Consider the following 54552-nt stretch of genomic DNA (forward strand, 5'->3'; position numbering starts at 1 on the left):
TTTAGCTAGCATATATTTTTAAAAGAACTTTGTGGAAGTTTTTAAAAAGTTAACTCTTTAACTGACTATTGCATACTTTAGAGGTCAAATTTCCACTATTTTACATCCCCATGTCTAGTCAAGTTATTGACCTAAAGTAATAAATATAAAAAGAAGTCCAAAAAAAGTTTTGTATATCAGTTAAATATTTTGTTTTCCCCATTAAAATATCTTTTGATTTTACGTTTAATGCTTTATCTAAAATAAATAAATATTTGTTCGTTTTTTTATCAGTTTTATTTCTTTGCTAAAGGTCAAGAGCACATAAAAAAATCTTGCTATAAAAATATGCTCATAATCCCCAAGAATATATTTCTCACTTATCAAATGGACATCTCACTCTCCCTTATTTAGCCACCAGTCAATGTACATAGATCTATATAAATCTCTTTTCTATTTATCACTAAGTAGCCGAAAAGTAGTTTGTCTAGTGGCTTTCATTTCCATCTGTTGGAAATGATCCACCCGCTACACCCCCCGTCGTCTATGGCCCTACCTGTTTGCCGCCCCCAAAATGTATTTGGCCCTCATTGTTATGCTTGCTATGCACAAAATTTTCTCGTTTTTTCTCGTTTTGCGATTTATTTGCTGTCGCCACCAAAACATAAACAGAAAGATATGAGGCTCAGGCGGGGGAGGTTAGCAAAAGGCATTCACACCATGGGCAGAGAACCATCTCTCTGTCTCTCGGCCACAAATTAACCCAGGCACGTAGTTCGCTTAGGCGGGCCTAATCAAATAGAAGCGCCAAATTAAACAAAACAGCCAAACAGAGTCAAGTCGAAAATAGCAGGCGAAACGCAAAAACCCAAAGCTAAAGCCAAAAGCAAAACCAACAAACAAGAGCTAAGTAAATATGTACATGAAGCTTGACACCTACCACAAAAAAAAAGCAAGAAAAAAACCAAAAAAACCCAAATAAGGACTTGGTTGAGGCCACACGAAAATTTGAATGTCTTTAACATGCATGTGAAGCATCTTCTACATCGAAAAGTGGGTGTTTATGTGTGTGTATTTGTGTGTACCTGTTTCCCCAACCCATCCCAGAAAGTGTGCTATGATTTTCCCTTAAGCCGCTTGAGAACATTTCGTTTGTCTCTATACCCTTTAGCTGTCAGCTGTGTTTGGGCACCAGTAGGACAGTCAATAATGTATTAAGTGCTTAAATATATTTGCTTGTACTTCTCACTGATAAATAACTAATGTTATATGCAAATTATGCATTCGAAAGAATTACTAAAGAGCTGGATTTTATTGATACTGTGGTTCAACAGATCCATATTTCGTCTACTATAATCATTACTTAGTTATGGATGACTATATCGATACATACATATGTATGATTTACACTGATTGTGAGATCAGCTTTTTTTCATATCATTATTTTCGAATTCACTGATAAACTTTAATCCATTTTAGATTTTGTTTTTGGTTTAAGTAGGATTCAATGTTAAAATATTTTTTCATATCATAAAGTTTAGGTAAAGAAAAACGAGTTTTTGAACTGCCAAAAGTAAATCAAATTGGGCTGGAAATATGTCGAAAACATTTACTTTTTGAACCTAATTTCTTTAAACTTCATATTTTTTATAGCAAGAAGTAAGATTAGGGGTTTGAAATATAATTTAAATAGTTCTCTCTAATTAAATCTATAATTTTTGTATATTACTTAATATTAAAAAACACATTTGGAACTCTTACTTCATTTCATTTTAACTTACAAGCTTGTACTGAAACAACTAAATTTGGATCGGGTAACTGAACATTTAAATAAAGATAAACACTTCGAACAAAAAGTATCCTTTAAGAGGTGTAATTATTTATATCTTTTAGGGTCATTGGTAGAATAAAAGTCCCAAATTTCATCAGAGGGTAGGGATAGCTAAGGTCATAGTTATTATTGAATTCCGAGCATAAACGGCTGCGAAATGGGGAAAGTTTGCCCCCTAATCTATGCAATAGGCTGGAAAACTTATGACTTTTCGTACGCCTTGTAACTTTAAAGCTGTCTAAAAACAATGTTTGCTTTAATGATTTTTTTGTATCTACACATTTCGAAATTTCTTTTTATGATTCAAAAAGCAAGCACTTTGATTGCTTATAGCATACTTTAGGGAATAAAGTTCACCAATTTCCGCCAATGTTTGCGAGAGGAGTAGGAGTAAAATTTTACTGGTTAAGTTTGGATTTCAGACTTATAGGTCTTAGGTCTCTTTTTCGTGTTCTTTTCTTGCCCCATCTTGTGTATGGGTATCAAAAAGTCTATATGTTTTTGTTTGCTCTGTTCTGTCATGTCATGTATGTGAGTGTGTATATATGTTTGTGTTTGTTTTTTTTCCTCCTTGCTAAGTTGACGTCATATATTAATTACATGCGCGCCATGTGAAAGCGATTTCACTTGGCTAAGCTCCAATTGAGCGGGTACACAATTGTACTTCTGTGTGTGTGTGTGTGTGTGAGTGCTTGTGTAAGTGTATGCATGTGTGTGATTGTGGTAAGCAAATTGAGTGGCTCTCAGCAGGATGAGTGCTTTTCCTCTACGCTCTCTCTGATCCCCCCTTTCCACTCTTACTCTATCTCTGGCTGTCTCTGTCTTTGCTCTTGAGTGTGTCTGGCAAATGAGCTATCAACAGCTGCCGCCCCTGGAGCTGCAGCAGCAGCAGCAACAGCAACAAAAACAACAACTCTCTGAATATGCTTGGCAAGTTGTTTACATTGTTTTTGCTTTTTTTTTTTGCGTCTTCTTCGTCTTCTCAACATTTCTGTTTACTATAGACAACGGCCAGCACGTGCTGACAACACAGGCACAGTGAAACGATGGAGAGGGAGAGAGAGAGAGTTAGAAGGGGATTGAGGATAAAGCGTTCGGGGGTGTGAGGCACCTAAGCATGCATATTTCATGGCTTTGGCCCAATAAAGGAGCTGTCGCAGAGGGGCGGGCGGCATTAGACAACCTTTCGCGTATTACTTGGCGTATTGCTTGGCTTTTGTTCTTGTTGCTCTTTGCTTCATTTATTTATGCACACAGCAGCAGCAGCAGCAGCAACGGTAACAGCAACAACAAACAACAAAAGAAACACAAGCAACAGCTGGCCATGTTAATTTCAATCAGAATATACCTACTTGTGTGTGTTTTTTTTTTAAATTTTGTAATATTCAATTTGTGTGGCAAACACAAAAGCAAAACTTCATTATCATTATTTGCAGCATCGTCATCATCATCGTTTTCCTCATTATTGTCACAGTTGCGTCACGGTTTCAGTGAGTTGCCATTTGCAATCATCTCATTTACTTTCAATCATTGACAAAGACTTTTGATTGATCAAGTTACTTTCAATTTTCGAGGTTAGATCTTGATTGATGTTCAAGTTATTTTCAAGTATTAGGCAAGACAGTTAAAGAAAATCGGAAAATACACAAAAAAAAAAATGTTTCTAATGCAATAGTTTAAGAAATATTTAGTCGTTAGTCAAATTAGTAAGCTAAAATAAAGTGAATATCGATTTAGGGCGACAAATTTTTATTTGATTAATATCAGAGAAGCATATGAATTATATTTCAAACTCTCAAACTCTCAAGCGAAAAGTGAGATTAAAAGTTTCAAAGAGTTTGTTATCGATATATTTATACCATACACCCATAGGCTGAAATGGTATATTAAAGTCGCCAAAATGTATGTAACAGGCAGAAGGAAGCATCTCCGACCCCACAAAGTATATATATTCTTGATCAGGATCAAAAACTGAGTCGATCTAGCCATGTCCGTCTGTCCGTCCGTCCGTCCGTCCGTCCGTCCGTCCGTATGAACACCTAGATCTCGGAGACTATAAGAGCTAGAGCCTCCAAATTTGGTATGCAGTCTCGTGTAGTATGTACGCTTATCGAGTTTGTTTCAAATTTTTGCCACGCCCCCTTCCGCCCCCAGAATTTACATAAAACTGTTTTTCTTAAAAAGTATAGCAGATAGAAATATCAAATTTGGTTTATATACTCGTTTAGTTAGCGCGCAGAAAATAATTGTTCCAACTTTTTGCCACGCCCCCTTCCGCCCCCGGAATTTACATAACTCTGATTTTCTTAAAAACTATGAAAGCTACCGACATTAAATTTGGTATGTAATTTAGCTTAATAGACGCGCAGATATTGACTATTTAAAAATTATGCCACGCCCATTTCCGCCCCCGAAAATTAAACAAAACTGATTTTCTCGAAAACTAACAAAGCTAAACTCACCAAATTTAGTATGTATATTGGCTTAGTATGCGCGCAGAATACATATATTTTAATATGTTGCCACGCCCACTTCCGCCTCCATAATTTAGAAAAAACCGATTAGCTCTTGCAATTTTTTGACCATCGCGATCAAATTTGGCAGACTAATAAATCTTATCTATTTCTATCAAACTACCAAATTTGATTGAAATCGGACTAGAAACATTCAAAATATACGTATGAACGTATTTTGCTACGCGATCCCTAAGGGCAGAATTGGCCGTTGGCTAGTGGCGGCGCTAGAGTGCTTGTGTGTTTGTAGAGTGAGCGAGATAGCAAATGGTATGAGGCATGTTAAAACAATTTAGTAGACATACATTTGGTTTTCGAAATTTTAAATATTTGTTTCACCTGGTGTATGGTATACCCAAGTCGGCGAGACGACTTACTTACTTCATTTTTTTGTTTTAGCAAATGATGGCCAACCTTTGGGAGCTCAAACATTTATTCTTACTTTTTCTAAACTATCTGAAATGAAAATGTAGACTTAAACCATAAATTCGGACTTTTATCGACAATGAAGTTAAAAATGGATCGAATTTCACTTAATTATAAAAGGTTTGTATGATGTTTTTATAACACTATTGCCTACTTTTGGGAGCTAAAACATTTATATTCACTTTTTCTACATAAACTTGAATCGTAAACAAAATCTAAAATGGATCCGAATTCATTTGATTTGGAAAGTGATAATTAAATTTTTTAAATTAAATTTTTTTCAAACTATGGCCTACTTTTGGGAGTTGATATCAATAATTTTTACTTTTTCTTGTTGGGCTGAACATAAGCTTTTACTGTTTTTAATAATAAAACTCAAATTGGATCAAATGTTGTTGAATTGCCAAAAGGTTTACAACTTTGTTTCGAACAAAAATATTGCCTACTTTTGGGAGTTTATGACAGTATTTTGGCATTGAGTTTATGTTAAACCCTTAAACCTTCTTTTGTTAACTGCTTTAAACCACAAGCAAGTCACGAAGTAGATTGGAATTGGGATTAAAACGAGAATGTTTTAAATTCTGCTTAAATATAATTTTTATTGCACGAATAAGAACAGTGACAAATCACACCCAGTGTATATAGTATAGCTGCTGCTGTCTCGTACTTATTTTGGTTTATATATATTTTGTTGTTTTCTTTTTTTTTTTTTTGTTCTGTCTGCGTTAATTTGCATAAATTGTATTACATTTGCCTTTTGCCATTTCCATTTTCATTTTCATTTGGAAATTCCTGCTGGGCTGGCTTTTCCTTTTCCTTTTTTCTGTTTTCTTACGTTTTTACCATCTACTTCTTCGACTGCGACACCGTCAACGACAACGACTCAGACTCAGACAAAGGGATGCCGCGTACGTCTTTTAGCCTTGATGGGATACTCGTAACCCTCGAAATCGTCATCAAGCTCATCCTCCGGATGATTATGGTGCTGATGATGATGATGATGGCTGCTACTGCGACTGCTATGATGCTTTTTCGGCTCATGATGATGCTCCTTGACCGGCACGGGTATGGGTAGTGGCACTTTCTTAATGACCGTTTTCGTATGGACATGTGTGTGATGTTTCACTGGCACATGAATCCGTATCCTAGAGAATGAGAATGGTAAGAGTCAGTGCTAGTTGAATAGGAAATGTTCTTTGGCAATTTCCGCGCTTACTTTAGCTTGTCCTTTGATGGATGGCCGTTTGTCAGTGCAAACATCATGCAAGTGATAAACAGCAAGCTTAATGCCTGCAGAAAATAATAAAAAGAAAAAAAAAACACAAAAAATAAAGATAAAGACCAATAATGATTACACAATTACGATGAGTAGATATATATCTTTATATAGGTATCTCTCTATATATAAAGATAAGTATTCCCCATGCCAATACAATTAGCATAATTTGAGTACTTTTATGATTATGATTGGCTACCAAATCGCATTTTGATTGAATCTGTCCCGCTTGGTTGATAACTCCCCCTCATTAGGTTAAAGCTTTTTATAGATTTTTTTAAGTAAAGAACACACCAGTCCTTTGCCATGCCCCATGTGGCATAGCAAGTCAATCAGCCTTGATGTAGGCAATGAAATGATTTTCTGCCATATTATGGCATGAAGAACTCATTCTACTTCTTCTTCGTTTCTCTTAGTCTAATGTGATTATCTCTTAAAGCTGTTAGACAAATATTTTGCCATTCGACTTTATCCTTAAAAGTCCACAAACAGAATATATATCCTTGAATTAAACTCACTGAAAACAAAAGCTATTTAAAACCCCATCGATTGACATCAACCAAACAAACAAAAGTTTACATATTTATTTGTTTTACTTATGTCCTTTAGTTGTTTAATGTGAAATCCTCGTGAGAGCACTCGAAAATTAAAAAAACACAGAATATACAATTAAAAATTATGTTTTTTTTTTTGTTTTAATGAACAACTTGAGAGTCCTTTTTAAAACGTGAATCATAAAACTGTTGACATCAACTTGTTGTTGCCAATTTGTAAATTTTGTTAATGTAAATTGTAAAAAAAATTATGTTTGTATGTGTATGTGTGTGTGTGTTTTTTTTTCCTTTGTGGTTTTTCATTCAATTCAATTTCACGCGCGAATAATAATAAATATTGCATAAATTAAGCCACATTCAGGAGTTTATCTTTTTTTGTTTTCCTTTCTTCTTTTTTTTGTATAAATCTTTTGCACTTAATTATGTAAATGTTTGGTTTTTTCTTTTCTAAGCTGTTGATTCGCCATGGCAAGAGGCCAGAATATTTTAGTTCAATTTTTTGTTTTTTTTCTACAGATTTTTCTCAATTCTCTGCCGCGTTTTTAATGAAAATTAACACTTACTCCACGGGGAAAATGCATTTTCACACTGTGTGTTATTTAATTAGTTTTTATTTGTTTTTTTTATATATATATTTTGATTGTTTTTTCTTCTGCTTCTTTTTTTGTTTAAGTTTGTTAAACCATCAGCGATGAATGTAGGATATGAAATGGCTTTAGCGCTTGTTGCTTGCCACGGTTTAAATATGGAAAAACAAAACTCACTTGCTGGAAATGAAATGAAAAACTTGCACACAGACAGTAGAGACAAAGATAGCGATAGTCAGATACAGAGAGAGAGGGAGACAGACCGATTGGAGTCAAACTCTGTGGTAATGACATGAAGTTGCTGAGTTGGAAATAAACAAAAAGCACACAAAAAAACATAATCAACTTGCCACCGGCTTAACAGTTAAGAAAAGTGGTCACAAGTAGTGGCTTGGCCAAGGAAAATCGTGGCAAAAAAGACACACAGAGAGAGAGAGTGAGAGAGAGAGAGAGAAAGAGTAGAGGGAGTAGTCAGGCCTAACTTGTTGTATTTGCAGAGTGCGACAAAACAACAAACGAAAGAAACAAAAAGACAAAAAATTTAAAGTCAAAAAAAAAGTGATACAAAAAACATAAAACTTGCACTTGGGCAATGGCAAATGAAAATGAAGTTGATACGGCTATGACTAACTTGACCAATCTCCTGCAAGAGGCATCTCTTTAGTTGGTTAAGTGAAATAAGACAGGTAAAACAAAGACAGGTCAATAAGTTGGTCAACGAAATTTGAAATGAAACTCAAGAACTTCGATTGGACAGGTTTCAAATGTTGGTAAGCATTAAGCCCTAATTCTATTTGTTTGGAAGCTTTGGGATCAGACTTAAAAAAAAAAATAGAATCCTGTCTCATATTTTTCAATAATAATAGTTTTTTTTAAATGAAACTCAAAAACTAATCTTGAATAAATAAATTCGGAGATTTTCTAAAAATTAAACAATATTTTCTGACTTTAAGTTTGTAGAAATTCTTAATTGTTATATCGAAAAGGTTAGGACGAATTGTAGTATATTACTTTTTTCTCCTCAAGTTTATTAAAATTTCGAATACTCTAATACAGTTGGTCCCCGATTATCCGGGACGGTCGGGACCAGACCCCATAGGGGAAATCGAAAAACTCGGTAAATCGAGAGCCAAATTTCCACTTACTTCAAATTTTATAAGTACATACAAACATCCATATCTTTAAATCAAGCTCCCTGACCACGAAAATATTTAAATAATACCTATGTACATACAAATTATTTTAAAAAATTTTTAATAATATGCCAAAGCGCCTTTGAGATACCTTAACAAATAATGGTTACAATACCAAATACTACAGAATTTGGGACTTTGTTTTGTTTTTGGATATTTAGTTTTGAATAAAATTCATTGTAATACGCCTCTATGGATAGAAAACATTCTAAACTATTACTAACCATTTAAATTTTTTTAATTTCAGCTAAAATAAGTAGACTTACTTGCGCTCAAAGTTGAGCAAAAGAAAAAACCGAATATTAATGTGATTCACTGTACACGCGTGTTGCTCATTGATTGCTACCTAAAACGGGGAAGCCCCGAATGCGTTTTATTATTTTAGAACAAAACTTTTGTTTGAAATCACGGATAATAGAGGTAATCACGGTTAACAGTGATAACGAAACAAACTCAACTTCATCCCGGGTAATAGGGGTAATGGGTAATGGGAGCCCGGAAAATCGGGGTTCAACTATACAGTTCTATTTTCGAAAAGTAAACATTATATTTCTGCTCTCTCTAGAGTATCTATGGAGCCCAAGAAGGGGTTAAGTAAAAGAAAAGTAGCAAATTGTAGACGAAGTATCAACACTTTTTGTTCCTTTCCATAAAAAAGTGGAGAAGTTGCTGTGAAATGCGAGTTTTTGCTTTAAAAGTTGCAAGAAATATAAAGTTTAAATTCTTGTTTACCACAAAAAGAAAAGGCATCTAAGTGCAAAACTGCGAATTAACCAAAAAGTTAATAAAATTTATATTGCTAATATATAAAAATTTGTCTTAGCCTTTTTGTTGTAACAATTAAGACGTCCTAAAAGTATTATCGACAATATTTCGTCTGTAAAATAATGCCAAGTTGGTCTAAAAAGACCAAAAGAACGTGAAAAAGATCTCCGAAGCGGATTAAAATATATATAATGGATAAGTTAAAGAACTTAAGTGTTTTTTATTTATTGTTAGAACATCAGAAACCACTAGTTTTGGCATCTTATTATTATATGTTCTTTTGACCAACTCTTTTGGTATAGAATCATATTTAATAATATCACAAATAGAAAACATTGAGCACAAAGAGAAGATTTTAATCAACGTTTTATCTAAGCGAACCAAAATATCTTTTCAAATGGAGTGTAGAGTGCTTTCACATCTCTGACTGTTGAGTGGAAATTCAACAAATGCTGCAGCAACAGCAACAACAACAACAACAACAACAACTTTAGCAACATCAATTATTTTATAAAGCCGCTAGTCCAGAAGAGACTTTGAATAGACATGACCGCAGAAACCAGCAAGAAATGCAAACAGAAGCAGCAACAACAACATCAACAGAAACTAAGTAACAACAACAACAACAACTCCAATCGTTGCAAATAGCAATAGTAGTAACAATAACAATAGCAACAACAACAAAAAACACCGCAACAATAGCTGAAAATAGCAGCAGCAACATCAACAACAACAACAACAACAGCAAAATCAGCTGCATCACAAACAGCAGCAATAGCAAGTGTAACGGCGACAACATCCATTCGAGACCGCGTTTTGAAAAGCCACCAAACATGAACTTAGTCTTAGATGAGAGGGGCAAATGCGAGGGAATGTGAGAGGGAAGAGGCGCCAACTTAGGTTAGCCATAGCCAAAGTCAAAAGCGTAATTGAAGCTTTTGCCTCAGTTAAATGCAGGCGATTATGTCGGTTGGCTTTCATGGCAAGCCGCAACAGCAACAGCAACGACAGCAACATCACACAAAACTCAAAGAGTTAGACAAAGATATATAGAAAGAGACAGACAGACAGACAGAGATGGAGAAATACAGATTGCTAGTGGTCATTCCAACAGATGCCAGTAAGGATTTGGATGTTAGTCGGCGTCGGCTTCCTGGTTAACATTTTGGCTAACGAACTTGTCGCAAATTGAGTTGTTGCAGGCGGTCAACCCAAAGATAGAGAGTTCCTGCAGCAATCAGTTGCCGGTTGCAATTTAAATGTGCATCACACTGAGGGCAATTCATTTGATTGCCCAGACCCAGGGCCAAAAAGTTGGACACGCCCCACCCATCTACCTACCTATCTATCTACCGTTTGGGTCAACTTATTTTCCATGCAGGAAGCGCTCCATTTCACCAACTAAATGGCTGGAACTGAACGGGTTTTCGTTTTCTTTTTTTTCGGGTTAATGATTGCATAACAATCACAAAAAACCATGAGAATTCTCTCATCAGCAGCAACAGCAACAGCAACAGCTAGCAACATTAACAACAATTTCATTCGTTACGGTTCCGCCTTGGCAATTGGAAAATGATATAACATTTTGTATTTTTTCTTTATTTGCGATTTATTGTTATTATTTATTTATTAGCCTCCTCTGCAATTGCTGCAGGAAAGTTGTTTATGATAGGCCAATTAAAATTGATGATATAATCACAAGAAAAGCAAGAAAAGATAAACTCGGCAATAACTAGTTTACTTTGACTCGCTTTGCTGCTTCACTTCACTTCTATCGCCAACGTCTTGCATCTTTGGCTTAAACGAGAGAGAAAAAGTGTCAAAATATCACAAAAATCAAAATGAAAGATATTCATTATGGCCAGCCAAATCGCTTTAATCGATTTGGGTGTTAGGTCATTAGCTCCCCCAATGGCAATAAAAAAATGAAAGAGAAAGAAAGAAAAAAATAAATGCAAACCGAAAGCCTTTCAATCAAATATCATGTCAATATTTGCCGGAAAGTAAAAACAGAGGAAGAAAAAAAAAAACACACACAAAAGAAAAAGTGGCACAAGGCCAAGGATTTTTCCCATTTTAACTGAACAGGGCCGGGTTTTGTACCCGAGAGACTTTTGTATGTCAAAATGATTGAGTAACTTTGTCTTTGAATTGTTTCAATCATTGGCAATCTATTGAGCTAAACTTGGTAAATGAGAGATCCACACCACAAAATGTCAACCAATCAAGCCAAACCTTTCGCCCACTCAGTAAACAGTTAAAACGGTTTTCTACTTACCAAACTAAGAGTGGAAATTGAAACGAAATAATAGCTTACATTTCCTTTAACTCTAATATAGATTTCTATTATTATTAGTATAGCTCTAACCATAGCTCTTAAAATTTGTACTTAGAAAGTGCAAGTTACTAGTAAACACTTTTTATCCTTCAGTTAAGACTTCTCCTCTGCCCCTTTATAAGAATTTGGCGACGAATACTCATCGTCTCAAGAGAAATCAAAATCAATCGATACTTATCCGTTTTTCGCAGTAAATTATGGTAGACGTTTTGGTTACTTGTATTGCGTAGAGGCTAATCACAGAATTGCTATTTAATTCGATGATTTTCTTTGTCTTTCTTCTTCTTAAACATTTTAAAAGATGCAAGTTTCTAATCAAAAAGTCATAGAATGGCCGAAAATGCTTTAACTGTTAGCAATTAATATTATTATAAATTATAAAAAAAAACTACCACATTATTATAAAATATGATTTGCCGGCTCGAGGACAATTCTTTGGAGAATCAATATAAAAATCAGTTTGTTTTCTATTGGGCTATATTCCGATATATTTCGAACACTCATCGGTGGTCGTCTTCAGGACAACTACATCAATTAGACAACAAGAAACTCCTACTTATTTTTACACGTGAAGCTTCACACTGATTAGTCCCTAATAAATGCCTATATAAATGAGCGCAGTTGTCCATATCTATATTATAATTATATTTGTTGGGGTATTTATTAGGTTGAGAAATCAAACTTTTTAATCGGCTCAAAAGAGAAAAGACCTACCAGTTCTATTATTCAAATTACTTAACTTTATTTCATCTTTATGTCATTTAAATTAATATAAAATCAATTCTAAAATGTATTGTGTGTTAAATCTGAAGTGAAGAAGGTCTTCAAGGTAAAACTCCCTATATTAATCGTGAAGTAGCTCTAAGTTGTGTCCAATTTACCATCTTTTGAATTTTTTTTTAAGAACTTGTCATTAAAATACTTATAATATATAATATCTTTTTTTACTTTACTCTTTTTAATAATATATTAGGCAGTTGTTTGTTTTATTGAATATATCGTATGATTTTCCTTTCCATAAGGATCTTTACACTTTAAATTAGTAATATTATTGTGGGAATGGTCTGGCAAATAGGATTGCCAGCCCTATCTAAGTCAGCTGATCGAAGAAAAAGAAGACAATCTGGCAATCCTGCCAGACAGAGAGTAAAAAAACGACGAAGTGTGAAGACGGCACACAAGATTTGAGAAGACGAAAGGTCCCACATTATTATACATTTTAGTTATTATTACTTTAAGTAAACTCTAGTTGCTTCATTTTTGTATGAGTTTTTTTCAAGCTAATAAGAAAAGACATGACCAACGAAACTTAAAGGTTTCATTGTAATCCAAATTGTATCAATTGTTTAAGGTGTCTTACAAAATTTTGTACAAAAGATTTTCATCAAAGTTGCCATTTTTCCAAAAAAAGGTACATTTTGTTGACATCTGAATAAAGTTATTTATTTTTGTTAAAATCTTTTTTAGATGGGACAGGCTACAAATCTTGGTAAGACATTAATATCCATTTCCCTATTTGTTCTACAGCTTTGGGCTTAAATGCAACAAAAAACCAAATCCTGATCCATTTTTTTTTTCAGTTTGAATAGTTTTTTGATTTTCCAGCGATCGGTATTAGGGCTTAGACCTACGACTGAGACTAAGACTAAAGGTCTTGTTTCCATGGATCCAAAAGAATGTTGATACAAACAAATTTCTCAAAATTGTAGAGATTCTGAGATCATGTAGCAATGGTGCCTTTTTCTTGGCACTTTTTTGGGTTGAACCGTTCCTGTTGGCTGGCTAATAATAATTGATAGGTTTACTGCTTTAACCTGTTGTCCTTTCACTAGCCCCACGCTTTTTCAATCATCATCATCATCGTCATCTTTGTCGTAATCATCAGCTCGTGCTCCTCGGGCTCCTCCTACCCTCGACTTCTTGCCTTTTTCGCCATCTTGATGGAGCTGATCTCTCTGTGTGTCTTTCTTACAGGATTATCCAACTATAGCCGGAAACCAATACATCAGGCTCCGCATACATTTCCTTTTACAATAAATTTTCACTTAACTATGTCGATTGGTTGACAGGCCAAAAAACACATTCATGCAACATTCAACATTCCCCCCATTGTTGGTTGTGAGTGGGGGATGGGGAGGTTGGCGGGTTGAGGAGGGAAGGATTTTGGTTTCAGTTTCGGTTTGGGGTTTCGGTGACACAATTTTCCAGTTTGCCAGTTACTTACTATGCCTCATAAATTGAATTGACGGAAGCGGGTTGTAACTGCTTGCTGAAACTCCTGTAAATTGCATGTGCAAATATTTGTGCAACGCGAAAATTTATTATGCATTTTGCATATAGAGTATTGACCAGGGTTCCCCATTATCGCAATAATAATTTATGGGCCAAAAACTCACCAATGAGCTCACGCTGGGTCTTTAAAGAGTTTGTGCGTGTGTGTGCGTAGAGTTTCCATAAAGTTGTGGTTCCTCTTTGACTTGGTCAAGTGGTTGGGCTCCTTCTCTGTGTGTGGTAAATTGACTGACCATATGCTTAGTTAGAAGCGGTCAAGTGGAATGGGTTTAGTTGGTTTGCTGTGGGACAAGGTTAAACTGGTTTTTGGTTTGATTTTTATAACCATTTTCTGCTGACATTTCTGCCAAGTTCAGCAATCGTACCAAGCCAAATGGTCGCTCAATTCACCAACATTGGCTACTTGCCTCCAATGGCATGGCCATAAATTAATGCCTCACCCTCCCATCCTCAAACCCCTTCCTGGTTTTGGTCATAAAACGTGCTGCATAGTTAGAATCTTGTTTGTTGGCTGGACACCTGCTTGCCCCGTTAAACGCAAATCCATGTTGCTCCCCCGTGTATGTATGTGTGTGTGTGTGTGAGAGAGTGTGTGTGTGTGTGTGTGTATAGAAACTAAAAGTTTTGCTCCACTTTCTGTTGCCTCTCTAAAGACCACCACGAGAAGATTTATGTATCAACAACAAGCTTATATATCTATTCATGTGTGTGTGTCTAAGTGTCTCAGTGTGTGTGTGTATGTGTGTGTGTATGTGTAGCAAGGTCATTTGGGCTTAATGAAGTCAGCATAGTTTACCTTTAAAGTTATTTGCTAGTGAAGCACATAAATTTCATGAGTTTCAATATTTTGAATAGTTTTCAAAGGGACTTCTATATTAAGTTCAAAGGTCAAATACTTTGATAATTTTTAGAAAGTTTTCGTAGTAAAATATTTAATACAAAAAAAAAAGGTCTACATTTATTTGGCCATATTTAAACTATGTATATTAGCTTTAATTTTATGAATTAAACGTCTTACCTGGAAAAAATAAGTGGAAATTACTCTACCAAAAAGCAACATTTACCAAAATTTAATAAGAAAAATTAAAGATGATTAAATGTATATAGATTTCTAAATAAGAAGGTTACAATTTAAAGTAAAAGAATACGTTGGGAAGCCGAAAATACTGAAAATATTATATAAATTAGTTCAGTTCGTAACTCCACGTCAAGCGGTGCTGACGTGTTAAATAATTTGCCCTGAAGACGGTTGCCGCTGCGCAAACGAAATATATCGGAAAATAAATAAACTCAAAAACAAAGTTTTTATTTTTATTTGAAAAAATTACCTAAAGCCTGATCAAAAAAAATTTTATATTATATAAATTATAAAAAAAATTATATAAACATTATATAGATGTAAATATAAGAAGAATATTGATCCCGAAATCGTTTAGAAATATTCTGTAAAACATAATCGAACGGAGAAAATTGATTCCGAATTTCATAACATTTTAAACATTTCACTGTACTTTCGAAATTTATATTCATTTATTTCAAATTTAGACATTTTTGGTATTATGATAAGTTTAACAAGAAATGTAAAATGAAGGAAATTTGCTTACAAACAATCAAGTCATAATGTATTTTCGGAATATAACAGATATTGTTTTGAATTTCCTTTTGGAAGCTAATAAAATGGCCTAGAAAAAGTGATGTTGTCCCATTTTGTAGTTAGAGAACTGAAATATACATTTTTCAAATACTTTGCATACTTTTGGAGGCTTTACTTCCCATTTTATTCCTGGAAATCATATGTACCTCCTAACTAATGATGTAAACTTCAATTAAAACATCGATGTCTATGTTCATCGATGGTTTCAATGTTACTAATCGATGGTGTTTAAAACATCAAGCTAATATCTCGATGCATCGATGTATGTCGTGTGTGTTTCTAAATAAATAAAGTAGTATTTAAAATTAATCTTAAATGAATAAGGCACCAATAAAATATTAAGACTCGCTGGTGTCTTTTCTTATTCATAGCCTGAACCTTTTAAAACCAAAATGTAAAATAAATATTATTATCAACTTGAAAGCTAAGTTGATTTATTTAGACAAAGAAGTAGAATTTTCTTTTCTAACTAACTTATATACCCTTTTACCGTTATATGTATATAGAGTATGTGTCTTTTAAAAACTATTTGATAAAGTATTTATGGGCTTTACTGTCCGAAATAAAATTTCGTTTACCTGATTTGGGCTTATTCAATTTATTGTATCTTTTGCCTTACGTTACTTTAAGTAGAAGTATTATCTTCAAACTGATCTGGTGTCAATTCTTATTCAGTTATACAAAGAGAGAAATTCAATTTTCTATATACTAATTTCTAAAGAGTTTAAAATTTAATGAGATGGACATAGGGCCTAAAAGTTTTGTAAGATCAACATAAGATATTTAATATAAGCAATAGCTTTGGGCCATTTTTCTCAAGATATTTATGATATTATTAATGAAATAACAGGTAACGTGATATTAGTTTGGTAAGGGCGAAGCTCTTAAACTAATTTTTCATAGCGCCTAAGGGTATTCACAAAAAGGTAGTCTTCGGTTTAGTAGGCTTCACCAACTTTTTTCGCTTCATTTAGTTGCAATTCCCAACTAGTCCTAGCATTGAAGACATGGTATTGTAATTCTGGACTTCTTTAGATGCTGATGACAGAACTTGGTGGCTGTTGAAATAGGCATACAGACAACCTGCTCACCTTTTTGTGTTGCGTTTGAATAATCTTCTTTTGGAAGATTTACCTCGAGGTTTGATTTAAATTTCAAATAAGTCGTAATCTAACCACATTCTTATTAAAGTTTTTTAAGCCTTCACCCCCCTCTCAATATCCTTTTCCTACTGCCATGCTTCTTCGTCATATTTATGCATAAGTAACAGTAAGTCGATTGATTTTCTTTTTGCCATTCGACGTTTGCATTTCCTTGGTCAGTTGAATTAATTATTTGCAGGTCATAATTATTAAAAGAAATATATATATATATTCATATATCCACTTATGCATATAATGAACCGTATGATTTTTGCATTGTTATTGTCTTAATTGTATTTTAATTTTTAATTGAAAATCGGTAGCTGAAAGAGAAAAAGGCATGAAAATGAAAGACAATTGCTGGAGATTTTCTTCAATTGTTTTTTTTTTTTTTGTTTTTTTGCGTTTTATATTTTCTTTTATTATTATTTTTGTCTTGTGTTTCTTTTCTTTGTTTTGTTTGTTTCTTGGTTGTTTTTTCTTTATTATTCAGATTACAGTTTATTGTTTAAGAATGAATTGAATTATATTTTTCTGGTTTTTGCTTTAGTTGTTGCGATTTTCATGTTAAAGGTTCGTTTTTCTTTTTGTTTTTCATTTGATGCTTGCCATTTTTCACCATCTTCTTCTTCATTTTGATGCTGTTCAGAATCAGCATTATATATATATATATATAGATGTGTGTGTGTGTGTGTGTTTTGTCTGGATGTATATGTATAGAGACACAGTTTATATATATATATATATATACTTGTATCTGTATATATATATATATAATTCGATTTACCTAGAAAAACAATTTACAAATATATAAAAAACGAATTCATCTAGTAAAACTAAATTTATATATAATATATATATATTGTATATATATATGAAGAGATGTGTTTGTTTATGTCTGTGTGTTGTTTGTTTGTGTGTGTGTGTGTATGAGTGTAAGCATATAAAAAACATTGTTCTCTTCAGTTTTTTGTTATATTATATATATGTAGTATATATAACATAAAAATTTTGTTTGTTGTTGTTGTTGTTGCTGATGCTTATTTTGTGTGCGATTTCTCATTCTTTTGTCTGTGTTTATACAAACAGTTTACCAATTTCCCACCTATTTTTGTTGTTGTTAGTCTTCGGTTCGTAAAGCATTTAAAAAACCATTAAACAATTCAAAAGTAAACCAAATTGAAACATTTGTTAGATCAAATAAATATATACAAATAGAGTGTGCATATATATACTTGAATGAATAACTAAATTGGATAAATAATAAAGAAAAAATACCTAAATATTAGGCATACGCCCTGTGAATTGACCAAGAACCACAGTTTGAAAAATTAAGCATACGCCCTGTGTTTAGGCAAAGAAAAGATTCCATTGACTAATTTTTTGTCTGTTGAAAAGTGAAGTAACCAAAAAGTTAAAAAAAATTAAGCATACGCCCTGTGTTAAGGCAAAGAAATGATTTCGTTGACTAACTTTTTGTCTATTGAAAAGTAATTACAAGATATTGAGAGAATTCTCTCCTTTTCTAAATTGCAGATTATTAAGAAAAATAAAAATAAGGAGAATCTTTTATTCCAGTTGCACAATTTGTTAGAATAAGTACAAGTTTAGAAATTTTCTAAAGATCTTTGAATCTATAACTGTATGTTTTAACTAGTTTGTGAGCTATATTTCTAGAGTATTCATTTGCATTCAATTGGCGACCTTTAAAGAATTAAAAGTTATCTTTTAATGCCATAATCTTAGCTAAGTTAGTCCACAGTTAAAGTTAAATCATGTTATTAAGTTTTCCTTGCTCTGTCTGTATGTGAATTATTTAATCTGCTAAATCTCATTGTAGTCAATGAAAATTCAAAAAGAAAAGTTTAAGTTCTCGCAATTTGTCCAATTCAAAAAGGAAAGTGTAAGTTTTTCTCAAATGTTTAGCATAAAAACCTAAAATGAATTTAAAAGTGAAACAAAATTGAAAATTTAAAGTCGAAAATTGAAACATTTTCCTTTCCTTCGGCACCTCAATCACAATCAGCAGTGTTAATGTGTGTGTGAGCGTGTGTGTCTGAGTGTGTATATCCTGTTCACGTGTCTACATCTGCTGTGGCTCTTTTTTGACAGGCTTCATTGCAAATTGTGGCCCCGCCTTTCTTCCCACTCGTTGTTAGCTCCTTTTGTTGTTGCTGCTGCTTTTTTATTGCTTCGCTTTTTTCTTACATTTCTTGCTGGTTGTATGAAATTAAAGTTTTCCCTTTTTTTACCCCGCCCACCAAAAAGGGATGATGGAAGGAGAAAAAGAGGAGGAGTCAGTAAAAAAAAAGAGAAGGCATGAGAGTTTTTGGGGCTTTTCATTTATAACTGTCATATGCAGGCCAAAGATTGTTGCTTTCCTGCTGCCTTTTGCATTTCTGTGTATAAGTGTGGTGTGTGTATAAGTGTGGTGTGTGTGTGTGTGTGTGTGTGGGTGTGTTGTGTGTGGTGTGTGTGGTGTGTGTGTTTGATGTGCAACAGTCGGTCTACATCTACTTAATCATATGTAATAATTAATTTTCATTCTGTTTTTTTGTTTTTTGGGGAGTTTTTCCTTTGTGTTTTTCAAGTTTAAGTTCTTCTTTCTATTTTGTTTCATTTTACTTTTCTTTTTGCTGTTTTGTTTTATATAATGAATTTCGGTTTTTGGTGTTTTTTTTTTGTAATTTTTTGAATATTTTATTTAAAGTCATTTCATTTGTTTTTTTTTGTTTTTTCGTTTTTTTTTGTTGATGTTGTTATATGCGGGGAGAGTTGTTGGTTTTTTTTTTCCATGTTCTCATTATTTTTTTCTTTAATGGTTTTTTGTTTTATATATATATATATGTAAATACGGTAACATAATTTGTTTTATGCTAAATTTAAATTTAAATTGTTTTACTTTCATTTGTATTATTATTATTAAAAATTTAACCATCTTTTGCACGTTCTTCTCCGTTTTTTGTTTTTATTTTATTTTTACGGTTTTATTTTTTGTTTTTTCTTTCTTGCACTAAAAACTTAGCATAAAAATTTAACAATATATATATATATATATATATATGAATATATATATATATGCATGTATATGTATATATCGATTTTGTTTTATCTTGTTTGTATATATACCATTTATTTCATTAATTATCTCGATTAACTTAACTTGCTTGATTTATTTCCATTTTTTTTATGCTGTTGCTAACAAAGATTTGTTTTTTATTTATATTTTCTATTACATTTTTGTTTTTAATTGTTTATGCCAAGTTTGAAAGCTGCTCCCTTGCTTTTTGTTTGTTTTATCATTTACTGTTGGTTTTATTTAACTTTTCTGTATATAAATTAAACCTAAAGTTTTTTAATTTCCTATACATATATATATTTTGTATATATATATATGAGTTGGTGTATATATATATATATGCTGTGTGTGTGTGTTTGAATGGAGATGTGTGTGTGTCTGTGTTGCTTGTTTTTTTGTTTTAAGGCCAAAAATCGTAATTTGTAAACTTATTTTATTACGTTCTTCCCGTTTAAAGCCAAATAAAATGCATCAATTCTTTGCTAATCAACTGAACAAGGTCCTTGAAGGGGGCAGAAGGAAGCAAAAATTATTATTAAGTCGATTTAGGTCCGACTTTGTTTTGTTTTGTTACTCTAATTCGGCTGTATTTCTCCTTTATTTTATTTGTAAGTCTCTACTCTGCAATTCAGATTGATCTATATGATGAATACCAAAGTAAAAAGTTTAAATATGCATTAAAGAAACAATTAACTTAAATGAAACACTGAAAAATATATATTAGATTATTTTTCCAAGTGTTTTTGGTTCAATTCAAAAGTTTTAAATATTATTTAGAAATCAAAATCTAAAGCAGACGAGGAAAGAGAGAGAAGGAAACATCAACAAAGATTCATGTTAAATTTCTTAAAACTTATTTAAAGTCTTGAAAAATTGAGTGAGAAATTTCCTTATAAATCTTGAAAATCAGGTAAAGCAGGTAAAGAAAAGAGGGCAAAAATTCAAATGACTAACGAAAAAGATCTAAGATCTAAAGATCTTTACAACTTTGATCGATATTTAAGCCTTTCAAATCGATACAAAAATGGGTTAACTAAATAATATTTAATGGCATATTAATAAATATTTAACGAAATTAAATTGGCGATCCCATTTGGATCTTTATAAAATGTTGACCATAGAAAACATTGGTCCTAAAGGAGTCAACAGAGTTAATAGTTGTCTTCTAAACTAAAACAGACAAACATTGAAAAAGAAATGGAGAGAGAGAGAGAGAGAGAAAGAGAGAGGAGAAAGTAATAGTTTACTTTTTAAGTAACAACGCGGAGTAACAACCAAATTAAAAAGATTGACAAATATTTTTGGAAAAATTTTCTATCAGTATTCAATATTGTGTGTGTTTTTGGAATTGCAAATGGTTTTATTATAAATCATTTTTCATTTAATTTTTCAACATTTGATTTCTTTTTTGTTTTATTTGCATTTAAAATTAGAGTTTTGTTTCTTTATTAAATGTATGACCAAAAATTGTTTGCTTGATTTTTGTTTTTTATTTTTGTTTTTGATTTTTAATTTAGATACAAAAATTGTAGCTTTAGCTTAAATGTGAGAGGGGGGAGGGGGCGATCCAAGGGCAAGGGGTTAACAGGACCTGGGAGTACGGGGGGCGGGGGATATTCATATAAGACACACCAATTATCACCTACTATCCAAATGTGTTTTTTTTGTGTTTGTTTCATTTTGTTTTCTTTTTTTTTTTACTTTAAGCTAATTAAACTAAGTTTATTTTGTAATGTACGCATGTGTGTGTATGTGTGTCTCTGTGTGTGTGTATATGTATATATATATGCGTGTGTGGTGTGTGTGTGTGTGTGTGTAACGTCTTTGTATAGTCAGTCGAAAATTGTAACCAGCTTCAACCAAAAGATACATTTCATTTGCCTTTTGTCTTTCTTTAAATTTTTACTTTTGTTTATTGTTTATTTAAATTTTTTCCTTTAATTTTTTTTTGGTTAGGTTGAAGGTCCAGGGTCAGTCCGTCAGTCTGTTTTTGGGAGTTTCCTTTTTTTTATCTAAATTTAATTTTGTTTTTTTTTTTGTAATTTCCTTGTTTTTGTTTTTGTTGTTTTAAAACATAAGTTTTAATTATGCGTATATCAAAAATGTTTAATTTCTTTTTACTCAAAATTTTTATTTTCTACAAAAAACCTTGGAACCGGATTGGGATTTGCCTACCATATATATATATATATATATATATATATGTAAATGTTTATATATGTATATATATAAAAAATTAATAATCGTAATCGTAATTGTAAATTGTAATCGTAATGGTAGTTATAATTAATAATAATAATAATAATAAAAGTTGTGTTTTCTTTTTCTTGATTTTTTGTTTTTCTCTTTGTGTAAAAACAAAAATTATATATTGCATACTTTTATGTGCTTGCTTGTAAAAACGTAACATAACATAATCATTTTGTTTTGATGATTTAAAGAACACATTTTCCGAGATATTCGATATTTTGTTTTTTTTGTTAATGTTTACATAAAAAGATGATAAAATATTTATATATATATATATATATGTATATGTATATATAATACACATTCCTGTTGATGAGGCAAAGACAACCTAGGCAAAGGATTTCTTTAATGAGGAGCGGAAACGGTTTGAAGTGTGAAAAAAGTCTATGAAAAAGATGTTGAAAAAGTTGATTTGTTGGTTGTATTTTCTTTTGTTTTTTTTTGTTTAAGTACTTAGTGTGAAAATATGAAAAACTATATATATATATATATATATGTATATATATATTTGTATGTATATATACCAAAAGATATTTTGTATATGCCCTTTCCTGTTTTTGTTGTGTTTTGTTTTGTTTTGAAAAATGCATTTTCATTTGCTTAAGATTTTCCTTTGAAATGCCTTTAGCATGCATGATAAATGTGTATGTGTGTGTGTGTGTGTGGGTGTGTGTGTAAGTGAATCCTTGGCCAGGATCACATCCTTGGTTGTATGCTAGCTTAAATGATGATAAAGTTGTCCTTTGTTGTTGTTGATGTTAAATTGTATTGTTATTCATTTTTATTTTATTTTTCTTGCTGCAGTAGATGGGATCCTTTTAGTCCTCCAGCTGCTGCTGCTGCGGCATTAAGGTCATCTCCAGCGTACATCCCTCTGTATTAGGATTCACATCCATTACATCCTGATCTGATGTTGATGTATCCATGAACTGCGGCTGCTGCGGCTGTTGCTGCTGCTGCGACTGCTGCTGCTCATCCTCCTGCTCCTGTTGTTATGTCAGATCCTGTTGTGAATCTATCGAAAACAGTTCCTTATACAGAGCCGGAAACACAACATTCGGATGCTGTTGTTTAAATTTGCTCAACGCTTCCATATGTAAAATTGAAATGTCGCTGCAAAAAACACAAACACAATTAATCATTCATTGTGTGATGGGGGGAAGGGTGGGTGGAATTCAATAGGTCAACTCACCGGAAATTGGGTATATTATTCAGCAATGTGTCCAGCACAGTGACATCGCCTTTGAGCGGCGCATGATTCGTTTCCAGCTCTTGCCGTATTGCATTCATGCTCAAATTGAAAAGCCTCTGTATTTCCGTATTACCTCGAACTCCATTGCGCTCTACAAGAAGGAGATCGATTAGTAGACGAATATATCACTTTTAGTTAGAAGTGATGACTAACCCGGCCAGAGTAATACAAGACTCTGATACAGCGCCAGTTCAGTTTCAGTCAGTTTTAGTTCGGCTATCGATTTAGCCGTTTGGAAAATGCGCGACACTAGACGCATCTCCTCCGAATCGGATGTATAGAATGCCTCCTGAGGCAGCAATACATCACCATATAGTACAGCATTCTGTGAGAGATCTAGCAATCTGGACATACGGACAATTGCCAGCTCAAATGAGCCCGTCTTTAGCAGCAATATCTGTAAATAGAACGTCAATTTATTACCATTTGATTACCATTTCCAATTGAGTTAGTTTAACTTACCTGATCATCCTGACTCAGTCGCATAAAGCCTGGTATAAGCTTAGCAAATTCGATTATATTTTGTATCATTTGTGTAAGCTTCTCGGCACAGTCTAACCAAAGTTCCTCTTGCCCCAGATTTTTATAGTAGATAATTCGTGAAAGGTCCTGCATATAAATAATTTTATTACAGTCTACTTTTAGGCAGAGAACTTGGAAAGGAAAAACTTACCTGCGGCTTTCGAAACATGTCATGCACAGCTTCCAGTTTGGTATTTGTGTTGGCATGCGCCTCAGCCAGAGTTTTAATCAACACATCATTGATATCGCCATCCGCTATTGGAATAATTAAGAGAAAAGGCGTTTAGATTTATGGATTTTTGATATGAATGGAAAATTGTTGACAAACATTTTAAGTCTAAAATCCTTAAGTTCCAAGGAAAAATGGAAATCTAAAAGACGTATCATACTAAAAAAGAGTCGTGAGACTGTTTTTTTTTCAAGTTATTGATAACTTGAAGGGTAAAAGAGTAAAGTTTGTGACTGATTTTCCTGTTTTTTTTTAGTTTTACTATTGATAAAAACAGCGCTAGATTTCTCGATCAGTTCTAGGAGCTCAAGATCTTACTTTTCATACTAAAAATAGGATGGGAATCGGATAAAAGCATAGTAAGACGACATCATTCTTACCAAGTTGCGAATTATAAGTGGCTAAAGTTAAAAACGCAATCAATGCATTGGAAAAGTTTTTAAAAGCAAAGTGTTTGATATTTTAATGACAAAAATGTCAATTTGGCAACAGAAATGTTTTTTTAAGCGTTTTTTTTAAGTGTATTGAGGCCATTATAGAAAATCCGCGAAATTCTTTCTTAAACCAGTTGAGAATTATAAATGGTCTAAGATGAAAACGTGAAGAAAGCAAAAGTGCTTGATCTTGAAATGAAAAAAAATGTGAAAAAGTCACGAAAAATCTTTTTCTTAATAATTCCTTTGTATATTTTCCCTTAGAATTTGTAAATCTTGTTTTCTTGCCAACTTACCATGACTAATAAATTCGGGATCAATCATTGTACTGCGGGGCTCATATGTAGTACTATCCACATAATCGGCCGATATATCATATTGCATTGTCTGTTGCGGCGTTACCGATGCCGAATAGCCATAAGGACTTCCATAACCCACCTCATTGTTTGAATAGCCGCCGCTGTAGCTGAGTGAGAATTGTGGACAAGTAGGAGAAACCAAAGTGGCCGAGATGATGAAGTAGAACACGTAGTGGAAGGAAGAGGAAAAGAAATGCGGGAAAAATACAAAAAAATGGTAATTAGATAGAGCCGAGTACATTGACGTGGAATTGTATCATTTTCGGTCATCATACTGCACCTATTGTAATTATTATGATGCAACTGATCGCTGCTCGATGGCGTCTGCGTATCGTAGACCGAACTATCGGGCGCTGCATCACTTTGGGCTCGCATCTGGGCACGATGGAAACGCACCTCATCCTCAACCTTTTCACGTTGCTTCTTGGACATCCTGCCGAATTTTACAGCTACGAAACACAAACAAAAAACCCCAATTAGTGCAAAAGCATTGGTCAATACGATGGGTCGGGTTATTGACCCCCCTCCCTCCCCTGTCTCCCATAATACATACCATCACGACTCATTCCCAATTTTAGGCACTTTTGCAGTCTACAGTATTGACAGCGATTACGATTCACACGATCCACAACACATTGTTTATTGCGCGGACATTGATAATTCACCACAGAACTTTGTGATCGACGAAAAAATCCTTTGCATCCCTCGCATGTGATGACGCCGTAATGCACGCCCGATGATTTATCGCCGCAAACTTTGCATGGAATTATTTCAATTTGAGCTGCAAAGAAGCAAAAAAAAGAAAAAGAACAAAGAAGTTTTAGAAACTGAGAACATCACCGAACAGTTGCTTTGCCATTGTCTCTTATGAGGTTGCCTCTTGAGAAACTATTGCGCAATATGTACATGAACTCCACTGCCAGCAAGACACTTGTCCGCCCCTAGACAATGAATGGTGTAACCAACCAACCAACCGACTGGCAGACGGATAACAGACAGCAGCTGTTTGCTTTTCCTATGCACTGCAAATCCTTTACAATTTTATGAGGCAAAAAGCAATTGCGATCTATTCATCGACCATTGATTCTAAATAGGCCTACAAATATACACTAGACTACGTGGTTTTCATATTAAAGTTTATCACAATACAAAATGCATTATATGAAACCATATATATTTATATATATGAATAATTCCTTATGAAATGAGACATCTTAAGGATGAAATATACACTAGACTACAGTGAACATGGTTTTATTCAGCTTTTAAAGTTTAAACACAGTTAAAATTTTCCAAAAATCTATTTTCCTTTTGACATTATCATAACGTAATTGTATTCCATTAAAATTTCTAACCAATTAGATATATATTTTTAAGGATTTAGCTTAATTTGTAGCGAATAAATACTTTAAGATATTTAACTGAATTTGTAAGAGATAAATATAATAATATCTTATAATATTAATATAATAAGATCAGGTCTTTAGTAAACTTTTTTACATACTATAATAAAAGTGGTTTTTCACCACCTACAAGATTACGATTTCTTAACTGATCAGTCTCAAATTTTTTTGAAAATCTTCAGTAAATGTCGATAATAATAATATCGGGTTTAATTAATAATAATTTTCAAATATACACAAGACTTTCAAGTTGGTTTTACTAAAAAAGTTCATTAGAACTGGTTAGTTAGAATTTTTTTAAATATTTGAACCTAACAATACAAAAATTGCTCTTGATTTGATCTTGAATTGATCTTTTGAGTATCGTTATAATTGGCGTTCACTATATGTAACTATATGTATATGTGAGCCCAAAAATTGATCAAAATTAAAATTTAGATGTGTTTATTTTTACAAATAACACTGGAGATTGACAAACTTTATGGAATAATATAATTTTAATGTTTAAGCGATGCCCTTAAAAACCTTTCAAGGAATGAAATTAGATATTATTTTCAAACAATATTTTTAAAATTTGAAAACTTTGTGTCATCAAATCTTGATATCAACAAATCTTATAAAGAATGTAAGATTTTCAATTCTAAACAGGGCAAAAAGGTCTTTAAATGACCCTATATCTTCATGCAAGCGGCAAAACTTTAATAAAAATGATTTTTTGTTAATCATTCTAAAAATGTTTAACCTATTGTGTAAAAGAATCGATCACATTTTCGATTTCGACTAAACCAATGAAATCGCGATGGCCTATATAGATTTTTTATAAAGACCTTCGGGACATTATTTAAAGAAGTAACCTACTTTATCATTGACGCTCTAATTTACTCCTAAAAGTAGTGACATTAAATTATTAATACATTAAATTATTGAACAAAAATTAGTTTGGTGTAATGAAATACTTTAAGAATAATGTCCTAAAGTAAATTTAACCTAAAGTATCAACAAATAGGTTAAATTTGAATAATAAACTACTGCAGAACATGGTATATACTGTAAAAAAAGGTAAGTTACAGTAACTAAGCATTAAACGAAAAAGACCTAAACTGAGAAGAATTGCAATTTTTGTTGCCCAGTGTTGAAATGTTGTGTGTAAGAGAGAGTAGGAGAGGGAGAGCAAGTGTGAGAGCAGCCTATCTGTCGCAGTCGTCGTCGTTGCGTCGCTGCCGTCTGGCAAAGCGCTGCTGCTGGTTGCCTACTGCTAGCTATTGTGTAATCTAGGCGCTTTGCGTATTTACCCACGAGGATGAAAGATGCGCGCTGAACCGAAAGCAGACAAACATAGACGCAGCAGCAGTCGCAGCAGCCGCAGCAGCAGCGCAGCTAACGTCACAGCCAGCGGCAGCAATGTGGTTCAGCCTAGCACAGCTTGAAAAATGTGCCAAGCCGCCGTTGTCGTCGTCGTCGTCGTCGTCGCAATGGGGAGGTGGAGAAATGTGTGTGACAGATGATGAGCGCACAACGGGAATGAGTAACTAAAGAGTTTGTTCCACTGTATGACTGCTTGTCCGTCTGTCTCTCTGTCTGACTGTCGTCTCCTTCTATGTGTGAGTGAGTGAGTGACGGAATGAAATGTTTTTCAAGTGTCAATGAACTTTTCCAACACGGCAGTGGCAGTATCTCACAGCGGGCACTCACACACACAAACACACACACACACACAAATACACACCCACAGAAAGCATTCTCAGTGAGTCAAGAAGAAAAAAAGAAAATAAAAACATATTCAAAAGAAAGTTCTTACTCTTTAGGTGCTTGCTCTTAAAAATTTCTCTCTCTTAATTATGTTTTCTCTCTCTCGCTCTTTCTATTTTCCTCTCTGTGAGCTGCCTCGCTACTGTTAAGAGAGACTGTATGTGGGGGAAATGCAACAAGAAGAAAAGAGAGAGAGAGCAAGCGAGAGAGAGGTAAACTCAGACAGATACAATTCAGTTGCAGTTGCAGTTGTTGTTGTTGTTGTTGTTGCTGTTGTTGCGTTTTTCAAATGTATGTCGTCACCACAGTAAAGCAGAACCGAAGATGGTCTGTGCGAGAGGCCGGGGCGGGGGCGGGTGGTCTTTGTGAACGCAACTTCACTTCACTTAAAGCGCTTGAAAGTTTCTTCTACGACAAAACGTGAACATAAATCTTTATCTGCTTAGGCCTAAAGTACAGCTATAGAAAATGTATGTGATAAGACGCTTAAGAGCCAACAACAACAACAACAACAAAAATGCATTTAAATGCACTAGAATACAAGAAGAGAGACACAACACAACGAGCGAGTGAGTGCGAGAGTGAGTGAGGAAGAGATTTACCGCTACTCACTGCACACTGCCTTCTAACCAATCAATAAACTGAACTTACCTAAATGAATTAAACAAAATGCAATGGAAAACTAAATAAATACTACACATACATAAGCACACACATATGTTAATATTATTCAGGAAATTTTTTTGCTCCCTCTTATTAAATATTTATTTAGTTTGCCAGCCACCAAGTTAAAAAAAAAAATTAGGTCAAATTATAAATTTTATTTACATAGAAATATTTTAGTTGAATTTTTTTGTGTTGTATGAAGACAACAAATAACTTTATGACATACTTTTAAAAACTAATTTGCTTCTCACTTTCATACTTCAGTTGTCGTTGTTGTTGTTGTTCTTGCTTTTAGAACCAATGGCAAATATTTGTAGAATTTTGTATTTGTCTAACGCTTTAAGAAGAAAGATATCATAGACAATATGACGGGGCATTTGAAAGATATGTGTAGATATATCATTTGCCACAGCAGCTACTACAGTAGGTTAAACCTATGTGGGTTTTCCTCAAACATCGACGCCTAATGTTTAATAGAGTTTAAACAAGAGAATGCATTAATCGTTTTGAAATTAACATAGTAATTCATATATAAAATTCTTTTAATTTACCAAAAGATCATCATAACATAGAGGAAAATATGTTTTTTTAAATTGATTATAGCTAACAGTAGGAAGTTTTTAATTAGATTAATTAATTAATTCAATTCACTTTGAAATTTCAATTACTTTCATGTTTTTGTACAAAAATATGACTCTCAAGCCATCGGCAAGTGTTGAAAAACGTCTTAAAAGCGGAAGTGAATAAAAGTTCTAGCATGTTTCAACACTTTGAATCAAATAGACTCATGGGTTTTAGTTTTTATAATACTTCGCAAATGCTAATATACATATTATTAATGTATAATATTAATTTATTCAAATTTTAATTGAATACAAAGGAAAAAAAGTTGTTATAACTCATGAAAATGAATATAACTAACTTTTTGACTTCACTAAATTAAGAAAAATGCAGCAAAATAGTTAATAAAATGTATGAGAATATTGTAATTACATACATATGCATATAGAAGAGCAAGAAAGATAGAGAGAGAGAGAGAAACTATATGTCTTAATTTTGACTTTTTTGAAATTTATTGCACCTGCTCTTTAAGCTTCAGGTGAATCTTCCAAAGAATCAACATATTCTTAGACTTTGTTAAGGAATATTCTTCACTACCAAAACTGGTTGAGAATTACATTTAAGTAAAACGAAATAAAACGTTAACAAACCTTTAACCAATGATTGAAAAGTTTCTATTCTATTTGGTATTAATAAAAAGTAGAAGCCATTGTTTAAATGTAATATTAACAATACTTCAAAAATTAAGTTTCAAAATCGAATTGAACTACACATTGATTGAGGATGTGTAATCCTACCAACTGATGCTGGTTTGAAACTCACAAAAAAATCACACCCTCCCCATCATATCATATTCATTCATTAAGAAAAACAAAACAAAAGTTTTTTGTTTTAGTATCACATAAATATCAAGTATACGCCTAGGTTTTCGCATGAAACAAGTTACAGTGGCGAATATGACTACGTGTGGAAAAGCCAAGCAGCAAATTTGCCAACACATAAATTATACACTGAACTGAACAATAAAATATATATATCTGCATATATATGTATATATGTATATTCAGAATGGGGAAAACGTTGAAATTTGTATTTCTTTCTTTCTGTTGTTGTTGTTTTTTTCTTATTGTTGCATTTTTGCATATGCAATTCATTTGAGTGCCTGTGGGGCTTTCTTTTTGCCTTCTTTCTTTTCTTTTTTTTTGTGAAGTAGAAGTGGGAAAGGGGGCGAAGAAGGGGGGGGTTCAGCAATAACCAGAAGTCAAAATTAATATGTTCTTCTTTATTGCAAATGCAGGCACAAAACGAAAAGCAGCAACAACAACAACAACAACAACAACAACAACATTAACAACAGCAAAAATGCATATAGATATTTACATACACACACACACACACACACACACAGACATACAGAGAGACAGGCAGACAGTCATATATACATATACACGAAAATTAATATGCAACGACATGTGCGAAAAAAAAGAGATACCCAAATACCATTGGATGGAAGAGAAGGTAAAGGAGTGAAGTGCGGAGTCAACAGAGAGGAGAAGTGCAGCGGCCGTGCTGCATATGATTTGCAGTTTCTTTTTTTTTTTTTTTGGTTTTGTTGGCACTGCGGCGAAACTGAACGGCAAAGTCAAATAAAATAACAATAATAACAGGCAATGTTACAACAAAAAACGACAACAACAAAACACCAGCAAAAGATAAAACCTACATAATACCTCCAGGCACATTGGTTTAATATACAAACATAAAATGTGCGCACAATTTGCACCTTTTGTTATGACTTGACAGCTGTTTACATAATTTCACAGTGATTTAAAACATTCAATTGTTGTAGATTTAAAATTTTAACAACTTTTTTTATACCACTCAACTTTGTAGAGAGCTGCAAAAATGCTTTCAAAATGATATGTGAGACATTCAATCTCATAATGAATGGATTGAATGAGTCAAAAGAATTGATTAATTGTTAAACTTATTCATTTATTCAACTCTTGTCTGAATTGAATAAATATATTAGCGAATAACAAATGAGTACACTGAGTTGACCTACTACGGATATGAGTGTTATGAATAAGTCCATTCGATAAAACTCATTCAATAAATAAGTGAATATACTTATACAATTTCAAAATATTTAGAGTACTTTCATTTGATTATATAGATTCATTCATTTACACGCATTTATTACCCATATTAATTCCTATACTGACTTATGTTTAACATAATAAGTATTTATATACTCAAATGATTGTTAATATTCAGAGTACATTCATTTGGTTAGATAGATACATACATTCATTACACATATTGATTCATATACTCATTCATATCCTGCCCTATCTTCATAATTTCCATAAATTCATTAAAATACATTTACATTTATACAGTACTTGAATGAGATTCATTTATTCTCACATAAATTCATAACACAAATTCATTTTTATACTCATTTACTCAAAATTCATTGAATTAAATGTTCATTAATACAGTTTATAAATGTCTAAATCTTTTTCATGCCAATATGGGTATACAGTACTGTATTTAGACGAATTAAAACTATCAATAGTTAAAATGAATTGAAATATAAGTAGAATGAGTTCGATTAAACAGTTCATAACAGAGTTATTCGACTTAATTCAATTCGAAGGTATTCATTTTAAAGTCTTTTTCTCTAAATGTATAGTTAAATCATTTAAGCTCGTTACTTACACTTATTTATGTCTCCAAAATATCCCAACTATTTAAATTGCTTGAAAAATATGTATTAAATTTAAGGACACATTTTGATTTAAATTTAAACCACGGTAACTGCCACTATTGCCGCAGAAGCCACAGAGAGACGAAAGCTTCAAGCCAAAATGAAATCAGCCAGCAGCCAGAGCAGAGCAAAGCAAATCCAACCAAAGCAGCGCTGTTAACGTAGCAGCTGCTGCCTCGGTCTCTGCCTATTGCACAAGTTGTTGTTCGGCACGAGCTCTGTACGAGCTCTCGGCAATTCGCATTCGCAAAAAGCATTCGCAAAAAGTGGGTCAGCTAGCTAAGGGGTCAATGCACCAACATATGTGTGTGAGCGAGCGAGAGCCCAACGAAGAGAGAGAGAGACAAAAAAGAGTACAAGAGAACACCAGCGAGAGAACTGCCAACGCCAACACAAACACATACACTAAGAGAGAGGGCAAGAAGCTTTTTGGCTCTCTCTCTCTCACCGTTGTGTGTGTGTTTGCGATTCTTTTGCCGCCAAGTTAATGCTAATAGAAAACCCGTTTTTAGCTTTCACAAGTGAAAGAGGGAAAGAGAAGGAGAAGGGAATGCTTTGGTTGGGCTAGAGGGGGAGGAGGACGATTGGGGCTGAAGCCGGCTGTGCAAAAAGCAACAAAAAATGCCGTTAGACACAGTTGAAGCATTAGCATGTTTTGGCTACGTAATGTGGCGCTTTCTTTTCTTAGTTTCCCTCTTCTTAATTCCGCTATCTCTGCTAGCTCAGAATTTGCCGTTAGAATTTTGGTTAAAGCCACAAATTGTTGTTGTTGTTTTTGGTAAATTTCATTCAAAAAATGTTGAATAAAATAATAATACATAATAATAATAACAATATTATAACTGAATTTTTGTTTTTTTCTTCTTTTTACGCCAAGTTATGCTAACGGTTTGCTCTTCGGTCCGGTCACTGCTCGATTCTTTTTTTGGCCATGTCGAATGACGATGATGATGTGTAATGTTTACATTTCGCACTCGCTTGCTCTCTCGCTCTCTCACTCACTCTTTCTCTTTTGCCCATTCTTTCTTTTATTGGCAACAAAAGAATCTCGTCATAAACAAATTTCTGGGGGCCTCAACTCGCCGCCAGAGTTGATTGACCCACGAAAAACTGAAAACGGAATGAAGCCCGAATGCAGAAGTTCTTTTTTCTCATGTCTCATGCCAGACAGAGACAGAAAGATACAAAGAACAAACAGAGGCTGTGTGTGTGTGCAAGGGAGAGAGAGAGAGAATGTGAAACATTTCACACAAATGATGTAATTTGTTCTCACTTCTCCCTACGGCTTCCCCTCCCCTCTCAAACCCATCGCATTTGTCAGTGCGTGTTTCTGCATAAATAAAAATTTATTAATTTCTGCAAAATAAAACAAATGAATGCTAACTGTAAATCTATATAGGTGTATAAACGTATGTAGAGATCTTTATAGCCTGCCTGATTTCACTTTACATCCCACATGACGTATGCGTAATTTACAATATTGTTTCGCGAATATCACGTATACGTCGCTCCCTACACGTGACGACGTTGATGAAAGGCAAATTGAGAAGATTTACAAAAACAAAAAACAATTCATTACACAAAACAAAACAAAAAAAAGGCTCACCAATGAATCATTTTTTTTTCGACAATATTTATTAAAGGTAGTAAATTGTTATTATTAGGAATAAAAGGTGTATTACAAATTGGTGTGTCTCATCCAAAAATATACAACAGAGACGCGTGTAAATACTTAAATTCCCTTGTATTTTATATTATTTTTGTTCTAGCATCGTCTTGGATATCGAAATTCTATACCCCAGTTCATTTTAGAGGTAATGTATCGTTTAGTTTTTTGATTATGTCTGATTTTGGAATGAACTAAACAATATTTTGAATGGTTTTATATTTAAACTCCTAAAGGTAAAAGTTTTATAGGGTATTAATTGTATAAAGGACCAAATTTACTGAAAGACACGTCCTAGTTACTAGGTAGACTAACTCCCAAGTTTATGTATTTTCAAACATTGCCCTAAACCGTTTATGGAATTTGAGACTAATTGAGAAATTTTAGACTATTATTAAAAAAAATTGGTTTATAACAAATATTAAACATTTCTAAGTCACAGAAATTGAAACCTTTCAAAATTTCCAATGCTTCTTTCTTTGAAATGTGTTAGCTCTCAAGAAGAATCTACCAAACTGGGCAACTGCTTCTATTGTATGTAATTCTAAGGCTGTCGGAAAGTGTATAAAAAACTTCGTTGTTCCTTGTGATTGAGTGGGAAAATCCATTAAAAAAAAGTTTGACATTCTAATGCAAAAGTCCATTAGAACAATGGAGGGAACTGCATCAACATCAACATATACATATGTACATATATATATATGTAGAAGTAGTGTTTAAGTACATATATCTATGTATGTAAGTATTTTGCACTTTGTAGTTATGCATGTCTGGAATGTTTGTTGTTTTTTTGTTTCTTTTTTACAAAGCTTCCCCTCCCTTGGATTTTATGAAAAAAAAGTAGGCCTAGGCATTATTTATGCACGCTTCAAATGCAGCAACCAACAACAATAACAACAACAACAACAACAACATTGAGTACCCAACATAAATGCAACTCAACTCAAAATGCAAAAATACAAAAAAAGAAATACCTTGACAACCTCAAAAGCCACACACAAAGCAAGTAAGTTGACTCTTTTAGTTGGTTTATTTTCTATTTTTTTTGCGCAACATTTGCACTTAAATAGCCAATTATTTATGGTATTTAAGTGTATATTTTGTTTTTGGTTTTTGGACTAGCAGCAGAAAGAACTCGGCATCAAACTCGACTTTTTGGTGCACATTTTGTGAGTTTTGCAGGTTTTTTTTTGCCAACCATTTTCGGGCCAAAAATCAAAACAAAAACGAGATTTTTTCAAGTTGAGCCGGGGAACAACACAACAACAACAAAAACTAAACGAACTTTGCCTCGAAGCCATGTAAACACACACACACACAAACACATACTATATAATATATATGACTATATATCAGTAACTGCATCTGCATCAGTATCTGTAACTCTGTGCATTGGTGTGTGTGTGTGTGTGTGTCTCTCAGTATTAGAATTCTTAAAGAAAAATCCATTCATTGTCGTCGTCGTGGTGGAAATCAAGTAAAGTGGAAAAACTCGTTTTTCCAAAAGCTGCTAATTGATAGTGTTTTTTTTTTGTTTTTTGGCAGGCGTTGCATTTGCCACTGACAAAATGTTACTAAAAAAAAAGACAACTCCCAAAGTATTCACGATGCTTAAGAATGAAAAATACTGCAAAAGATTCGACTATACAACATCTTGATGATTATGACCAAGTTTAAGTATTTGCCATTTTGTTTTTGTATGAAACTTCTTCTTTTTATACTCTTTGATTAGTTTTTGTGATAATGTTAGGAGTTTTGATGTAGTAATGAAGTATTTGGCTTTAATTGTTTTGTATGTTTTCCTAATAAAAAACTTTAAAAATGCTAAGAAAAAATATAAAATGCATCACAAAATCATTTGCTACTTGAATTTGTCTATTGAACTATCTGTCTTCTCACATATACACTGAGAGAAAAGTTAAAAAAAAACCTCACATATTTTTTATATATTAAGGCTATGTACATATAAGTCCGAAACATTATTAGCAAGAAAATTTGATTACTTATATTATTTTTATTAAAATTTCTATATAAAGTTTCTTTTAAATTAAGATCAAAGCATTATATCAATTAAAGATATATAGCTTAAGGCCTAGTAAGAAAATTGGCTGTAATATACAATTACATTATAAATAAATAATAATAAATAATAAATAAAGATATAATAAAGCAAACATTTTATATTGTTTATGCCTTTTTGCCTTACATTTTACACAATTTATCTGAAATTTGCAAACCACAGACAAAATATTGCCAACTAACCCTAAACCAAACTAAACCTCAACTTCATGTAGTCCCAATCGATAAAACCAGTCACTAGTTAGTTGTAATTACACTAAACTATCTATACAAATATAGCAGGAAACTTTATCTTTTTGGACCTATAAAGGATTAGCTTTTTGGACTCTTTAAAGAGATCACAATCAAGCTAAAGTTCATACTAGTTTCACACTATTCATAAATGTTACGTATCCGCCATGTAAACCATATAATTTAAAAATCGATCTAGTTTTTAAATTTAACATTCTTCTCGTTGCTTTATTTGCAATATATTTTTATTCTGTACCTAAATTGTTTACTTCATTTGCCATATATTCCTATTCTTTACCTAAGTTGTTAAACATCTTTAGCCTCAACTTCTTGTTTGCAATTGCTTTAGTGCATTTTGTAATTTTAAATTGATTTATAAATTAAATATCACACTTCTTATAATCAAAAAGGATTTGTAGAACCTGCTCTATCATCTGTTCAAAATCCTAAGTCAGAGTCCTAAAACGTTTTAACTGGTATGAAATTCTCTAAAGCTTTTTTATATAAATTCAATATATTATTGCTCCTAATTTCAATCAATTCTTTCAAACTTACTCACTTTTAACTCACTTTTAATTTAATTTTAATTAATTTTGAGATAAATTACTTTAATTTGTTGCTTAAAGTTTATCTAGAGAATTCACCCAAAAAAAAAAGTTTTTGCAAAAGGGTTTTCTTTCTCTCTTTTGGCTTAAATTTTGCAGTGTAATAGCAACAACAATAACAAGAACAACAACAAAATGCAGTATTCAACTTTTGTTTTTCCACTTTATTTTTCTTTTTTTTTGTTGTTTTTTGTTGCTGTTGTTGACTTCGGCTGGCTGGCTGTTTGGTTGGTTGGCTTGGCTTGGTTGGTCGTCTCATCATGCAATTCAACTCTGTGTGCCTTGTGTGTGTGTGAGTGTTGTGTGTACTGTGTGTGTGTGTGTGTGTGTGTGTATGTGAGTGTGTGTGTTTGCCGCGGCGCACTAATATCCGTCCTTGGCTCGTCTGTTCAACTTTGTCCCAGTTTTTCGCATTTTGTTGGCGCGCTTTGCCTCTAACTTGGCGTTGCATTTTCATGTTGCTGTTGTTTTTGTTGTTGTTGTTGTTGGCGCTGCTGCTGCAAGAGTGTTAGTGTGCTGCGGAGAGCTATACAAATATACTTATTTTAGTTGTATATGTATAAGTGTGTGAGTATTGCTATATATTCGTCTATTCATTTGGCGACGCGACTCAACACTACTCAACTCAAAATGCATCTCCTCTATGTCTTCCCTCTCCCTCTCTTCGTTTGTGTGTGTGCGTCTGTGGGGTCTGTTTGTGTCTGCATTGTGGGGCATATGCAATCTTTTATTTGCCACACACACACCAATATATATAGAGGTATAGAGGCTCACGCACAAAAAAAATATATATATATACGTTTAACTATTCGAAGAGTTGCATAGATAAGATACGCAGCTGCCATTTGATGTAAGTGATGGGGAGGGGAGCATCGAGAGAGGGGGGAGGGGCTGCAGGGACATCATCTCACTCATGCATTTCATTTTAGTGTCTACTTTATAATTACTAGAATAACAAAATATTATTGCATTATTTTCTATATGCACACATAATAGAAACGTTTGTCATTTTGGTTAATATTCGTTTTGTTTTTCTCTTTTTTCGTTCATTATTATGGTCATTAGTTGAGTGGTCTATGCCGATATTATGTATTTAAATATTTTTCTGAACGGATGTGGACATTATATGCAATTTATTTTCTATGTGCAATTAAATCCATGTAACTGAGACTGCAGACAAAATGGATTGCACAGACAAACAAATTGTTTATAGATTGAAAACTTTTTAAATACAAAATTTTATGGATATTAGTCTGAAATGAGCTGTGACTACAAACAGTTAAGGATAACAATTAAGTGAGCTTTTCAGAGGTCAAAAGATTAGGCGAAGAAAAAAAATTTGCTTTTAAGTAATTCCAGTGCAAAATATCAACTTAAAAGTTGTCCAAAGAGTTGAAATTTATATCCTGGATAAAAATGAGTCATCTTGAAACTTTGTCATGACCCTTAAATCTTTCAACAAACAGTTTTCATCAAATACTTTTGACCTTTTGAAAGTTTTAGACATAAAACGAATTCCTCAAGAACTTAGTCATTATGAAAAGACACTTGACTCAAATTTTGCCAGGAAAACCTCAGGAACTTTCTTGGAAATTATACTTTTATTTTAAACCCAAACCAAATTTATAAATACTTTTCATTCAAGTTCTCTGAAAGGAATAACAAACTTCCTTTAGGTATCCTTGAGAAGTTTTCTCAACTCTTTTTAGATATTAGTCTAAAGCATAAACTATTCATCAGTTTTAGCCATGTTTTTGGCTTAGAAAACGGTAGGAAAACCTAATTATTACCGAATTTTTAAAATTTCGATGCGAATTATTCTCTTTTCTCTTTCGATTAACACAATAAATGTAATCTTAGATGAAATTTTTGAAATAAACACATAAGAAAATAAAATTTATAAGAAGTTCCTTCTTGTCCTTTCATTTTTGTAAATTAAATTTAAAATAAATTAAATTTAAAATATTGGCGACATGTAAATAGACCTTCTATCTTTTTCTACCTCTTTATACCATGCACCCATAGGGTGAAATGGTATATTAAAGTCGCCAAAATGTACGTAACAGGCAGAAGGAAGCTTCTCCGACCCTATATAGTATATATATTCTTGTTTTAAGTTTTTAACAGAATAAAAGGACAACATTTAGAAGTAATTCCCTGAAAACGATCTCCAAAGGAAGAAAAATTTAAAAAAAAGAAGCCAATGAAGTAAAAAAAAAACAGACTGTTGAGTTTTTCTTTTATTGACCTCGAGCAAACCTCTAGCAAACAGAAGGTTTGCTAAATACAACAAATTTGAAATCAAAGATTTCTAATTTTTCAATTCTTGGACTAAGACACCTTATAATCAACGTTGGACAACTGTTTGAAGAGTTTCTCTGCTGGCTATGTATGAGTTCAAGGTGGCTTAGATAAACTTATCTCTGTATAAACCCATGAGGCTTAGCTACAGAAGCTCCAGAGTTTTCCATCTAATTCTAAGCTAATTCAAATTCAAAATGAAATCAACAACCAAATGAAGTAAAGATCATTAAATCATCTATATGTAAAAGTCAACTTTAAAAAAGGGCAACTCCTATTCCTAAGTTGTCATTCATATTTCATTTAATTTAATTTTCTTATTTTAGTTTTGTTATCAAATTCTTTGTTTTGTTTTGTTTTTTTTGCTTTCTGTTTTCTATTTAGTAAGTATATTTATTGTACATGCATAGTTGAAAGTCTTGTCTATGGCATAGCATTGAAGTATTGGCCTTATGACACACATTCTGTGGTTAGTAGTAAGTGGTCTGGTTGGCTTATCTCCCGATTATACACTCGTAGACGTAGTAGTTGTAGTTGTGTGGTTTTAGTAGTAGTAGTAGTCGTAGTTTATTTATTTATAAAAGAGACTGAAAGAGACTTTGATTTTCTAGAAGTCACACAAAGGAGACGGACATGAAACATGAGGACAATGGCAAAATTACTAATCTTAAATTACTTTGGAGAAGTACAGTATAAAAGTAATTAAACTATGGCTTATCTTTATGATAAGTTTGGTTTCAAAAAAAAAATCAAATGTATAGTTCATTGAACTTGTGAAAAATCATAATTACTCATGCGTATGTACATATTTACATACTCGTATCTATGTAAGTTTCCATAAATTATCAACAAAAAACTATTTCAATGTGGTTTCTGCATTGTTTTCTAGGACAAATGCGAATGACCTGGCCATTCCGTAATACCCCAGTGGAGTGGAGTCTCTACTATAGTCTACGAATACTATTTGCTTCCAGCCCAGACAGCGAGATAGATATATATATATATTTCTCCAAAAAAATATTTGCATGTTCCATATACATGAAACCACACAGAGAGACAGAACGACAGATAAACAGACTTTCGGCTATATTCGAATTGGAATAGGAATTTCCATGCCAAAATAACAACAACAAAAACTTAAAGTTTGTATTTTAATGAGTTATGAGTGCAAAATGTGGGGGATGGGCTGAATGATATATGTATCGAAATATATAAGTTTGCTTGTATTTGCTCATCTGTTTGTATATTACAAACATCTGTCAAACTATTGAGCTCAAAAGAAGAAAAAAAACTATATAAACACTTCAAAGCCAGGAAATTGGTTTTCTAAGAGAACTTGGCAAAAGTTCTCAAAAAGTAAACCCCTTGTCAGAGTATTGAATACTTTTCGTCTACGCCAATGATTTTAACAGCAACAATCATCATGGGCAATAGAAATTTTACGCCATAATTGTCAAACAAAGAACTGGCCAAAGAAGTTTTCAGTACATGAAAAGTCATACACTGTGAGATAGGAAACTGGTAAGTGAATATAATTATCTTTGTTAATATATGATATTATTCTGACAATTATTTATACAATCTGACAGAAAAGAAAGTTAATTGTTTTATCTCTGTTTTTGAATCATCAAAAAAACATTTTCAATATGTTTTCCATAAAAATTAAACATTGTCCACGTCTGGATAGATTTTAAATATACTTAACTACAAAAAAATAGTTTTTCTTAACTATTTCTCAATTATCTTTTAAATAAATCGACTTCTAATGAAACAAAAATAGTTTTAGTATTTCTAATTTTGTGTCTTTTAAATATTTCTTAACAGTTTTTAAACAATAATGTAACTTTTGTAAAAAGAAGAAAAGGTTTCATATTTTTAAATATTTTATAAGAATTTTTTTATTTGTTTTATAGTTTTTATTTGAGTTTTATCCTTATCTCGAATAGTTTTTTGAATAAATAGACTTTTAAAAAGATAAAAATTTCTAAACTGTTTCTTGTATGTTTTATAATTATTTTTCTTATGTTTGTCCCAAAAACAGAATTTGAATTGGACTGAAGACTGAATTGGAAGATAAACAATATAATAGTTTGGTTTTTGTAGTTATAGTAATAATTATTTTCCAATGTTTTGTTTTTCATAGTCTAATTGATTCATTTTTGAAGCACAATTCTCTAAATAGGATTTTTATACTACTTTGTTGTCATTTTAAAATTATTCCTTACAATTATTCCTTATGAGTTTTATAAACGGAAAACCCTTAATTTTGGAATAATTTTCGTTTTATAAGAAGAATTGAAACAGGATTATATTGTATATTTAAGCTATATTTTAACAAAAAAACTTTTTTTTTTTATTTTGTTAAGATTAACAAGAAAGAACTTCTTATATGAAAAAAACATTTACAAGAAAGCAAAAATATTAAAAATCTTTATTTAGATATTTAATAGATTAATTTGGGTTCTTACAAAAATTAAACCTTAGATAATCCTTTGTTGCTTTATTCAATATTTATAATATTCCAAATCAATTTGGAAAAGCTACCAAAGAATATAAACAAAAAATGTAAATTTCTTACATTTTTCTTAACAAATTTTGCGCTCAGTGTACTATTTTTGTTTGGACCAAACGGTGGAGGGAGGTGGGGGAAGCTCCGGGGCGTTGCTGAGGCAGTCAGCAGCTAGTGGGGCGATAAGCTAGCAACAAAGTAAGAAATCCACACAATCACTCACTCTAACACGCTGGCCGCCCCTTTCTGTCTCTCTCACACTGTCTCCCCTTGCCCCCTCTCCCACATCTAGTTCTCTCTCTCTCTTCTGCTGCCCACTGTTAGTGCATAAATTTGTGTGTAAATAATAATTTCAGTTTGGTTGAACGAACAACACAAAAAAAAAAAAAAAAGAAATAAAAGCCATAGAAAGTCTTTCATTGTGCGGCTGATGTTGTAATGTGCGTGCCTCTGCTGACGCTGGCTGCGACGCGTCGCTGCGCTCCCGCATAACAGGCAAGAGCAGCGGCCGCGGCGTCAACAGCAACTAACGCACGCATTCCCACTCTTTCTCTCTCTCACTCCCGCTCTTGCTCTCTGGCGTATCTTTGTGAGTGAGTGTGTGTGTGTGAATGTATTGTGCGTGCCGAGTTGAATGACCGCCGAAAATTAAATTTTTTGTCGATTTTAGACTTTTACTCTATGTTGACGTTGATGATGATGATTGCGTGTGACTGTATGAGTGTGTGTGTGTGTGAGTGAGTGAGTGTGGGGGCTCACTCTCCCTCTATCCCTCTCTCCCTTCCCACTCAGTCATTTGCTCTCTGTTTCTAGCATTTTTGTAGCTTTAGTTTTAGTTTATGTATGTATCTCGCTCGCTCTCTCTCTCCCTCCCGCACCCTCTCCCTCTGTTTTTCCCTATCGCCAGACCAAATAGTGAAGTGTTGTAGGAGTAGAAGAAGTTGGTGGGGTGTTGCCTATGTGGTGGAAGGGAGATAGAAGAGAGCGGGGGCAATGTTTTTTCTGTCTCTCTACGTGTGTGTGCGAGTGTGTGTGTGTGTTTGTGTGTGCCTAGACTTTACAATCAGCAGGCAGCCCGCAGCCAGCAGCAGCGAAAAGCATTTCACTTCGACAACTTTTTTTCGGTGCTTCTTTCTTTCTTTTCTTCTGTCTTTCTTTTTTTTTTGTGAATTTATATTGTTGCTGCTGCTCCTCCCCCTTGAATTCTCCCCCCGCACTCTCTCTCTAGCCGTCCCTTGGACATAGGGTCGATCGTCACTCATCGTTTTGCTTTCGTTGTCAACTCTTTCGCTTTCTGTTTACTTCGCATTTCTTTCACTTTACTTACCACTTTTTGTTTTTTGTCTTTTGACTTTTTGGCAAAGTGAAAATTTTCATAAAGTTGATTTCTGTTGTTTTTTTTTTCTTTTTTTTCGACCATTTCTTTTTTCGTTGCGGAAGTCATAAAGGCAAATTGCTGCAGACCACAAAAAATACAACAACAAAAAAGGCAAAAAAGAAAAAGTCCAAGCAACCCTCTCGATCAACCCCTCCTTGCACTTCCCCAAGACCCCCCCTCCCCATGTCATCAAGGTGTATATTATGACTTGGCATTAATTGCCAAATATTAACTTTTTGTGCTTTTTATGGGGCCAGGCAACAACACGAAACACGCAATACAGATCCAACAGATTTGTGTTTTAAGGGTAAAACTATTAAGCGGCAGAGAGGGATAGAAATTAATAGTGAGGGGTTAAGCGGTCAGAGGGTAGATTTCCTATTTACCATAAGCCTGACAAATCTTTATTAATGATGAAAGTTCTTTGAACTCCTAGAGAAAGCATAACTAAAATGCTAACGCCTCCTATTAAAAGGGTCTAAAAAAAGAACAAAAAGTGGTCAACGATACCAATTTGGAGTACATAGACCTGGTCTATATATCCCAAAAGCCCTGTTCCGCCTGTATTAACTTCTTTATTATGCCTTTAAGTAAAATGGATGTTTTATTAGTTGTTAAAATTCAAAACTTAATAAATTAAATGTGCTGTGAGATAGTTTAGTTCGTCAATTTTTGGCTTAATTTATTATAACATTCTAGAATCTAGATTACCAATTTCTGCAATGAAATCTCAAATTTTAATGTCTCTATAGTATGATATTATTGATTTTGATAAACTTTTCCAACTTAATTTGAATAAATAGCCAATATATATACAGAAGATGTATTTAGTATTCTGCTATCTCTTTCTAGATTCCACTCAGCATCTTCAAAATTGTAATTTACTATCTAATTTATCGATAAATACTTATCAATACTTAACATTACTTAACTGTAACTAAAAGTAAAAGCTTGACAAATTAATAAAAGATATTTTTTGGCGCCATCTTATCAAAAACTCTTCTTAACTTATCCTTAAGCCCAAATACCAAAAAGTTATGCCTCTATATAATAATCTCTTCCTAGTCGGTGGCTAAGTGGAGACCTATTAAATCTACAATTCTGTTGTTCTCGAGTTCGAACCCCGACGTAGGTGGAGTATCCCCCTGATGAAGCAATACTAATAAAAGGTAGTTTCGTCGGGGAGAATGGAAACGATTGTGGATAACGAATAATATTTTTTTTCTACATATATAATAATCTAATTAGTCCTTATGTCTATACAATTTATGATCAAAATAAAGGACAATACAGATTGTTTTAAATGATTTCTATAAAGATTTGCTATCAATTCGTAAAAAGTTTATTAGTTTTTGTAAAACCCACTAAAACCTCTTGAGATTTTAAGTCTTAAATTTTAGTAACAACTAATTGGAGCTGACAAAATTTTCCAAAATTTTAGAAATCTGTTTAAGTTGAGAAAAAGTGAATCAAACATTTTAATTATAAAGAATTTCACAAATCATTAACAATTCTCATTAATAATAATTTTTTAAAAAATTTCTATCTGTGCCTTAAGAAACTTTTAAGTGTTAAAGGGTTAATGACTTTAAGCAACAATAATTAAATGTTCTCAGCCAAAAATAACAAATAAATCCACAGTTATCTAAGGATTTTTAATAAAAATAGCACATTAATTTTTATATAGTTAAGTCAAAAAGGTTTTTAAAACATTTTCCCATAAAATTACCGCATAAATTGAAGCTAAAATGAAATAATTTGACTTTTAATTCCTGAAATATCTCAGTAAATGCAAGCCAAGTGTTTCGTATATACAAAGGTGCTATATACCCATGTATATATATATATATATAAATACATATGTATAGTTTCATACATATATCTTTATCAAAATCAGGCGCCCCGTCATCGTCTTGGCCAAATAACTGATTGCCATGTCAAATTAGTTTAATTGTCAATGCAAAAATTCAACACCAATGCAAATACACATGTTCATCTGTGTGTGTGTGTGTTTGTGTGCGTGTGCCATAATGTTTCGTAATGTTGCTGTTTTTTTTGCTTTTTATTGTTGTTATTGCGTCTTTCTTCATTTACGAATTTCATGGATTTCCCTTTAAAATCATTTTGTTGAGAAACAAGCAACTGAAGTGACTTTCACTGCCAACAAACCAAACCAACCAACCGACCAAACGACCGACTAGCCGACCAACTGACTGACTGACTTCCATTATATTTCTTTTATTTCTGTTTTTTCTTTTATATTTCATTTGGTTTTTTGGCTCTTTTTTCGGTGAATGTTGTTAACTTGATAGTATTCAATTAAAAAAATTTAAGCAAACATTTTTCGTATGCAAAAATTTTGCTTGTTTTTTAAACGCTTTGAGCAACTTTTTGATTATTTTCTTTTCTTTTTTTTCGGCTGGTAACAAAAGCAGATGATTTGTATGGAAATTAAGGATTTCATTTATATATATATATATATTGAGTCTTGTTCTGGAGTCTTGTAATGGATTTCGAATGAATTTAGTATTGAAATTAATAAATGTTACGCTCAAAACTAAACTTTTCCATTGTCAATATCAGATCTGCAGTCAAAGAAGTAAAATTTGTCCACATAATTTGATGACAAAGGAGTAAAATTAGCACTTTTGATTTGGCATTCAAATTATTGACTTAATATTTGACGTATTAAACAATTTAGTAATAAACAATGAGTAATGGGCCCAAAACAGCCTTCAGATATATGAAAGTATCAAATGGAAAAGAATGAGACGAAATTTCAATCGCCTTGGCTATTTATTGTTTAGTTTTTGTGAAAAACATTATAATTTTCGGCGTGAGAATAGCTAAAACTAGCTCTTTTCAAGCTAAAGTAATGAAAGCAGTGTTGAAAGTAGTGTTGGAAATTACAAAATATTGCCAAATGTAACATTCCATTCAAAACTTCCTTTCCAAAAAGTGTTTAAAGAAAGAAAAAGACCTAAACTAAAAGTTTAAGAAATTAAAAAAACTCAAAAATGGGTGTTTATAGATTCAATTTTTCCCCACAAAGTTAAATTGAAATGTAATTCTCAAAATCAAATCATTATATCCTAAAGTAATGACGGCATACATATAAAAGTAGTGTTGAAAATTACAAAATATTGCCAAATGTAACATTCCATTCAAAACTTCCTTTCCAAAAAGTGTTTAAGAAAAGTTTAAGAAATTGAAGTTTATAGATTAAATTTTCCCCCACAAAGTTAAATTGAAATGTGATTCTCAAAGTATATATTTGTTTTTTTGAAACACACACAATAAAACGTTTCTTTTAATCCGAGTGATTGAGAAAACTTTGCTCTATAAGAAGTTTTAGAGATTTTTGTAGTTGTTCTTGTTGAATTGAATTTTGATGTTACCTTTGATGGAACCGCTTGAATTATTTTGTCCAGCTGCTGTTGGGGATTGGACGTTGCTTTGACCCAGATTATTTGCGTGTGCTTCCAGTTTTGAAGTGACGCTGCTCCACATGTCAAACATACGTTGCGTATACATAATTTTAGATCAATTGCCGTATAAAGATGACGCTGAATGATGATAATGATGATGATATATAATATATATATATATATATATCTGTTGTGTGTATATATAACTCGTATATTATATACTATTATTATTATTTCACTTTGCTTTCGATTATGTTGTATTAAATTTTTGTATGTGTTATTCCTTATTATTTGATTATTAATTATATTGATGTATACAGGGCGTATGCGTAACTTTTTTTTGTTTTGTTTTGTTTATTTTTTGCGATTTATGGTTTAACAATTTTATTTTTTATGTTTTGTAAATATATTTTAAACGATTTTTATGTTTTTTTTCTGAAGATTTGTTTTCTTTCTCTAATATTGCACTTGGTCTGCTGCCTTTATTTTTTGTTTTGTTTGTTGGTTTTAATCCTTTTTTATATTTGTGAAATTGGTAATATCACAGTGTGTGTGTATGTGTGTGTAATAGTGTGGCGAAGGGTGAGAGAGAAAAGGGGTTGATTGTGTGTAAGTGTGAGATAGAGAGTGAAAGAGAAAGAGATAGTATCTATATGTAGTTGCAGCTATGGGAAAAAAATGAGTGAAGGAATTTGCCAATTTTTGTTTTTTTTATTGTATATGTAAATGTTGTAAACTTTTTTTGTTTATATATATATATATCGTAAATATATATAAATGAGTTATATGTATGCTATATATATATATGTATATATAACTAACGTTGTCAGGCCTGTAGGTACTAAATTGTTGTCGGATCTGAATATATATGTTGTGTATATATCCTATAGCTATATGTATATATATATATTGTTGCTGCTATGTTGCTGTTGTTGTTGTTGTTGGTTTTTGTTTTTGTTGTTGTTATAACTATGATTTAATAAGACACTTGATCGCATATATATTTATATATATTTTTATGTTTTATAACTTTGTTTTAAAGCAATTTTTTGTTTAAGGTTTTCGTCTTGTTATTTTATATATATTATTATTTTGTTATTGTTAGCCCTTTTGTCGAATTTGTAATTGATTATTGCAGGCTTTTTGTTGTTGTTGTTTAGCTGATTGTTGTTTCTGTTGTTGTTGTTGTTGTATCACTTTCACTGTCTTGTTGCTGCTGTTGTTGTTGTTGGAGCTTCTTCTTTTATTTGGTTGTTGTTGTTGTTGATTGCTGGAGTTACTGTTGCTGCTGTTGTTGTTATGCTCATTGTTTTGTCGATTTCTCTGTTTTGTTTGATTCCAAATCAAAATTTCCAAAAATACGAAAATTTCACGACAATTTATTCCGGAAGACATTTAGACTTAATTGTTTATTCTGTTTCAGCTTCTTCTTCTTGCTTACTTTTCTTCGTTACGTTTTTCAACTGTCTCTTTTTAGTTCAATAATTTAAACACTTTAATATATAAAATCGTTTGGCCTGTAATGAAAATACTTTTGCTACGCATTGTCAACCAGGGCCAAGGCATGTTGTCTAAATGAAAGGGAGACATAAGTGTAAAGAGAAGGAGGAATATATAAAAACCTCCTGGCACATGGATAATCCAATCAACCAATTTTCATTGGGTAGATGGAGGCATCCATCATCATACTTGTATGTGTGTGAGTGTGTCGGTATGTTGGTGTGTCTGCCCCCTTTTCTAATGAGTTTTTAAATGTTTGCTAATTGAATTTGCCTTAAGCAGATTGAGAGAAAACCAGAGGGCCGGGGCTAACTTCGACCGCGTCAAAGTTTGTATACCCTTGCAACTTTTATGGTAACTCTTTCCTTACCTATAGCCATCAAAGTGGAAAAACGTTTAAGCTAAAAGGGCTAATGTATCCGAAAGAACGGCCTACAATCTTAGCATAGGAAATAACGAAGATATTGACCAAAGTCACTGTTTTCCACCGATCGTTCATATGGGAGCTATATGATATAGTTACCCGATCCTTATCAAATTTTGCACAGTCATTGACAGATATATTAAACTAACAAATGTTTAATTTGAAAGCAATCGCGTCAAAAGTAACGAAGTTATTGACAAAAGTCACTGTTTTCGAAAGATCGTTCCTATGGAAGCTATATGATATAGTCACCCGATCTTGATCAAATTTTGCATAGTCGTTCATATGTGTAATTAACTTAACAATATTAAATTTCATGTTAATAGCTCAGAAAATAACGAAGTTATTAAGAAAAGTCACTGTTCGTGACTTTGCCATTTGTATGGGAGCTATATGATATAGTGATCCGATCCAGCTGAATCCGAGAAATACAATGCCTGCAGTATATACAAGCCTACATGCAAAATTTCAGCTATGTAGCTCTTTCGGTCTAGGAGGAGTTTGCGTTGATCCAGACGGACGGACGGACGGACGGACGGACGGACGGACATGGCGATTTGAACTCGTCTTGTCGTGCTGATCAAGAATATATATACTTTATATGGTCGGAGATGCTTCCTTCTATGCGTTGCACACTTTTGACCAAAATTAATATACCCTTTTTGCAAGGGTATAAAAAGGGCAGTAATTGAAATTAAGGCATGGACAATTAAATACCCTATACTAAGAGAAAGGAAAGTATTACCTTGCACTACCAAAAGGGAATTCAAAGAACCTCAGTGGGAAAAGTAGTCCCTTGAAGTGGGCTTTGACCCTTAGACTCCTGGATCTCTGTATTACTAGAGGGAATTCAAAGCACCTCAGGAAGAAAAGTAGTCCCTTAAAGTGACCCTAAGACCTTTAGACTCTTGGATTGACAAGTTTAAAGAAGCCTTAACTGAAATGAAGCTACCTAAAGTTTTCCTTTATAAAGGAAATATATTGTTCCTTAGATTACTTTAGGAATACCGAATGCAGTTTTCTTAGTTTTTAAATAACCAAGAATAAAAAGAAACAAGGATGAGCTACTAACAAAAAGAGGGCTAGGTTTAGGTTTAGTCCTAACGACTTCAAACTAATGACTTGATATATATTCCCCATTTTAGTCCTAATTTTTGTTGTTTTCTTTCTTTTTGGGTATGAAAAAGAACATCAAAAGCAGTAACTGGGTTGAATTTCTACCTTCCCCGGCTCCCCGTTTATGCGAAACCCCCTACCTTCCCGTAATACTCTCTGTTATTTTGTGGTGATTATGGAAAATCAATAAGAAAGAACTGGGATTTAAGGGTGACCAGACTTTAGCCGGTTTGTGACGGCTAAAGAGGGGAGGGGGGCGAAACAGAGGAGTCTTTTAGTCATTTTGTCGTCGTTCTTGTTGTTGGGGCGTATAGCTTGGTGGGGGTGGAGGGGGAGGGGGAAAAAAGTGCAGCCAAACTAAAACACGAAACATAAATCTCAACACGAAGCATAGTTCGTTTCCACTTGGCTGTGTGTGTGTTGGTGTGTGGTTGTGGGTGTGTTCGTTGCTTGTAGGGTAAAAAAGTTCTATGACCCAAAGCTCATAGAGTGAACCAAACGACAAGCTATAGCCAGTCAGTCAGCCAGCCGGCGAAAAACCAATGAATACATATATATATAAACCAAACACATTTTTACTTTTCTCTCCCCACCCACCCTGCCCCACCCCTCTTTTCCTATCTGTCGCTCTCTCTCTCTTTCTCTTTATGGGTTTTCATTCCGTGTTTTTTTTTTTTTTGCTTTCCTATTTCGATTTTGGGGTGGGTGGTTGGTGGCAGAGCTCCCCATGCGGAAGCCTAAAGGGGGATTTAGCGGCAGATACGTCACCAACAAAATGTTGCTTGTTGTCGCTGTTGGTGACGACAGAAATTGTGCCAGCATAAAGCGTGAGAGAGACAGAGAATTGTAGGGGGAGCATTAAAAAGTGAGAGAGAGAGAGAATTGAAAATTTACATATAGGAAAAATTACAAATAAACAACAAGGCATGAGGAAAAAAGGTAAAAGAAAGCAAAGCTTTCAAGAAAAACACACACAAAAATCGAAAATGAAATTGAATAGGCTTCAAGTCGGGTCCCTATAACCAGAAAACCAAGATCATAACGGGAGATTTTATTACCTCGTCGACGAAACGAGCAAAGAAGCATTTAGTTCCAAATGAACTCAAGAGGAATGGAAGAGAGAACTAACAAAGATTCGATATATAAGGAATATGAAGCTCTTTGTTATATACTAAATCGTTGAAAGTTAATTTTCCTTAAAGTGAAATTAAGAAATAACCTACTACAGATGTAAATTGATGGAAAATGTGTACAGAATTTATGACGAAGTGCATCAAATAAATGCATCTCAAAATCTATAGCTTTAAGAGTAACCTTTAGCCATTCTGCAGACTGTGAGAGACTTTAAGGGACTATAATTTGACTGATCTTTATTAAAATTAGTTCATACGGAAGAATATTTTGAAATTTTTTAAAGCAAATTGAAAGACAAACCATCTAAAGATGTAAATACATATCAAGAAGTTGTTGGTTCTGGGAAAATATTTTAGTGAGACAAAAACCATCTAAAGATACATATAAAAAAGTTGTAGTTTCTAGGAAAATCTTTAATACGATTGAATTAGGTAATAGTTTTTATATTATATGTATGTTAACTATGGAAAATCAATCAATTTCAAAGCTTGGTAGCTACTAGTGCCTTTTAGGGACTACTAACATTTGGAATTGTATCTTATTACCATTGATTCTGAATCCCTAGAAGCCTCGTCTTTTCAACTTGAAGGCACATTATTTAATTCTACATCTAATAATAAATTAATACTATCATTTAAATTTGATTTTCTCTTTTGTATCTTTGTTTTATTGGGAATTTACAAATTTCTATAGTTAAATTGTATATTAGATACCATGATTTTCTAATAAATAGTTTCTTTAAAACCTCTCAATGATTTAAGTTATACTTTCATATCAGAATAGTGTAAAATTCGTTTTTTTATGGTAAAATATTCAATAAAACTTTTTTTATTTTTGGTTTTAATTTGTTTGAAATACTTTTTTTCCTATCAACGTATGAAAGGATTTGTTTCAAAGAATTCTCTGAAAAATTAATGATTTGTTCTATCTAATTAAATATAATAAGCAAGTCTAGAGTCTAAGAATCCATAAAAACGATTTTTGAAAATGAGCAACATTCATATATTTACTTTCTCTATAATATTTAGTCCAAACAATCAAAAAATCATTGATTTGGTAAAATTCCCCTATAGTAAATTTCAATTTATTGAAGTTCTTTGTGTAATAAATTAATTTTAAATTGGTTTATAGTTTATTTTCATTAACTTCTGTATATGATGAGGGATTTTCCAAAGTTCTATTGCCTAAAAATATAATCTAAAATATCAGATAATTGTATATAACTAACTTATAGTTGCTCGATTCTGGGAGTCTCTGTAGGGTAACATCTAAAACGTGATGACAAATATTCTCACATAGCGACAACGAACTTAATACTAACGGTACTGAAACTAACGAGCCGGTCAAGCGTTCGGCTTGGTTAGTGTGATGGTGGGGCGGGGAGTGAAGGGGCCGACAGTGGAGGCGCGGTTACAGTTACAACGCTTCAGCCCTAGAGAGAAGCAGCAGCAGCAGCACCCAAAAGCAGACGACAAAGTTTACAACAACAACGAAGCGTCGTTGTAAGCGACTGCGACGCGTGCGTCGCTGCTAACGTCGCAGTACGTTGACGCCGACGAAAAAGACCAATGACCTATGCCTATGAGGCCCCCCTTTCTGCCCCCTCTATCTCTCACTCTCTCTAACGCTCTTGCTCTCTCACACTCTCTTTCACTAGGCTTTTTCCGTTTGCTGTGTGAGTGTTTGTGTGTCTGTGTGTGTGTTGTTGTTGTTGTTAGTGTTGCTGTTGGGCGGTCTATGCTGAGTCTGAGTCTGGGGTGGCACACTTATAGACGACAGCAACAACAACAACAACAACAACAATAACAAGAACCACGACTGCGACGACAACACATGGAGGAGAGTGTGGCATGTGCAAGGAGTAAAGGAGGAGGGTTGGCTAAGAGGAGGGGAGTAATGTTGGTATATATGGCACTGCTTAGCCATGTTGTTCTACTAACGGTAATGCAAACAGTTGACGTTGATGTTGCCGCACACACACACACACACACACACCAGGAACAAGCAACAACAAGAGGAAGTGGTAAAAGCCAGGAGCAATAGTATGTAGGGAGCAGTGTGGAGAGGATAGAGAGAGAGAGGGGGGGGAGAGAGGAGACTGGGTGGGGTGGTGGGCAGTAGTTGTTAGGCCTAAATCCAAACGACCGACTTCTACTTAGGTGCTCTGAACTCAACTGAACTAAAGTCACTCAGTTGCTGCGGTGACTTACGGGTTACAGCAGCAGCAGCAACAGCAACAGCAGCAACATTAGAAGAAGCAGCAGAAAACTGCTTAATAATAATGACAAACTACATACCAACAACAACAATAGTAAATGATAATCATTGTGAGGCACATACAATAGGCAAAAAAAAACACACACACAGACAGACAGACAGAAGGGATAGAGAGAAATAGAGAGAGAGAGAGAGATGAGGAGAAGGTAGAGCATCCGTTAACCATTGTGCAGAATATGGCCAAAAGACAATAAGTGGGCGCACTTTTTTTTTCTCCTCCTTTTTTTTTGAAAGATTATTATGAACTTTCAACTGACAGACCAGATTAAAAAGGAAACTCGGCATTATAAAAGACACATTCAGACTGTCTGAAGTTGCCAACAACGAGAAAATCCAAGTTCCATCATACTAAAACTCACATAAATGGTAAAATCTCGTCAAGAAATGCCATTAAGAAGACTAAAAATGAGTTAAACAGCAACAAAAAATTAATACTTCACGATGAATAAAGCGAATTAGATGATTTTTCCTTAAGTGAAAGGTAGAAAAATATATTTGATATGCAAAAAAGGTATTCTAAAAGGTCGTCAAGTATACCTTAAGGGAAAAGTTAGGAATGGGAATATAGAAGAACAAATCGAGCAGATACGTGTTAAGTAAAAACAGTTGAAATTTAGACTTAAAAGACTCTTTGAAACATATAATTATTGAGTATTCCAAAAATGATTTGAAAATCTTTACAGTAAAGTATGAAGTACCCCATAATAATAGTTGATATAAGAGTATTTATATCTGTGGAGCAAAGTATTATGGGTCCCACAATAATAGTGGATACATATGAGGGCTTAGAAGAGTCGAACGAAAAGCTAAAATACATAGCGAAAAAGCTATAAAATATTGAAACTATTTACTAGTATTAAATCCATGTAAAAATCCAGGAAACAATTTCAGGGGGTGGGGTATCAGAAAGCTAAGATTTCCAAACTCAGGAAATTTAGTAATCATTAAGGAGAGCATTTTGTCCGATTGAAGAAGTCGTTAAAATTCAAAGATTACTAATTTTGGTGTACAGACAAGAGGAAAATGTCAAAAAGTTATTAGAAATTCGTTATTTTAAGTGATGTCCACACCCCACATTCGATCCCCCCGTCTATGATAGAACGCCTAAAAAGTTTAACAATTGTGAGAAGAGACAACAATTACTTCTAATTAAAGCAAAGACTTCAATAAGTACATAATGTATTAATGTATTTATTTTTGGAAAATATATTCGAAACCTTTCTAATATGTTAATTACCTATTTTGAATGATTTTGTAAAACATTTTTAATACTGATTTCATTAATAATTTAAGGATTTCATTAAAAATTTAAGGTTTTTTTCCCAATAAAGTTTTAAAATATTTTTAATGACCAATTTTCTTTTCTAATCATTTTTCAATTTTTTGCTTTTGTGTTTTTCTCTAAAAAGAGTTAGAATTATGATATTTTTAAAATGGGTAATTTCCCTATTTCCAGGATGGTTTTTAAACTATTTTTCTATTTTTCAGATTTACATGGGAGAAGCCTTATTATAAAGAGATTTATTTTGAATTGAAATCCTAAGACAAGGTAGTACAAATTTTTTTTTCAAACTCCTTCAAAACGAATGTCTATCGACAAATTCTAGCTCCTATGATATGGGAATAGCTAATATCCATTTCCTGCTTTTCCTGAATTCCTCTATATATTCCATTTAAAATGCTCATTTGGGGGCTTTAAATCCTTGCAATGTTTGAGGTTTTTGAGATCTCATAGAGAAAATCTAAGAAATCTTAATATCCAATATTGAATTATCCGGTTTTTTTGACTAATTGTAAATTGACTTTACATTTTTTTCTCATTAGTTTGCTTGGGCACACACTCACGCACATACAGGTACTTTTCTTTATATGATTTTTTTAATATTTTTCTTATTTTTATTTTTTTTTAATATTTTTTTATTACACAATCCAATCTGTGAGTAGAAGTAGAAGGGGTCCGGGGCTGAAGGGGAGCGATGCTGCCGATATATATCCAAGTTTTGATTTCTCTTTTTGTTTTTGTAGTTGCTTTTCTTTTTTTGTGGCTATTCGTTGTTGTTGTTGTTGGAGTCTGAGA

At 33.0% G+C, this 54552-nt stretch overlaps 2 protein-coding genes and 1 long non-coding RNA gene across 3 annotated transcripts; 1 reads left to right on the plus strand and 2 right to left on the minus strand.

Annotated features, from left to right (window-relative positions):
• Positions 1 to 5638: 5638 nt before the first annotated feature.
• Positions 5639 to 7160, minus strand: LOC6646079 (histidine-rich glycoprotein). Its single transcript, XM_023177992.1, has 3 exons — positions 7143 to 7160; positions 5966 to 6039; positions 5639 to 5894 (listed from the first exon to the last, which is right to left on the minus strand). The coding sequence occupies exons 1-3, from the start codon at positions 7158 to 7160 to the stop codon at positions 5639 to 5641; spliced, it is 348 nt and encodes a 115-aa protein (XP_023033760.1).
• A 15235-nt stretch (positions 7161 to 22395) lies between these two features.
• LOC6646078 (probable nuclear hormone receptor HR3) lies at positions 22396 to 46168 on the minus strand. Its single transcript, XM_047010416.1, has 9 exons — positions 45995 to 46168; positions 25229 to 25456; positions 24956 to 25124; positions 24613 to 24782; positions 23805 to 23908; positions 23594 to 23740; positions 23285 to 23528; positions 23072 to 23222; positions 22396 to 22992 (listed from the first exon to the last, which is right to left on the minus strand). The coding sequence occupies exons 1-9, from the start codon at positions 46128 to 46130 to the stop codon at positions 22872 to 22874; spliced, it is 1470 nt and encodes a 489-aa protein (XP_046866372.1). The 5' UTR covers positions 46131 to 46168; the 3' UTR covers positions 22396 to 22871.
• LOC124460146 lies at positions 39061 to 39889 on the plus strand. Its single transcript, XR_006954089.1, has 3 exons — positions 39061 to 39178; positions 39321 to 39536; positions 39599 to 39889. It is a non-coding gene; the product is annotated as an uncharacterized LOC124460146 (long non-coding RNA).
• Positions 46169 to 54552: the final 8384 nt, after the last annotated feature.

This window comes from Drosophila willistoni, assembly GCF_018902025.1.
Source record: "Drosophila willistoni isolate 14030-0811.24 chromosome 2L unlocalized genomic scaffold, UCI_dwil_1.1 Seg72.1, whole genome shotgun sequence".
In the NCBI taxonomy this organism is placed as follows: Eukaryota; Metazoa; Arthropoda; class Insecta; order Diptera; family Drosophilidae; genus Drosophila; species Drosophila willistoni.

Coding starts and splice junctions, on each gene's coding strand:
- LOC6646079 (XM_023177992.1), bottom strand. Junction 5,895..5,965: donor CCATCAAAGGACAAGCTAAA/GTAAGCGCGGAA, acceptor CTCATTCTCTAG/GATACGGATTCATGTGCCAG.
- LOC6646078 (XM_047010416.1), bottom strand. CDS start 46,130: ATGTATACGCAACGTATGTTTGACATGTGGAGCAGCGTCACTTCAAAA. Junction 25,457..45,994: donor TTCAAGCGGTTCCATCAAAG/GTAACATCAAAA, acceptor GCTTCTTTGCAG/CTCAAATTGAAATAATTCCA. Junction 23,529..23,593: donor GACTGAGTCAGGATGATCAG/GTAAGTTAAACT, acceptor TTCTATTTACAG/ATATTGCTGCTAAAGACGGG.